This window comes from Trichoplusia ni, chromosome 8, assembly GCF_003590095.1.
Source record: "Trichoplusia ni isolate ovarian cell line Hi5 chromosome 8, tn1, whole genome shotgun sequence".
NCBI classification, from domain to species: domain Eukaryota; kingdom Metazoa; phylum Arthropoda; class Insecta; order Lepidoptera; family Noctuidae; genus Trichoplusia; species Trichoplusia ni.
The window spans coordinates 249784-314686 of record NC_039485.1 but is presented as its reverse complement, the minus strand read 5'-3'; the positions used below and the strand labels follow the sequence as shown (position 1 = coordinate 314686).

At 35.0% G+C, this 64903-nt stretch overlaps 1 protein-coding gene across 1 annotated transcript; it reads left to right on the top strand.

Moving 5' to 3' along the window:
- Positions 1 to 12707: 12707 nt before the first annotated feature.
- LOC113496968 lies at positions 12708 to 16097 on the top strand. Its single transcript, XM_026876377.1, has 2 exons — positions 12708 to 13330; positions 13737 to 16097. Exons 1-2 carry the CDS (start codon positions 13247 to 13249, stop codon positions 14628 to 14630), a joined length of 978 nt encoding a protein of 325 aa, XP_026732178.1. The 5' UTR covers positions 12708 to 13246; the 3' UTR covers positions 14631 to 16097.
- The last annotated feature ends 48806 nt before the right edge of the window (positions 16098 to 64903 follow it).

Sequence of the window (64903 nt, the reverse complement as noted above, 5' to 3'; positions counted from 1 at the left end):
TTCTCCCGCCCTTTAGCAACGCTCATTAGAAAGCGGGCGGGTCGCGTCGCACGCGCATATTTACCCAACTTTATTCATAAAGTCACGATAATGCGTTTTATTACGATTTAATGTTCGTGCAACACACCGTCGTGATGTAGAGTTTCACATTCGGTATAAACTTCGATGTTGTGTGTAGTCGTGGATAAAGCCTGAATAATAAAGGCTTTATGTAGCATGTGAAATGTATAAGTATGGTGCTGAATGGTAATAAAATGTTTGTAAGATCTTTATTGCTATGTACAATGTTGACTAAATGTGACGATCTAACGATACAGATATGTTAAAGTATTTTCTTGTTTTAAAATAATTTTGGCTCTACTTGATGTATTCTTGAAAATTATCTCCTTTTTTTAGAATCAGTAAACTTGTTTTATGAAATGTGAATCTCAGATCGTAATCTACGATCTGAATAAATAAGAAAATCGGATGTCAGAAATTATTAATCTTGATTTGTTTTTTAAGTTAATTAGTAAGCTTTTCTACTACTGTTTGAATAAACATGCTATTTAATAAGCAAATTATAAATGTAATATGATTCGATTAAGCAATTTTTCAGTAATTTGCATAGGATTAGAACGAAAATAATTATTTTGATATTTATGACACAATGTTCACTCACTCAATCACAATTTCAAAAACATACGTTCTCTAATATATATGAAAACTTTCCCCTATACATAATATTGACAAGATACTAATAAATTATAAATACAAGAACTTGAACAATTAATAACTCGTTTACAGGTCACGCAATAAAATACGAAAACAATACCGTTTCCCAACACACAGCACTCGTAAAAACTTACAAATTAATCACAGAACACAATCGACCAAAAACACTGAACCGGGCTATCGGTCACACTTAATTGGACTTACAACCTAATGAGCTCATTTAATTTCGGTTGTTCAAGTAAAATCACGACAAGACTTCACGCATCGTGCTAACAATTTAAGTAACATCTTTGATGTTTGGAGTATTTCGTTTTTTGAATGTTTAATATTGCCGAGACCTATTGGGTAGTTTTTTGCCAAGAAGGGATGATTGTTTTCTTCAAAGCTTGCTCTGAGTCTGAGTGTGTTCGTGCATGTGACTTGTATGTTTGTGAAACCCCCTACTGTAGAAGGATTATTTTTTTAATCCCTAAGAAGGAGGAAGGATTTATTTAAGAATGAAAAAAACCTCAGAATTATAATGCCCGTTTAGATTACGTATGTGTATTGCTTGAACTTCATTTCAAACGAACACTTATAATATTCTACTTCTTGAAAAATACTAATCAAAACTAAGAGGCTTGTTTTTCTGTTATATTTTACTAGTCTCTTATAATTCCTCATCTAAAGTGATGATTGTGATAAAAGCACTACTGGTCAAATGCTTTATCCCATATAATACTTAACAAAAATACATTTTGTTGAATATTTTGAGTCAATATTACCTCACATACGTGATGTCACCTGATAGCCGTCTTACATCAAAATGAAGTTAGTATAGAAGTTATAAGGTAGAGTAGGAAGCGGCGGACAATTTCACGGGCCGCCGACATCCTGCTCGTAATATTGTGTTACTACATATTCTTAACGATATGCCTTTATTGTGGATCGGGTGTGGGAAATACATATAGAGCTGGCAATACTATCTTCTAAAGTCCACTCAGACTAAAATATATGCTGGTATGCCGAGAAAATAGAGTCATTATTGTATCGTTTTAAAAGTGTCTGAAAAACGGCCTATTTGAAATAAAAACTGTTGATTTTGATTTTCCTAAATAATTTTTCTGAAGTGGGAAAAAAATAAGAAAATTAACCGATATTTAAGTGTCGATTTCTAGGGAGGAAACTTCTGGCTGAATCTAGTGAAACCGAACCGCAGGAAACAGAACACTTTCTCTATAGATTTTTCCTCAGTTTTTATCACCATTCACTATTAAAGTTATTTATCAAACGTGAGTGATACCATTACTAAATAAATATTGTATCTTTCGCACTAGCACCTCTTTACAAATATGCCTAGACATGACAAACTCACGCGTACTACGCGCATGCGTAACACGTATTGCACACCACATACCAGGATTATTCAGAAGGTACACTATCATGTTACATATAGTATTCTACGGTATTCTCGATAGGTTGAAGAAATAATTGGTATTCTTAGGAATTTATTGTGGGTTGTATATTCCCTTAATCTGAGATAATCTAAAGTTAGGCTAAAAATAGGAACTTACTTTACAAAAAAATTGTTTTTTTTCTGTTATTTTTAAATAATTCGTTAACATGTATCATGAACCCAACAGTTGTAATGAAGGACTAATTGTAGTGGGTTTTCTGAAGTTGTCTGTTGTGTGGTAACATACATTGCATACTAGAATTACGCTCAATCGTATTTGCTTTTCCTATATTTGTACAAAACAAGCCATTTTGCGTGATCGTTTGTGATTCTGATGACGTAACAAGTACATTCAGTAAGAACTGTACTGCAAGACATAGATTGAGGATGAATCCTTCTTACACTGTATGTTTTTACGTTTTCACATACAGTTACAACAGGTCAGTAAAAATAAAAAGAAAATTATTATTTTAATTAACTGCTAGCTATTTATTACTGTAAATAAATTATGTGGTATCAATCCCACAAAACTATTTTCTAATGGTATTTTTTTTAACAAAACTGCTGGTTGGATTTGAAATGATACCTAACTATCATACAGACTGTAATAAATGTTTCAACGACCTTCACAACAAAACACAAGAATTTAAGTAATTGTTGGCTATCAGACTTCTGTCCATCCCCTGAGGATGTTTAGTCATATACTGTAAACATTTCAAAATGTCCTGTATTGCGCAAGGCGTGTCTAACAACTAACACTTTAGGTGTAACATATTACACTGGTCGGCAGATGGTATCGCTGTAATAAACATGTTTCTAGATAGTGCTGTGATAGGTGACGAGCCTGCAATACTTTGTAACTAACACTTACTGGTTATTTATATGACTGACCGAAAAGGCTTGCAATGGTTTCAGGGTTCCATAGCTTTGAAATAATTAATGTACAACAGTCTTCTTTCTTTGACGTCGTTTTTGACACATCCTGGAAGACCACTTCGAAACTTAAAAATTTTCCTTCTGATGACTTCTTTCTTCGGTTTTATAGTAATGTTCTAAAGCGCATATAATATGCATTGATGCATGCTGAGATTTGAGTCTACGGTTAGGCAGTCCAACTGACACACCATAGACTATCACTAGTATGAAAGTAATATAGGGTGTGGCACCGGCTACAGTCATATTGCAAAACTCACGTTCGGTAATTCTTATGTTTGAAGATCCAGTGTTGAACAATGTATTTATAACCTTGAAGCTTCCGGTAGCCACACTAACAATGCAACTAATTAATTAGCCTAAGAAATTCGTATAAAACTTAGAAAAGCATACAGATATACTATTTTTCTTCAAGTACCTATATTTTGAGACCTTAAGGCAGATACACAACAAAATTTCAAAAGCAGCAACCATGAAATAAATCAAACATTTTGGTCTCCACAGAAATCAATCAAATAAACAAAAATGTCGAAACTGTAAGTCCCGTTGGTATCGGTAAACCACAGGACGCGCGACCACAAGTGACGCCGGGGGAAATTGTTATACGTGCCGCTAGCTGCAGGGATTAACGGTACTAGCTCTTGTATTGGGGACACTGATCAATTACTGTCGAAGTTAGTTCAGATGGTCTAACACCATCTGAGGCTATGCCTGTACAAGTAGCACCAGTTTCTTATATTTGAAACTTTAAGTTCGAAGCCACTACCCGGGAGCTTTTTTTTTTGTTTTCCGATTTGAATTTGTTGTAAACGTCGAGGGCACGGCGTAGGGATATGTCTGAATTCCACCGACTAAAATCACCCCGGGCCCCTTCTACTGCTTTAGCCAAAGTTAAGGGATCGCTTGCGCAAGCTCTGCGCGACTCTGACTGGAACCCAGGACCCTGCCACTACACCATCTTTAAAAGTAAGACCAGATTTGTATGAAGGAGGTACAACACGACGTTAATCGGTGTCTCTTGTCCACATTTACAAAACTAATACTTTTTCTTATCCAGCTCACTGTTTCCCACAGCTGGAAAAAGGTGTCCCCGAAATCTTTCCAAGATTATTTATCCTGTAATTCATGAAAACACCATACAAAAAATATTTATTACTTAAGGTAGTCTCTATATAAACCTGTGTGAGAGGACAAATAATCGTTTTTCCAGAAACCAGATGGCTTAGGCATTCACACACAATCACAGACACGTCAAACTTATAACAACACCCCGTCGTAACGTCCTGAGGATTGAACTCAAGTTTATTCCACCGTAAGGAAATTCTGAACCAAAATGTTTGCAGAAATAATGTAACACATAATCCGCCTTTGATAGTAATACTGACTCACATTAATAATCCTTTCGCCGGCGTATTTTAAAATACCAAATATTAAGGTTGCGATAGCCGTAATAAATTAGAGCGAATCTTTAGCAATACAGAAGCCATTGTGCAATGTCGATGTTACTCGAGATAAATGAGAAAAATAAATGTCGATATTTAGAGATAAATGCCTGCTGTGTCTTGCTTGATATATTAGTGTGTTTTATTACTATAATATTTAACAAATTGCGAGGCAAAACTATGATTGATGGTACTAGTTGGTAATTATCCGTCGATAAAAGTGGCAAGTCTAATTAAGTTGTTAGGATTGTAATCCTTATTTATTTTATTGATTTCGAACGAAAAACGTCATAGTAGTCAAGTGTATTTCATAATCTTTCTGAGGTCAAGTCATATCTTAAAGAGTGATAGTAAAATCAAATGTCCATTAGCGACAAACCCTGTCGTATAGACGTAAAGTGGATGAACTCTTCATTTTTTAAATAAAATATCAAATTATAAATGCTTAGATATTATGTTAAAATAGAGAAATCAGTTAGCAATGTTTTAAAAATTCTGAGAAATTTGAAAATTCTTTAAATATTCATTAGACAGAGTTTACGAGTTGAGCACTAAGTTTATGCACTATATTTGCCTACAAAGTACGTCGTAATATAAAATTATTCATGCATTCTTTATGATCATAACAGTGGCATAACCTCTGTTCCATAGAAAGTTTAATAAATTATAAATTTGCTTTAATTATTTACGTTTGGTTGTTACGTAAGACAAAAGCATAATTTTAAAATATTATACATTTGTTTCTTAGTTTTTGGGGATAATTTGCGGTTATCAATTTTTTAAATATTCATTTATTCATGACAAGAAAAAAACAAAATTATTCGCATATTTTTTTACCAAAGACAGTGGATATATTTAAATAGTTGGAATATTGTTAAGATCTCCATAGGTAGGTACCAAAAAAAATGAAATTTTAATTTAGAGAATAGAAATATAAAAAAATAATATACAATCTATTAAAATATTAATATAGATCAGAATCATAAACTACGATGATTTTATATGCTGCACTAAAAGAAAAAAATAGATCTGCATTCAGCCGCAACGCCGCAGTATTCTAAATTCAAATGAACAATATCGAGTGGTAAGTGCCAGTCGGGTGCGGTCAAGTAGCCGAGAATTGAATTTATTATACTGTACTGTTAGACATTTTACATTGCAGAGCTTTCAATATGGTGTACTAGACAAAGCTTACATAAAAATACCAGTAATTGAATTTTATAAGAATGCAAAAAGTAACAAGGGGCATAATAGTTAATTTTTATATTGTCCACTTAGCATCCTAATTAAGAACAAAAAAAAACTAAAAAAATCCTATCACATTATTTTCAATAAACTTATGATAAAATTATTCTTCCACTTTTATCTATATTTCATTTAATCTATAATGCTAAACATATTCGCATCGAATACTTTATGACGTAGTCGCTCAAAGAAAGTTGTAATTGTTTACTCTTGTTTGATCCGCTGCGGTTCATCCACCTTGCCTCGGAAGGACGCGATTTCGTTTTCATTGCGTTTACTCTCGTTTATAATAATTGTTTAAATTGAAATTTAACCGCAATTTTATTTGTCTTCCGTTTGGACAAACTGATTTCTAGTTTCCGTTCAAAAGAATTAATTACGATTATAATCGGCGAATGGTTGGTTAACGAGATAGTTATTGGTTGAGTCGGTTTTGAAATAAAATGGAGTTTTAAATATTTAAAGTAAAAAACTGATCTTGTAGATCAACTTTTTTTTGTTTGAATTATCCGCCTTATTGTCATGCTACCTTAATACGGATCAATAACGAAAAAATAACGAACAATTTATTCCGTGTAGTATTCTCAATGAAATTATATCAAAAAGCAATTGCCTTATGTAACGTAGCAACTGTTTTATTACGATCATATACATACACACACCTATAGTATAGGGGGTTCTGAAACCTTGGATTAACTCATAGCCTACTTCTATGTGTTAAAGGACGATAACACCCCGGCGTGTGAAGCCGCGAGCAGTGGCCAGTTCTTTTAATATGTATCTTTTAATCCAGTGGTAACTCTAATAAGAAACTATATTATTATCAAAAAATTAGAAATTGCACCAATAACTCACGTAATTACTTCGCCCTTCACTATTTACGCATATTATGCTCCCATAATGATTGGTTGCGCAACCATTATATTATCAATGCTTTCTACAGCTGCCGTGGTCTGCAGCGTGATTGATGTCTTCGGAACGAATCCATCTTCAATGTGTTCCTTGAAGGTGGGTGCTGGTACTGTTATGCTTCACTTTAATGAAGTTACATGTTGTAGTTTTTTTCTTCTAGGAACTGGTACAGTAAGGAAGTTCAGTCTATTGAATGCTTCTGTTGAGACAGACGTACAACTTAACAGCTTTGTTCACGAAATTGCTGTTTTTCGTGAGCTGTCCTAACTTCAGATTCTACTAATGAGGCCTGACCCAATTCGATATAATTGAAGAAGGATTATATTTAAGTCTACATCCTTTCATCAATTATCAATATTATTATCAAACACATTTTGTTCTAAACTTCCACCTTTTTCATCTACTCTTTGCTCATCCCAACTAAATTCGATTCGGCTGCAAATTGGTCCCGGACATAGAACACCTCTGATTCTTGGCATCCATTCAAATCCACTTTTGTACTACACAATGCACCCATAACATAAGAAACCAATACAAATCCAGTTATACTTCCTTTTAAACTCGCCTTGTCACATTACAAATGATACGATTTCCACGCCCACCGCCACCGCCGCCCGCCGCCCGCTATCAAGAGATGCTGCAATATTATAATTGTATCCGCTGTATCCATTATCGCGTTACAGCCGTGAATAACTTATGCAACAATATGGTGATTTGTAACTACTGCTATCCAATCGGCAATGGCTCGATTCTACTTTGTCATCATCGTTATTCCATCTATTACGTTTTGAGCGTCATTTAACTAAATGAAGGTTTGTTTTCTTTGTGTAGGGTTCAGGAAATAGTTATGTAAATATTCTTGCTATTATTATAAGTACTTTTGCTTTTCGGTTTCATTCCCTCTTACCAGATTAGAACCTTATTCAAACACTTTGTTCCTTGTGTACGTTGTCGGATAGTAAATCCATATTTTGTCTCTATTATAATTATATATGTAAACAATACCGTATGCAGTCTGATGCTTATTTTTTTCATTCCAATAAGCTCACAGCATTAACAGCATCTTAAAGAGATGCTGAATCGCCCAAAAACTTTACTTGAAAATTGAGCCATGTAACGAATTTTTAAATATTTGAAAGACTAAAGCAGTCTAGCTTTAGTTCCTAGATGTAATTTTCTCCCATAAAAGCAATATTTACGAGCAATTATAAAGGTATTAAATAGTTAGGTAAGATATAAATGGGAATTAGTTTGTAGTTCGCTCGCGGGCGTGTTATCAGAGTGTTTTCCCGGATATTCCGACATTTCCAATTCCAGCGCTGCTTACCGACGCTTACTTCCCGATCAACTTATGTTGAATACGTGGAAAGCAGAAATGAGGTTCTGTAGGTATTTGTTGGGAAAATTTTGTTTCGTCATTGATTTTGTCGATAAAGAATGTTACTGAATTAGTTAGTTATTCGATAAAAGCTGAGAGGCAATTCTGTTTTTTAAGGGTTCGTCTCAAATAATAAAAATCGCGCAAGGTGGTTTAGGTTAAGTAAGACATCCTATTTCTAAGATTTTTAAACTCAATTCTGACATAAAATCTGTTAGACAGATTTAAAAAATGTATTGGATGCGTATTGTTTCTTTCCTCTCGTACACAAAAAATGAAGGGGATACAGTGGTATAAAATTTTATGTGACGTTACTTACTAGTACCCATTCTAATAGCAGGTGTTGTTATTTAGCCCCGACTACCAAACGTAAATGCTTTCTATCTTCCTTACTTTTAAATGATGCGATTAAATGAAAAAAAATATTTTTTGGAAATCCTCACGGACTATACAGATAAATATTTTAAGATCTAATCAAATACCCTATTGAAATTTCATGATAATAGAAAAGAACCATTTACTACGGAACCCCAAACCGGTTGAAGGTCAGGAAGCGCACCGCGGAGCACGGACATGTAAATAGCAATTTGTGATAGAAATTGTAGAGCACTTTATTAATACACTCTAATAACATAACGAGCAACTTAATAAGCACGACGGATGCGAACATCAGACGGTAATGGTATGGATGTAGTATAATAATGTGTTATAAATACAGTTGGATTTATGTTTTTGTTTTGTTTGTTGTTGTCTTATCTTCAAACCAGCGCAAAATGATTTATCCAACCAAAGTGTTCATAAGAATGGCGTTAGCTTAGACAGAGTTTGATTAAAGAGTCTTATTATTTTTTTTTCAAATTTGCCGTATCTCAGGCACTTTTAAAACGTGATATTACTGACTCTAGTTGCACGGGTCCAAAGTGTCATTCTTATGGACAAGAACCTTCTTAAAACTTACAACTTGTTGTTGTAAATCTTGCTTTAGTTTTATAAGTAAAGACATGGGGACGCTCCACTGAATCCGCAGTACTACTATCTTAAATAGAATTTTAGAAAATATTATATCATAATTTTATTAACCTAAACCAACCTAATTATACACAACTACAAATATACAAGCAAGTGGTACAATTAACACGAATGGCTACGAATGAAGTTGTCCTGGTCAAACGGACGAGTGACCGCGACCAGCGAGCACACTGGCACGTGTTGCTCTACTCGCCTGCTTACTTTCACTGCACAGATTAAGATGAAGATACATGGTTGTTAAGTGATACTTGACAACATAAAGATATGCAGAAGTTTTGTAAGACGTTGTGAAGTGTTTTTATGAAAAGAAAACTTTTACCTAAGTGGCAGAAAAATAAAAAAATCTTAAATTATTGAAATAAGTTTTTAATGTACTTGCCGATTGTCAAGCAGACGAAGCTCATAATGCTGGTCTCTATCCTAATCTAAAAATATTGAAAAAGAGAAAAAAAAAGAAATACAATAATGCTCTCCCTGAATAATCCATTTCCTAATTGATTATTACAAAATAAACTCTGTCAGTTTTACTGTCGTAATAATAAAAGTTAGTGTGAACGAGTCCCAATAATTTATTAGGTCTTTGACTTTGGATGTGGCAATTCTGGTTAGAGAGGTGAGCTCTCAAAATAACAATTAAGTAACACCGACCAATAAGTGTGATCCATTTGTTGTCCGTTATTATAACGTTGTTAATTGGATTAATTAAATGATTCGGTTTTCATAAGTCGTTATTGCAATAAGTTATGAAATGTTTTATTTTTGCTTCACTTTAAATAGGTAATTGGATGAGTTGACATTAAAAAAGTATTATAAAATAAAATTTTAGCACAATGATGTACTATAAGGTGCCTTGATATAGGTAAATATTTCTTACATCTCTTTCGGCAGATCTGTATTAATTTTAATGTTGTTCTGACCTCTTAGTTTATCTTAAAATCTAGAATAATTACTTTGATATTGCCAAAAATGTGTTAAACATACCGATTGACTAACAAGCATTCACTCTTGATTCATAAACCAATCTTTTATTGCCGCATCCAAACCATTTGCCTCATACAATGATATTCTGAAGAAATACAAACAAGACGAAGATATAGTTGTTTTTATTGCATTCCAATTTACTTTTACAATATGTTAGTTAATTATCCTAAAATTTCGTGTTTTATTTCATGTCATGTTTTACGCATTTTCAGGCAAGGGTTGTGGCTTCTACAAATCATTTATAGTTTACAATTAATTATTGTAAATATAATTAAAACACTTACTTCATTCAGATTTAGTGGAAATGTTTTTAGAGAATATTTAACATTATCGTTTGTAGTAACCGAAGGTAGCGCCATCTATTTAAACAATAGGCAATCTCCGAACCGATGCTTGAATAAATGAACGGAGTGACCGCAGAGACGGAAACTTGTTCAAAACTGGTCGTATAGATGGCGTTGATGTGAAGTAGATATAAAAGTACACTAACCATTTTGTAGATGTCGCATGTTCTAAACACTGTCTATTTAAATCGTGAAAACACAGTTTAAAGTGCAGTCTATGTTCTGATGCCAACAATTGCAGACCTGGGGAAATAAGTACCTAATTATACTAATTATTGTAATCATCAAGTCTAAAACATGTCCAGTATGAAAGAACTTGGCAAACTAATTGATGCTAGTTGCAGAAGGTAAAAAACAAATACTTCATTACTTCGTTCAGTAAATACCTAATAATAAAAAAATCATAAGTATTAAGTACGCACCTACTACAACTAAAAACAAACAGAACAGTAAAACAACAAAATAAACTTAGAACAATATAAGTTTTGCAACAGTAGATGAAGTTGGGGTATTTCGCACCACATAATTAAGAAAAATATTTTGAAAATAATTAAAACATTTTAATCTTTCAGAACGAAAACGTTCACTCCAAAAGATAAGGCATCCAATTTGACTGCAGCATCAAGAAGATTGCCAGATGTGGAGATTGTTGCAGATGCTACCGACAAAATGAAACACGCCAGAAAGTTTCAATGTTTGGAAATATTTGATGCGAAGAATGAACAAGAAATTATAGACTTAACAGGAAATTAAATAGAACATCAAGAACAAAACAACTTACGATAATAAAATAAAGAATTGGAAAGTTATAGACCTTATACACCTTTTCTTTTAATTTTGAAAAAAAGTGATCGATTTGATTGGTGAGATTTTTCATTTAACGAAACGGATAATAAATCATAAACATAAATCTCGCGCCACGAAGTATTGAAAACCCTTGAAATAATTATAAATACTACAAGCAACAAGCGTTGGCAAAACAATAAGGTGACACAAGACCGCCTTCACAAAGTCACCGAGAAAAGATTCTAATGGCATTCAGGTTTTGTAAGCAAAATCTTTTTAAAATCTGTTCAAATCGTTTTTCCAATAAACATCAACAGTCAAAATCTTACCGCGTGTTAACGAGAAAAATATGAAAAGTGAATATATTTGCGCCATCAATCTTAGTCGAGCGAGATTAATGATAATGATGACGACGAAGGTGATCTGCGGCGAGGTGACAAGCGCCTGTACCTACAACAAGATATTTGTGATGTTGATGAAAATATTACTTAAAAAGGAGACTCCAGAAATATAACTCGTCATAAGGGTGACGAAATACTAAAAATTATGTCAGCCAATCCTGACTATCTTATGATCAACCTGCTATCAGAGGAGATTTTTTTTCAAAAATAAACTTTACTAAGATGTTTTTTTACTTTTTATTTAAGAACTTGGTCGCTTAGCGACAACACCGTTCTATTAATTACAAAGAGCGTTTAAAATCTACGACACAAAAAAATACTAAGATGATCATACATTATAAGATGACTTTTTTTTTTAGCTTATATGTGTTTTTTATTTTATTCACTACGCAATTAAACACTATTTTGTCATATTATTCCATGAAATAATTCCATTTACAGACAAAATTTTACAAGACAAATATAAACGAAGTATATTACGTACGTGGGCGGAGAGGATTTCATTTCATAACACAAGGGTTCTTCCATACAATGAAATACCCACATTCACCCAACAATACATATAAAAGACGAACAACTTCTAAAGCCCAATTCTCCAAGTTTCCCACTTAAAACAGGTACTAATAACTTGTTCAAATTAAGAGATTTCACTTAGATCTGTTGAACGCATAATTGAAGTCTGCAGGAGAGTTTTAACGGTCCGTAATTAGATAAATTTGTGTATAAGCACGCCCTTTGTCGTCGACCGCAGCTAACAAAAATTTACGGAGCTTTCGGAAATTTTATCTGCATGGTAATTGATTAAGAAGTTATGTAACTTGGATGGATTATGTTACGGTATGTGTGAGAAAGGGTGAATAACAGAGGTATCATTTTTACTACATATAGGCAATGCCAATGCACAATTTTGATTGTATTGATAGAGTGGAGCAAAGTTGATGAATTTTATAATGTTCATCGATCGTATGGATATTGTTCCATGAGAGTGAGCACATAAAGATTCATCAAAAATTAGAACATTAGCAGCACAATAACGTAAATAGAAAAACCTTCATACTTTTTAAATTCACTATAGAAAATATTACAAAACTTAAAAACTTTTTAAAAGTTAATAAAGTAAAACAAACAGACAGACAATGTAAACGTAGGTGCGATTGTGGCTGCGCTTGAAAGCAATTCCTTGTCCCACTGAGTGGCGCAAAGAAGCAATTAAGATGAGAAAACGCTTGTACACGCCCCGCGATGCTACGCCTTAAGCTGTGTCCATACCATTCGCGGAAAACCAAGACTAGGTGAAGGGGGATACTAAATCGATATTTATAAATTCGAATAATCGGTGGTCTGAAGATGAATCACGTTTCAGAAAAGATTATAATGTTTGAATGTCAATTTTCATTTTTTTCAACTATTTACTGAAAAGGTCAAACAAAACGTGGATAATTTCTTATCAAATTTAAATTGGCACAAAAACTGTACATAAATATTGCATGGATTGTTGTGTGAGCAATTCACACTGTCGCCAGCAATTTTAGTTTTTGTTATACCTCAAGTTATGGGTCCTATCCCTTACATTCCTAAACTCGCAACAATGGCCCATAAAATCCTGACTTTCTCGTCAGTGCGTGCATCCAGTATGGAGCGCAAAAATGTCATACCTTCGTGAGAGCTGGCTGCGACTACTCGTGACAAGTGGTGACATGCTGAGGAACAAGGCCTTTGTCGTACTTACCGTGAGTTGCTTTTTTATTGTTTGAAAAGTGTTTCCTTTCTAGAAACTTACTTACTGTATTTCTTTGTTCATGTCTAACTGTGTTGTTTAATTTTACTTATCACGTTAACGAGGAAACGTGAGATTACTTACACGATGAAACTGATATGTTTATGTTAAGAGTTAAATGTTATCTTGTTTTAGTGGTTCGGACTGGTTTAGGTCAATATCAATTGCAGTAAGAGCCATAAGCCATATCTTAACTATATTATGAAGTATAAAAATATTATGCTACATCTCAACTTCTTAAGATTATATTCAAAGTTTGCCCCACGTGCGACCTTTACAAGCCACATATTGTGAATATATTACGTTACTTCTTACATTTGTGACACTATAAAAGTAATGTAATCTTTCTCACATTTCAGACCTTATCATTCATCTCACGTATTTCTTCAGAGTACACGATTTACTCCAATGGCTGGATACCATTGACACATAATGACATTTATAATCAAATAAGACGGCAACCGACTCCATATCCTGCCTATGTAACTGTCAAACCCGCTTTCAATCCTAACAACTTATTGGCGATAGTCCAAGACACAAAAGATGAAATGGAAAATCTCATGGATGGAGACAGTAAAATATTGCATCAAAAGTTTCCAAATAAATTTTCTAACGTAGATGATAGCAGCACCTTGACAGCTTTCAAGAACAAAGAAAACATGAGAGAAGCTAAATTATTATCTAACCGAGTATCTGACTATTATGAAGACAAAATTATTGAGCTGCCTCAAGCTGAAACTGAAATAATCGTCGATAAAACCGAAAAGAATACATCTGGTAATGAAATGATGTCTATTGATACAAAAAACACTTACGAGGTAACTGAAGATACGGATAAACTATTTAACGAAGGAGAAGATGAAACTAGTAATGACACAGGATATCAATACACACAGCCTATAGAAACGAATCATAATCTTACTTCTAATTTGTACGAAATACTTTCCAAGTACAACATCAATTCCCAAGACAAACTACAAAATTATGACTTATCGTTACGCCATAAGGTTCAAAACTCTTTAACTACAGTACATCGTGTGCCAATCCCATATAGATATAACAGTTTGAATCATTTGCCAGTAGACCCATTGCTTGCTGTATTCCTATCTAACTATGGGTTGTATCTGCCAAGTTTGTATGGGATCAAGTCTAATTACAATAATTTGTACGGTTATCTGGCTTCCAATAACATTCATAATAATAAACCGTTTGGTTTGTATAAAATTTTCTCGGACACTGATTCATGGAATTAGAAAGACAGTTGTTATAATTACTTTAAATAACACAACAGTTCAAATGTTAAAACACATTTTAATTATTTGGTACACATAAACCATGCTTACATGCAATGTGGAATCATTATTGTCAAAAAATATAAATTTTTAGATATTAATATAGCATAAGCGCGGTGTTGTACTTGAATAATAAAATTAACCAACCTAATATTAAGCCTTTAAACTCCTCACCGTTAGGAAATAACAAAAAATTGGCAAAAGGACATCGAAAAAAAATCAGACCGAGTACCGCATCAACTGCATGAAGCCTGTCCATGGAACAATGAACTTTAGGAAGTATAACTTAAGATAGTAATTAGAGTGGGGTATGGTTAAATAAAGGCTCGGAGCTTGGAGTTGGTCCAACGGCCACAGGCGTGACAGTTTCATAGCGCGTTGTGAAAAGTTGCCTTTGTACAGGAGCCAGTTTGCACCACTTTTTATAATGCTTTTTACTCGTTAAACGTCCCCGGATTTTGTTTCTGAGACTTTAAATCTTGTTAATTTTTGATTGTTTGTGGACTTTGTACCGGCTACTTTCAAGTTTAGTTAATTTATAGTACATTTATCTTATGTTGTTTTTGTATAATGCATTTATAGTTACAGTCTCATTGTAGCGGCAGTTATAAGTTTTTTCAAGACTTTTATGAAACATTAACAAAAAAGTAATTTGGACACAAATTTTCCAAAAATACCGTTCCTGTGTAACCAGTTTTGGCAAAACGCCTCATCAATCCACATTATTCCTAAGTTCAACATAAATCATCTCGTCAAGAGGAAAACGGAACAAGTACTCATCAAGGCGGGCCGATCGCTCCTCGCAATCAAACCTCATACATTTCTATAAACATATTTTCCGCATGGACGCCTCGCCTCAAGGAAACTCGATAACTTCACGTAAATTGTAATTGTCGTGAATGAAACACAAATTTTATTTTGGAATGAAATTTCTAACTTGTTCGGTCGTAGAAAAAATATTTGGTCGATGTAATGTCGATTAAAAGAGACATGTATTTTAACAAAAGACCAAATGAGGCATTGAACGTATTCACATATTTATTTAGTTTTTATTTCTTCATCAACATTACTAAATGGCTCTAGTTATATTCGCGTACGTGTGCAATTATTACAAAGTCCATTACTTCTATTTGATAAATATCTCAAATTAACGTTCTGTACTTAAAAACCAACTTAATTATGACCGAAGCATTTTGCTCACGACCCACACACGTTTTGCTTAGCGCAGCAAACTCCCTGTATTTCACAAAATCTAATATTGGAACGCTGCAATGTATTGTGTGTTATTTCAAATCCTATTACCCTGGATATAACATTAAGGATATGATATTGAGAAATGCATTCACAGTTGTGTCCAATACCAAGGATAAGCCATGTGGAATACTCGTTTCATACATTATTATAAGAACTTAGATTTTGTGTCAAATATTATTCAAATCTGATACATTATATTTGAAGTTACATTTTATCAAAATCATTATACTTATCTTCAATCTAAATTATTTTTCTTATGTAATATTATAATTATTTGGACCTTTTTTCCCAATGCTAATATTAATAAAATCAGTTTTATTTCCTGCCCCGCCCCAATACCCAGCCACCATCTTTAAACCAATTATGGTTTGAATTTCCATCTGTTTGGGTATTATTGGGCATCTGGTGAGCGGAATAATGGTTATTAACAGTATTACTTAAAAACAAAACAGACGCAGTTGTATCCAATATCCATACTCTTAGTATATTTCACAGTATTGGAATATTTGGTAAGTATGAAGTTACTATTGCTACGTTCTGCTGTAGCTGGAGTCAATCCAAGCACATAAAGACGAAATTTGGACTCGATTTCTTACTGTATACGCGTATGGACAAAATAGTTTTATGTGTGCCAAAAAGCATGGAATTGTATGTTTAAAATCCAATCGTTCTAAAAATATAAAATCTTATGACACAATTTGAGCTAAAAGTTTAAATATGGTTCAATTTTACTGTTGTAACTTGTTGACCGTAAGAATGGAATTTTCTAAAATGTTGTATATGAAACTGTTTAAATCTACCAAATCTGCTTTTAAGAAAAATAACATGAAGTTAACTTCAATCCACTGATCGAATAGTCCTCCAGTCTTCTCGAAGTGTGCACACATGGAAACACACGCACACAGCTACATAAACTCCATGTTCTACTGGAGAGTACAGAAACTTGTTACTGGAGCCGGCGTTATTCCTATAAGAAATGTTTGTCTCCAATACGTAGTGGTTTATTCATTAGTGCACCATCGCTGGAAACGCGCCCAATAAACTGCTGATAAAACTCCAACTGGACCAACCACACTTTGTTCTCTCTCGGATGCGGCACAAGTTATCGACTCTTTGTGACTCTAATATTATAGCATACTGTTTCAAAGGCGTTAGTGATATCTACATGAAAGGCGCATACGTACTTAAAACCACTTCAATAGGTACGTTATTATTAACTACCTTATACAATGACGGGACAATCTGCAAAGCAAAACTTGAGCCTAAATCAGATTAGTACATGTATCTATACTGTGTGATTTAGATCGGTCTACCTGCATAGTTAGTCTGCCTACCAGACATTGAATATGTACAAGTTGAACGTCTACAACTCCGTACTGATGAATATGGGCGTAATGTTCGAACCCGCAAACTTCCCACCACTTGCGCAGCCATAACAAACTTATTGCTTCTCCCGATGTGAAAACTTCAGATTTACTTCTTTTTATTTTGCGGGGAACTTGGTTTACCGACTTTAATGAGCTTGATGAATCGTTTATACTTAGTATTACTAAGTAGAACTACTCAACAAAATCAATAGGAGCGCTACGCACGTTCTCACCTAACTTTGGCTTTCATCTTCCTCAGAAAGTTAATCTGACTCGGACTTATTTCTGATACAATTCTATTGAAATGTAGATTATTCTGCAACTTTATTCTTGCGAGTTGATTTCAAACGAATCAAAGCAAAACCTTGTTATCTAGAACTCATTCCTATCGATTTGGTCACTGGCTCATGATAGAGACAAGTGGAAGAAGAGTGGAAAAGCCATTGGCCAGGAGTGGTACATTTAGGACTTGTTATAAAAAATAATGTTTTAGAATGATCCTAAAACCTTTGGAATCTCTGAGAATATTTATTTTCATTCGTAACTTAAAATGTATTTCATGTAACCAGCCTACGCTGTACGAAAGTATTAACCCATATCCCAAAAAGACGCCCACACTGCGTTTCGTCATATCTCTGAAAATTGTCGCCTATATAATAGAACTAGTTGGCAAACTAATAATAACGAAGTCTTACCATAAAATGTTAGAGCTCCCATATTCTTCAATTTGATCCCCTAACGTTATAATTTGCGTAAGCTTAAAGTTATGATAACCAGTGTGGAGACAAAGTCATGAATGTTCATACATCATAATCTCGCGACAGCGTCGTGCTGTCGTTACGTATTCAGTCCGCGTGCCTTACGTTCGCAAGATCTGCCATTTGTCAAAAGTAATGTCAGCATTTAGGGATCGTATGTTTAAGTTTTACTTAACTATGTATCCGACGAGAGGGTTGTGTGTCGGTACCTACATAACATACATTATGTTTTATTTAAAGCTTACTTCTAACATAATAATATTTCAGGTCTTCATAAAAATGTAGGCTGATTTTTTTACAACATCATATGAAAACATTATTACGTTACTAACTCTACATCCAAAGTAGTAAAACATTTCAACAAAACCACTTGAAACGACCTAAAATGGTTGCTTTATTTAAACAAATCTTATATTTCATGAAAAATAAAATATCTCGTATTGGATATAACACAGGGAGACCGCGTGTCGCGAGCTCAGCGATCCAGAAAATGTAGTTTGCGCTTCGCTTATGCGCTTTTTTTTGTTTTAAGCGCAACTCGCAATGGCTTGGAGTGATGCCATGTACGATAAAAATCACCATTTTAGTTTAAAATGGATGGCTGCGCTCTGCCTGAGTGTGAAGTTGTTTATTAACGGATTGTTACTTAATTGTGTGTGCTTCAATTCAATTAAATTAATGAAAAATGTGCAATGGAGTGTTGTAAATTGGGAAAGTGAAGTGACTCAGATTGTGTTACAAATATGACGACGAAAATACTCTCTAAAAGAAATAGAGGATTTCATAAAATGATTATAATTTTTACTTCAGAATCATTTTACAGCCAAAAATTCCAATTTTAGAACAAAAAAGAAAACAGAATATAGAAGATAAGAAAGGCCGACGTAATTAACTGTGCCTTCACCCCATTTTCCAGAAATAACTCTGAGCTAATATTTAATAATCTATTAAGCATTTTTTATTCGGAGCGTCCATTTTCTATTCTTACGAGCCTTAATCTCTTTTACCTCGGTGTATCATCTGAAACAACGAAACATTAATATTTCCCCTATAAATATTCAATGGGAATTTTTCATTAAGATTTTTTTTTGTATCATTAGCCAGGTTTATTGTGTAGAGAGGGCAGCCCTCCGGTCCTCTCAGAGGGTCGGATAAGTTCGCTCATAAAATTCAAATTTAACGCTAATACTTTTCTTATTTTGTGTTTTACTCGTCGTAAACATCGGGCCATGCATAATTTAGTTGTTATCGGTGGTTCTAATAATTACGTTACGTTTTATCGAGGCAGTAACTTCTACAAAGAAAATTGTGAGAGACTTTATGATTTTTATTAATCTCGTTCAATATTAGCAAGAATTATAAACTTTTTAAAGTTGTGAATTCATTGATGTTATTTCAATATTTCCATCGCATTTTTAAACGTTTTCATTCACATAAAAGTATGGAGAACGACTTAAGCACCCTCGACCCTTATTTTTATACGGCAGCAATATTATCAGACTGCGGTATTCCAGTCAATTTCAAGCACAACTCCCCTAAGCCACTGTCTCAAAAGCATAAGGAAGAACAAAGAACATTCTAGACTATATAACAATAATGATTGTATTCCCGGGGTTACTTCCTCAAGTGACATCCATTTGTTAGAGTGGCCGGGATTATGGCGCGTCTTCCGCGGTTCTTAACGACGTAAACTCTAAACAGATTTATTTTATGCACTATATCGCGCTCTTTATGTTTTTAGAGCTCCTGTGTCGGTTGTAAAGAAGAGTTGCGAGTTACTTGTGACTCGAATAGAAGAAGTTCAAAGTTTGTTTTGGGAATAAAAACGTTTTAACGACTTTCGTAAAGAAATACACAAATTTGTTAATTATTTCTCCCCAAAATCTAATTCTAAAAAACATGATACTTCTTTGTCTATGAATAAAGCTGTTTATAAGTTTCAACTATAATTATTAATTTCTAAAGAGTTATGTTAAAATCGTTGATGCGTAGGCAAAACATTTTCTTGCCTCCAGACGGTATCAAACCGATGTAAAAGGTTCAACCATCACTAATTAAGAGCGAAAATTAAATTACAGCGCAACTTTCAACTACAGCCTTAATATACTTATTGACTTAATAAAGCAGAAGTACTGTCTAAGTAACTGAGATAATGTCATCTTATGGGAGAGCACCATTACCGTCGGGTTCGCACTCAATCGACTAATTAGTGAATTAATTGCTTAGGCGACAGATATTAGCTGGTAACGGTAACTCCCAAATGGGATCCATTTGGTAGAGTGCTCCGGATTACCGGGAGCTGTCCTGGTGTCTGTTCGGGCGGCGACCGTGGCGACATCTGGTCCTGCATTTAAAACTATAATGGTTTCATTCACTTTTGGTATTTGTTCATTTATTGTTTAATGTTTTTGTAAATGGTACAGCTACTGTTGCTTTTACCTTCTGTTTCAACTCTTGTTTTGCTTTCTGTATTATTAAGTTGGAAAATGTATAAACTCAATTTCGTAGTCTGGTTATAGTTAAACACTATTTTCTAGTGTGCTTTTCACTGCATTGTTTTTTCCTTCGCATATTTAAAATGCAAAACAAAAATGAAACACAATATTTTCTTTATCTGCAGCGTAGGTATTAATGTAATCCTATCGCAGAAAATAGTTCATTCGGATAGGATTTCTGATACACTCTACAACAACACGAGTATTTTTTTATTTGAAGAGTCCGTGATTTTCATGAATTAGATTCAAAATTTACAGACATGAAAACTTTATACAATATTGATTTAAGTATCCAAAGAGGTCCCCCTCTTGACCCCTTTAACCTAACCTAACATGTGATATTCATCAACACAATTTTTTTAGACACAAGAGTTTAGCAAAGATTTTGTCTTTAACCTAACAGTTTCGACGAATATATTAATTAAAACTCGCACATGAAACGTTTAAAACTGAACTAGGATAAAAAGGCGGGATTCAGGCGCAATAAATAATTATAATCAAACCCACCCCCTGGTGCCCTGATTACAATAAATTAATCTCCACCACACAACCCTTCATTAATAATGCGTATAACCAATCAAACAACTATTCAAATAACACAGACATAATATACCTGACACTAATACAATTAGAAAGACTGGAATTGTAATAATCATTCAAGTTATTGAGACATTACTTACGGCGTCAATTATATTAGCTATCGCCGGCTGTAGGCTATTAGCGGCGCTAAACCAGTTTTATCTCAAATTGTATGGAAAGCACTCAAAGTGGTTACTTTGGTGTGACTATAAAGTGTAACGAAGTTCTGGAGAAATCACTGTCATCATTTGTCATTGGATTAATGAGAGGACTTGATAAGTAAATTTGTTCGATTACCACATCTTGTAGTGATTAATAATTTCGTTGTTTATAGAGGCATCTACTTTGGGAACTTATTGGATTGGTTAACTATGTTTATTAAATTTTATTAAGAAATACTTTTTCGTAGTTTAAGACAAACTGAAGATTAAGAAACTATTTGTTTTTGACCTCCGGTTCTTATCTACACTACTCATCATAATGGGTTCTATTCCTAACACGTAAAAGTTTTCATCAATTAAATTCCGTTTCCTAACCATTTTATTTATGTATTGTCTATCTTTTGATATCCTCATGAGTATATTTTCCCAGTGACTGATAACAAAGGCAGCTTAGACAGTAAATATAAGCAGCATAAACTGCACTCACGAATACTTGCTTTGAACGTCAATGAGATTATTTGTTCCTTGTACATTTAAAAATTTTGTAATGCTTTTAAGTAACCCTTAATTTTCATATCATAATCCTCAACCGCTAATCAATAAATATCATAAACATTACATTTATTTTAACACTAATACATTCACACAATCACAATACCGCTTATGAAAAGAAATTCAATTCCCTCTTAAACATCCTCGTTTAATATCCCTCAAACAAAACCTACCTGCGGTTGGACATGACCACCTACACCCACCTATCGAGGTAGTCAATTAACTAGTTCAATACACAATAACTCACAATTGCACTAGATTAATGCCAGTGCTCGGCTGTCGTTACAGAAATTACAAGCGCCATTAACATGCCATAAATTCATATTAAAACAGCGTGCACTTTGATTTACATGGTTTTGCAACGCCCGAATTATGTGTGGGCGGTACTCTGATAAGATTCTGATGTAAATATTGTAAACCTGAGTTTTATTGCTGTTCACTATTATTGATATGTCCATATTGATAAAAAATTGACGTGAATTTGTCCATTTCACACTTAGATTGGACTTGGCACTCTATGATTATTGGATTTCGTAATTGTTAAGTGGGTTTTACGAGAGTCAGATTAGCTTAATCAATGTCTTTATCTATCAATAAGCAATAAGTCGAATTTGGATAAACAAAACATTACACTTTAAACCATCAATACCAGAATAAAATGTGGTGTGTGTTTAACAACCTGTACTTACCTTTATTAAAAAACTATACTTTATCTGATATTGTATTAATCAGTCCATTAAAGTAAAATCTAAAACACCAGCCTTCATTTAATAAAAATAAGTTATCTATCACAACTAAAAACCCTTTTATACGTATCGACATAGCACAAATCCCTCATAGCGACATCAATGGATGTAGGCACGCTGGAGTACCGTCAGCAATCTATTTCGGGTACAGATACACAGGCAGCATCGTACAGGCCTACAGGTGTCTGCCGTGCTCACCAGACCGACTAATGCCGATTAACTCGCCTCCTTTTTTTCTCCTTTCTAATCGGATCGGTTTGAGTTGTGCTCTTTGCCGTTTGTTTCTCATTATCCTCGTCCCCGTCGTACATCCCAAAGTGCTTAATTGAATTTTTGAATGAAAGCTTGTTAGATTTTTTTGCAGCTGTAGCGTTCGTGTTTTTTGGGAGATTTAAGGAATTCTATTAAAAGAAACCTTTCATTTGCTTTTTCTATTTTGTAGATAATGAAATACTTTACTCAGTGTGATTGTTAAAGCTTTTCTTAGTTTGGGTAATTCGTCATCTCTTCTTATATGCCTATTACCCATACGGGTCAAAATGGAATAAATAATAATAGTTGTTTTAATTTATCGACATTATTAACGTTTAATTACACTCAAAAACGACGTTGAAGTTTTTTTTTACTCAACGGGTAGACGTATGAGACGCGACGAGAAGTCATCCCGTACTTTAAATGCTCACATTCTTAGTGTCGGGTTAGTCATAATTGAGGCCTTAACAGGCAAGATTAAGACTATAAATGCTTATGTAAATTAAATCACTTGAATTAAATGATAAAATTTAATTACAATAATTCATCCGAAAATAACAATAAACGTATAACATCAAATGTACATTTGACGTGGGAAAACTTTGCAGTTTGATGGAGCAGGAAATTCCATACATTCTGCTTTATTTGAATATCTAGACAGGAACATAATGGCAATAAACTTTGAAATGTATATTCATCGCAAACAATCGGAATTTATCTATTACTTTTATTGCCAATAAACAGTCTATGCAAACGACTTATAAAACTTACGTTAACGTTTGCTGCATTCCCGGTCAGCTTTCCCGTTCCTACGAGGTGTTTGACGTTAATTAACACGGCACTTAATTATAAACATAAACCTTGTGAGATGTTTAGGAAATTAAACAAGTGTGTAATAAAATCTTGTTTCCCCGCCGCGTCCCAGGTAACCCATAAATTACATACACCTCTCGCTTTGTTAACGCATGATTTTTGATACCGCCACCATCGTTGTCTCTAACATACATTGATGCGTCAACTAACAAAAGATTTAAAGCGCCAGTAATAAACAAGCATTGGATACGATACAGGAATAAGAACTCGCCTTCCAAAAGTTTTCTGTGGAGATATTTGCTTCAAAACGAGGGTGACCCCACTGCGTATAAAACGGGGAAGGAATTTTAATTTACCCTTGTTAAAGGCATGTTTGGAGACAGTGTGCACTGCGTGTCGTATTACTACCGGCGTAATGTGCTACAATAATGTCTGGATTGTTCCGCGACCCTGCTGTTGCTGAATCCAAGGAATTCTTTAACTTTGTTTCGCTTTAAATGTCGAGTGCTTTATGTGCATTTTAAGTAATAGCAAAGTGACACAGGAATGAGAATAATGCCTTCCTATTCTATCTACTCACGTTGAATATTCAAACTTTAAAATTGTTTTGGTTGCGTTGTCATTTTTTAGATTATATGCATATTTTTTGAAATATAAGCAGCCTGTATGTATAAATGATGGATGAATATAAATATACGAACCTAAATTCCGGTGGGAATGAACTCGTTAAACCAATATGCAGTGGGGACTTCCATGGATGTTCGCGACCATTCCGGTATTACCATAAATAAGACCATCCTGTCGAACAGCCGTCCGCGGATCGTTTTATCATCTCCACTTCCATATTTCACATCCAAATCCGCGATCCGAGATTGGGCCGTCCTAAACGCATAGAGATTCACCTGTCGGCGCACCATTTATCACGGGCTAACACTCGCAAACACTATCAGGACAGAAAGGGGGATCCTCAGACCGTCTTCTAGATTCGAGAGATTTATTCCTCGCAACAAGGGAGATGAAAAATTCCTCGTTCCCTGACAGCCGGCAGGACAAATACTGCGCGTAGGTTAACTTGGAATTTACATTTTTATCAGTGTCACCCCGGGACATTAGGCTCGATGTAAAACAAGAGGGACCCGGAATGTCCTTAATTGCTAGCGTCGCGATTGGAGAACAATTTATATGCAATATATATGCAAATCGTTTAGTTACTGCTTATTGTCATGGTAATGTAGCCAAAGATTTCTGATTTTATATGTCGGATCGTGTTTACGGCCGCTGTGGAAGGGTGCGGTTTTATATTGCTTGTTTGGTAATCGAAAACACATAACTGTATTATGTGACTTGATCGAGCTTGCTTTATGGAAATTATAAAATAAATCAAAGGGCGCAAGTGTAGAGCCCGTGTGACAGTATTTGACTATTATTACCTACTGATAATAAAAAAGTTCATGTTTAAAATATTTTATGTGCTCCATAAATCTGATCATAGATCTGTATAGATTTTCCCTGCTTGAATATTGATGTATTAGTTTTGAAGTATTCGATTTATACTGAGATGGACCCAAAATGTAATTTACAGACTAGTAGTAACTCTCTTCAACTAAGCTACAGCTTTTTTGTCCATACTTGCACGTCGACACAAATATCAATTATGTATGTCCCTACTATTACGTATAGAAATAGATGGCGGGCATAGTTCACTGACTGCAGTGAAGGGTGTATGCTGCATGATAGTACACGCATGACATGTAGTACTTAGGCAAGTTGAATGTCAAACATTCCTGCCATGATTGACACCTAATTATGGATCTCTAATTAGTTCTGACTCACATTGAAGCTTTGAGTGATATTAATTTGTTTGCGATGCACGTGTTTGTTTGCCACGATTGTCTGACTATTTGAGAATTAATTTAGTACATAATCAATAGAATTGTATGTTGAACATTGTATTTAGAATTGAACTTTATTTATGGTTATTTATTTATTTCTTCGATCTCTACATCTCAAAAGAGAATAGGCTTCCATAAAACGTCTACTGAAACTACAAATTAACTCATTCATAAATTTTAATCTGATACGGAAACATCTGATCAAAAGTTAAATAAAACACATTCAAACAATTCGTCCAACATCGGGCATAAATAATTCAAGTGATAAGATCAACAATCCGAACCTCAGCATCCGGAACACAGTACAATGTAACACGTCCATCAAAGTTTGGTACTCGAGCGGTAATCGACACAACTAGAAGGGCAGTTAACGATGGACGGGCCGCTTCCTTTCCCGAGGGAGCGCGCCGAGCAGAGGCCCCAGTGCCAACCCACCGGCAAGCCAGACCACACTCCACCAATTGATCCATACGCGTCTGACCTTACAGATACTCCATACCGATCTTGACAATGATCCTATACGGTTTAACAGTCATTAATCATTAATCTCGAAAATGGCGAATCCTAATTTCAGACAGGACGGTGACAAGAATGTCCTGAATGCTGTAGTGTTGTGGTGTTGTTGTGGATTCTTTTTTATAATTTGTGGCTATGGGCTGTACCGCCAGCACTGCTTGGAGAAGCGCATTGTGGTGTTGGAGGAGCAGTTCGAGGAGTTCCGCAGAGGCGTGAAGCTGGAGCCGCCGCCGCTGAGCGCCGGCCCCGAGCTCTCCAGGAAGCAGCGCGATGTCGGCGACTGCATCTGTCCACCAGGTACGACTGACCGTGGGAACAAACATCATCTGTTCACACTCTATGTATTTGAATAAACGAGTATTATTCAGTTTATGCACCAAAATTTAACAATGCGGCATTGTAACGTATTTAATTAAATTATTATTAAATCGATATATTGCAGTAGTCGGACTGAAAATTATACATTTGCCTTGAACAAGTTTTAAGCAACAAATTGTATCGTATCATTTATTCGAAGTTATTTTCAAAGCGGATGATTTCTGCTTGGTTCATTTTAAGTTTAATTAATTGCGCCTCAATCGCTTCAGATAATATAATACCATAAGCTGCGAAGTGTACCCCATTAAATTAATTTTAGCATAGTCCCAAACACAATCGGAGGCCGCAAGCGTACCGCAGACCCGTCAATGTCTACCGACACATTGTGCCGACTAACTACGACCATTTTACAATATCCGGTGATAAACTCAATTGGGACAACTCTCGCATCCACCCAAAAAACAACCTTCTCATGATAAAAATAAGACCTACATTGTCTTCCAAAGCGAATCCTTCTTTTGAGCTACTATGGTACCCAAGTTTAGCTCGACGAGACAAATTTGTAATGGTCTATTGTCACAGCCATTAGACATAATGGTTCAATAAGGAGTATTGAAAACGTTCTTTCAGGCCTACAAATCAACCTTTATTCAATTTAATATGATACATAGAGCTGCGGGGAAGGGCCGTGCGAAGGGAAGGATGTTGACCTCGAGCGGATACTAAAAATGGCCCTTTAAATTGCTCGAAAGATTTGTTATCTATGGCATATTGGTTGTTTCCGTCGAGCCTTCATAGGAAAGTAGACTCAATAGATTGGGTTCAATAAAACGCGGAAGCGTCGCTCCGTTAATAAGATTCACTCGGGTCACCGTCGCCTCCAGTTTGATGGAAATTCACGAACAATACGAGGCTATTTTGAAAAGTTCTATTCAAAAAATGTCGGAATGCTGAAGGAGTCCGCTAATTACTTCTCATTGTTGAAAGCGCGAAATAAAGGCTTAATTGTTTGAAGTTCTCACATCGGAAAGTTACTTCGATCCGTCTCTTATCTGAGAAGCCTTGGACTGGAATTAAAGAAGTCTTCGCAGAGTTCCCGAGGACCTGCCGGGAGGGAGCGAGCGCAGTCAGCCGAAACCAAACTCACAGACATTTAATAACTTATTCTAAAGCACAAGCTGAGTATTCAACTAACAAGCGACCACGCAGACTTGGGTATTAATTATTTACTTTAATTAATCGTTTCATTTAAATGCTGTTTGTTAATTACGAATGCTAAACGTTCTAATTGATAAATCATTAAAACAAATAGTATTAAATACTTGACTCTACATTAACAGGTGTTAACTGCAGACATTAAATTATGTTGCTAAACGCAACAGAAATTTACATTACGGTTATTTCGATTTCAACAGAGATACTAATGGTAACTAATCGTAGGTTCTAGGTCTGTGATCTTATCTGTACTTTGTCTTTAAAATGTATAAATAAACCGACTTATTTATAACCATCAGTACCGACCGTTCGGATTGCAAGAAATCTAAACATCTAACTTTAAAATGACTTTTCCCCTCAGATACTTTGCTGACTACTTCTTGACAGTTTTGAAAGGTCACTGGTTTTATTTGTAGTTAAGTAGATTGAGCGTTTACGAAGGTAAAAGTTAAAATATCAATAGTCGAATAGAATAAGAACCATGACTGGATTTGAATGTTGTTTGTGTAATGTTTAGAGAATTTATTTTCCAACAAATCAACTTTTGTTCGATCCGCCAGGTACGGTTGTAAATTTTACTTTAGCTTCTCTTTCATTCTAAAATAGGTTCGTCTCCTTATCTAACTAAAATATTATCTTGTACTACTATCATATTCATTACCTGTGATGAAGTGTCCAACTCTTTTTACATCATCAGTATTTTAACAAAATTTGTGATTTTCTAAGTCAATCAAATAACCTCATAAAAACTGTGCAATGAGTACCGCTCCGCTCCACTTTGTACCTGTGCCTCCGCTCTCCGCTCCGCTCCTCAGCATACGCTCTCCTTCCGGAGCGCACTCTCCGGGGTACTTGTGCCGCAACTTCCACTTCCACTCCATAACTGTTATTCTGTAATACTGCGCCACCGGGGGACGTCCATAATTGTTACATGGCGCGTTATGCGTCTCTTTATTACTTTACTTTTGCAATATTACTTAAATGCTTTGTTTAGGAATCTTCTCCTAAAGACTCTTCAGTTCTATATTCTCTTTTATTTTATAGACTATTTGTTCCGGGGTATTGATTTCTTTATTGTTGAGAACTTGGTGTGCTGGTTTTGCTGTTCTGTACGAGTTGGCGGGTTTATAAACCGTAAACATCTTGAGCTGGTCGGGTTGCTTCCGGTGCTTCTCAAATATACAGTTCCTTTTAATACTGTAGCTACAAATTATTTTGTAAGTATTTATACTAAAGATCCGCTTTATTTCAGACAGTAGATATAATACAATGGTTTGCTAATATACGCGTAAATGTTCATTCTGCGCTCAGTAACGTTGCCTTAACTACCCCCACGGGAAACATTGAAGTATCATATTTATGTCATAACATTTTTGATAGTATCAAATATTTAGATAACGACAAAAAGGTAAAATTTACTTCCTGAAAATTTAAAGCAGCCTTCCGTTTAAATGAATAGGAAATTATTTATGAGATGAATATTGCGGACATTCATTTCACAGATGTCAATTGTAATAAATCATAGGAAACCAGATCGAATAAAATTTTGCGCTCGATAAATTTATTCTAACAGTTACCCGGCTAAAGGGTCAGGTTACGGCTAACCGGGTGTGAGCGGACATTCCACGGTACGCCCGGTTATTTGTGCAGACGAGTTATAAAGTAAACGAGCGTATAATTTATTTAAACCCAACGGTTGATTTTGTAAAAACATGTAAATCGTTGTTTGTTTGGTAAGTATTGGGATCTGTAATACGTATGTTTAAATTATACTGTATCAACAGCGTGACCGGTTCCCGGGAGATTGAATTTATTTATTTAATCCGATATAAATATGTATTAAAGTGTCGCATTGATTTAATGACTACAGGCATACGTCTGTTAATGTGAGATCTAGGGCTACAGCTAAAGTAACTGACAATAAATTATTACACTTCGATTTATGAACTTGGCTTGTTGAATCAAAACCGATGACCCACAACAAAATAATTTTTCAAGAAGCTCACACAAGCACAAGTTACGGAGTGCTGCTGAGTGATTCTAATTTATTTTCTTTCTGATTCCATCCACTTTAACCTCATTGCTCACTCACTTATATTTAAATTCTTGAAAACTACAGCAGATTTGGTTGAACCCGGGCAATACGCGGGATGGATTTACGAGACGTCTTGACAAATGAGATGTGCACAAGATGCTGGGTTCATATAAATTCGTCTGTCAACTCACGAGTAATGAACCGACGGGCCAATGATAAGTTGGACCGAGGAGTGCTTTTTACGACTCAATTCAAAATGAATTCGTCGAGTGCTTTGTGCTTTTTTGCTGAGTGGGTTATAAATATGCTTTATGTTGTCAGTAGCTAACGACCTATAAAATAAACTTTATATATTTTTTCTTAAAACTCTTTTATCTCTGTGTGTTTTATCGGCCCGTAAACAATTACCGCTAAAATGGCCGCGGGGAAATTGGCGTCAGCGGAGCTACGCTTGTTTTTTGATCGTATGTTTTGAGATAAAAGAACGCAAATATTTCAAATGAAACAATGTTCTCATCAGTATACATTATTTTTTGATGTTTTAAGCTTGCCAAACATGACTACTTTTAAAAGATTTCAAGAGGTAGTATCTCGACACACGAATTCAGTATTTCAACTACTATCGTCACAGCCTCTGAAAAAACATAATTCTTAAAATTCAAAACTTTAGCAAACTAAAAACTAAACTGGTTTCTTTTATCTTGAAGTATATCAGCTTTAAAAGTCTTGAAGGTCCGTGTATCCGCGGCCGTTTACCGCAGTCTCCACGGTAACACAATCTCCATACACTTAGCTGAAATTCAAGCAAACATCGCGCAGGATGCTATCCCGCACTCTAATGATAAAACGCTGCGGTTTCTGAATAAAGAGATGACAAATAATTTAGTCCATTCACTAATGAAGCTAATTATAGACAGAAACCAAAAAGAGAGTACAGTATACTTAGTCTTTTTTGACGGTAGGATCAATTGACACTGTCCTTATGTGTATAAAAAGTAGTCTCTATAGTAGGAAACATCGAGATGTGAAATGTGTTAACATCATTTCACATTTCTTTTGTTTTTCATGAATTAAATGCTCCTCAATCTTAAAACGTGTTTTCCGGCTAGTGCGTAGAAAACTAACTTACGCAACTAAACTTGTATACCGATATTCGCATGTGGAAAGTTTTATTTCAGAAATAAATTGACTCCTCTTTCCAGTCACAGAGATGCCTTTAAAAACGTTCACTTACAATTTTTCCGCTCCAAACTTTTCAAAGAACGTTAGAATTTATAGCTGTATGCCCGGAATGTTATTTGATTAGATTTTTGCGAAATAATTCAGTATCTAAGGGTAAAAGGGAGATATTGGAACGTCCGACTTTATGGGATTTAGCTCCTGATTCTGAAAATATTTATTTGGTGCAGAAAATCATGGAACAAAAAAATGGACAAACGGTAAAAATATTTATTTTGTGGCGGATCAGGCAGATTTAATCTAGTGTTATAAAAAAATGGATTTGGTTTGTTACGATTTCCTGCACTGCTTATAGTCCTTCTACTTAATGCATCTTCTGAAATGAATGCATGAATATCTACGTATGCGTGCCTCTCGCCATAATTAATTTATGTTAATAAATCTTTCCAGGTGCGCAATTAAAACTATATTTCTAAGCAGGAACAACTTAAATGTCAAATCTATTTCAAAGCTCCGCATTTCTTAGCGAAACGTATAAATGTAATAGCAGCTGAACCAAGTATTTCAAATAATCATAAACTGTGGTATGCGACAAATACGCAAGTTGCATCTACATGTCGACATTAATAACGCCGTGTAATATCATTTATCAACGAAAAGCAGCAATGTACTCGCGTCACCGCGCTACTGACAATCACAAATCACATTAAACATGCAATTTGTTAACGTTTACCGACGTGTTTGTAATATGACAGCGACTGTCATAGCGCACTCTAATATTTTCTAATGTAAAGGTGTCGCCACACGAGACGTGCACTCGCTGCAGTTACGAGTTCAGATCTGTTGTTGTTTGCTCACGGAATTACACAAATATTTGTTGGTGACACTGTGACTGGAGCTCATAAAACTGGACGACGGACGCAGCGAGATAAACTGCATCACCGCAGACATAGCGGACGGAGAGGAATCATAAAATTGAAATGATCGCCCGTACCTCACCACCTAGTATTTCATTTCATAAAAAAACGAATTCCAATTTTATAAGCACTAAGAAAGTTTCGAAACCTTACAAATTATTTATGTTTGCGAATTGCCCAAGGACATGGAATCAGACAGTTTTCTTGCTAATCATGTTAAAAACTTTCGTTCTTATTTTGGTCCTTTGATACATCTTCCAAACTTTAAATGGTCCTGTTCCTAAAGGGCGCAGTTTATTAAGTTAGCGACGGAAAATAAGTTTCAAAGTTAACAAGCTTCCAGATATTGAAAAGAAGCAAACGCAACCCACATAGCATGTGGAAAGTTCTTTAAAGCGAAGACTGAATAACATCGCGACAAGTGTCAAAGCCAGTCGCAGAAACACGTACAAAACATATTTTGTAAAACGTCCCTTTCCAGCAAATATAGTCTCTACTGCGCCAATAATAAAAACTAAAATAGTTGTAAAAGAAAATTCAGTGGTTTGCACACACGTCCCGCGGAATTTTCAATATTTTATCCAGCGAAACATGCATTGCTTTACTTGTAAATACTTTTATTTGCAAACCAAACTGAGCTCTAATTACACAACGCTATAATTTCTTTTTCAGCGCAGAAATAATGACTGATATTATTTAAAGCTTAGCTTTTAAACCGTTTTAAAAATTCCGGAATGTTTTGAATTTTTAGGAGTATTTTTGCGATAAAAATGCAGATGCAGATTTTCCACTTTGATAATTTGCGAAACATTTTACTATTTTTTTTGTGAACGAGGTCATACAAGTAGTTTTTTGCTTTAGTTTTTTGCAAAATCCTTTTGTTACATTTTTAGCGTACTACCTGGTGCATGTTACAGTTTAGCCATTCGTATTGTTTTTATCTACTTGTATATGTTTTTTTTGCCACACAGGTATAGTGATGACCAGAAAATTAAAAAAATACATAGAAAAGTTTTGAGCAAAATGTTTTATTTTATTTTTTATCGTATGCGTGTTTAATACCCTTAGTATCTACTGCGTTTAATTTTAGGGGAATAGAGGATTATTGAATTATTAATATACAGCACTTGGGGTAACCTACTTTGAAAATTACAATACCACGACTAGCGACCACAAGACCTTAATCTTTCGAAGTGTTTAGCGAAATCCTTCAAAGTATTTGCTTGTGATTATTCAAGATATTTCCATAGTCTGCTGGCTCGCTGCTCTGTTCCGACATAACCCGACCAATGGCGCTAACATCTTTTGTCCTTATGCAAATGCACAACTTGTAGAAAAGCAATCCAATTTGACGCTAAATCCCTCGAGATATAAGTGCACACCGCAGTTTTAAATTAAATTTCAAGAAAATACACAAATATCCACCTTATACTCGAGTAAATTGGGTTTAAAATTAGTTCAGTGAAGTTTCTAAGAGGTTGCTTAGTTTCTCGCTATTCTGAGTTTCGGTTGTAAAGCTGGTGATACATGAATTGTAAAAATCAGAATAACTCATGGTGGCAGGCAGTCGTAAAGTCGGTGGCGGGTGCGACGTGCGTCGTCACGGCTAGAATAAGTAGGGCTTGAATCACACCGCCTTAAGTTATGCGAGGCCACTGCGCTATAAACTTGAATACTCGATGACAATGTAACTTTATTATTTCAAGTATTTTGTTTAATGGTAATTAAAAATATGTAAATAACAGACGTTTCTTAGTCTGACTCAAATTAAATATAGGTTTGAAAAATAAACGTAAAAAAGCTATAAGAAAATGTACAAGTATTTAGTCGTACCTGGTACTGAATAATAGTACATATAGTAGTTTCCTATTTCAATGATCTTTTCCAGAATATAGAGAAATGAAACGAAATCTTATTAATAGTTAATGGAAAAAGGGTCGTATTTTTGTCTTTATCTGAGCCATACGAATTGACAAAGAAAACCGCTTTAAAGTTTAGGAGAGGGTGCTTGTGACGTAACGACTTCGTAAAATTGTACATTAAAGGAAGTAACGCGTAAGTTCTATTCACGGTAATTTGATCAATTTATGTACGCAAGAAAAAGGAAGACGACGTATCCAATGTCATTCTTAAAATGCATGAAAGACAATAAAAAATATTTCATCATAGCTATTTTTAGAACGTCTAGCCTAAGCTTAAAACGATTAAAGTAGAATAACATTTGTAGTTGGAAGGATAGCTATTCATCATTCCGAAGTATTCCATCAGAAGACATTAGAAACAATCGTCGGAGATAAAACTGAGGACAGAGACGCGCAGACAATGGCTCACTCATTTTGACACTTACTTTTTATAACTCTTTGGTCATTAACTATTGCATCTGATCTAGAAAAAAAAACAGAAATATCGGGACCAAGAATAATCGCTGATAATTTTTTGGCTTTACTTAACTATAAAATTTAAATAAAAAAATATATTTAGCTTGGAACAATATCCCACACATAAACATTTTATGTGTGTATTTTTTGTCATCCACATAATTATTTATGCCTCGTCAACTTATTGACACTCCTGGGGTACGCAACACGTGCAAAAATGGGTGCATGCTGATTTCCTGCTCAATTTTGAGGGTGCGTAAATTGTTGGCAAACCGAACATTTTACGGTGACACTTGCAGACAAGATTTGAAAGTCAAATACCATTGTAAAGGAAAACTTGGTTCCAATATAAATGAAATCTTTTGTTGTGTACATATTTTGTAAGTCGAGAAGCCACTATGTAACAAGGTTCTTATAAACGAATAAAGGAGAACAAAGCAAGACTTCCGCGTAAGAACAGAGATACACGTAACACACCTAGACTTGAACCCGACCCTTAACGAAGTTATTAAGTAAGTCTCTCATGCAGGCGGGGCCGGGCGGCAATAGCTAGCTACCGAATATGAACGTACCAGTGCATTGTTCGCTAGATAAGCCAAACGCTCTACAATGCATACTAATTTCACAAAGTTATGCTGTTTTAAGTTGAGAGTTAATTTGTGCGGGGTGCAGCTCTCGCGCGCTGTGTAGACAATGATATGCGCGGCGATATACGAGATACTGTTTTGGGGTGAAGTTGATCACTACACACTTGATAGAGATCCTATTGATCTGGTTTTTAGTTCGTCACTTGTAAGTGGTTTTTCCATACATAAGATAGGTATACTCGAACTTATTAGTAAAACACTTCAATGCCAAAACTATTACGATACAAAATACAATTAAAAGCCACAAATCCCATCGCATTAGCTTCGCCTCGCTCGCCACATAGAGCAACGCCTTTAATCCGAGTGTTATATTGTTCCACTAGTGTCGCCATTAAGGCGATATATGTTGTGTATACAAATTGTGTACATAACGGACCCCAATCTTACCTCCACTATTATCTTGCTGTAACTAGTTGGCAAGCCTTTGTCCATTTGCGAGACGGCTTAGGTACCGGCCATAGTGGTCATACTGTTTATTCACATACCGTCTGCAGACGTTCGTTACATGAAATTTGTTCAAAGGTCGCCATTCCTAGAATAAAATGGTTGAGAAGTATTTTGTTTCCAACATGTTGTGTTACATTGTTGATTTATGTTTGCTACTTGCTTCACTTCTCCTGCTGGTGAATTCATTTTGTTAACATGTATTTCAACAGAAAATTTTATGTTTGGTCTATCGTTACCTGACAAACCTTACAGTCCAATTTCTCTATATTTCACAAACCCCCTTTTCAGTTATAAGAACTGTCTACAATTCAATTTCTCATGTTTTTCTGCCATACTTCCATCATGCTCTCACCTTAGCAGTGGACCCTCTTAATTGACAAATTCTCTTTTCATACCGCACAACGTTATGACTTGGCAGAAACCTGTCTGACCTGTCCGGATAATCCTTCAGTGAACGTCACCTGGTATAACCTGGTAATACCCGGCTGGGTCAAATGGCTTGCACTGAACCGTCTCGCGTCCAAATGTCTATCGGTGTATGGACATCCGATGCTGTGTTTATTGGAGATCAATTGGCATGTAGCCATGTTGTGATATGGTAGGGATGGCAGGATTTGGTGTTGTATATTTTTATGTAACAGTTGAATTCAGTAAGACCTTTACGGATCTTTATTTAGATAATTAGTAATAATTACGTACCTGAGCATGGCATAATTTATGGAAAGAACTTTCTACAAATACTTTTGGTATGAAGTATTACAGTACGTACACGCGGAACACGATATTATATCAGCACATCACTGCCGGAAACTCACGTAAAATAAACAAACGAAAATTAATCAAAACATCAAGTTAAACAGAACCAGAAACCAAAACAATTAACTTATTAAAACCAGAACGATCAAACATCAAATGGAATTAACGTATTTAATAACATGAACGAAAACAATTAACCTCGACCGCTAATAAAGCTCCCATCACAAGTCGACTGTCATGTTGTATTTGGTATTAGTGGTGTTATTAACGTTAAAATAGCAGAATAGCGGAATAACGTTAAATAGCGTTTATTAACGTTATTCGGGCGGCACTAGCTCGTAAAGTTTACAACCGCAACTAACCCGGCCTGAGGTGTGATAGACTGATATAGTTATAACGGAGTGTTTATTACCTGAAATACGGTCTATGAGAGTTGTATTTCAGCTGCAGGCAATGAAAAGTTTGGTTAACTATTTATTTATTTCGATTTTACAATATTTTTGACTAGTGCGGAGTTTTCAGATCAGGTCATTGTGAGATATTGCTAGGATAATGGATTTAATAAAGCTAAAAGCAGCCTTAACGTAACTGGGAAAGGAAATGGACCGATAGGAACCATTTTACCATATGTATTTTACTCAAATAGGTTTTGTGACAGATACCTTAATCCAGCGTTTGTTTACTTACTATTTTATCTTTTAATTATTTTCCCTAACTTACCCAAGAATGACCTCGACCAGGCCTTAATTCAAGTCTCGTGAAACCATAAAATATTTCCTATCATTATATTATTATGGGTAGGGACGGTTCGATCAATGACGCAGAAATATAACACAATAAACCTATTGTTGTGAAATACATTAATATTGCCATAAATATGTCACGGGTAAGTCCCTGTCGGGGTATTTGCGACCCGACAGAGTTCATTAACACACTCCATTAGAATAGCAAATTCAGGTGAGATGGGGTTAACTTTATTAAAATTGGTCCACTGGCTTAGAAGATTAGATCCCTGACTATATTTGAGATTGGTTTATAATTGTGGTCGATGTTAATAGATAGTACGTAGCTTAGCTGATAGATTTGCTGTAATTAATTTAATTTATTTTATAATAATAACTTCACCGATAAATGTAATTGAAAATAAAGCTAAATTTTCGATTTCAAGCTTAATTAATACCTTCTATTTATGATTATGCTTTATATTAAACGTCATACTTAATTTAAATTTAGGTCAAAACGAAAGGTCTTTAAAAGTCCTCGTACCTTGTATGCCTACATATCGTCCCTTATGTGTTTAACTTTATATTGGATTTAAGCTCCAAATATAAACTATGCTGTCAATCCAAAAACATCGGTCAACCGACGCAAAAACAAAAAAACTCAAAACTGGCGCTACGAAACAATTGAAGCGATCAATCACAACAATATCCGAAAGCTTCTTAACGCGCGCAGTTATCTGGTTGTAGTACAAACGACGGCCATAACAGCCGTCGGTGGCAAACGAATGGAGTAATTAAAAACTTCCTTCGTACGTATCGCGGCCTGCAGGACTGGGACCACTAACGATTATGACTGTCGTCTGTGATGTGCCGAGTGCATGCAGTAGGCTCACTCCGAGACGAACTTTAACTGGAGGCTTATTTGAAGGAGGATCTTAAGAAAACCTACCATCATGCTATTGTATTTGGGGAAGCAAGACCCCGTTTTTCGTCGCCGTGTAGAGTTTTGTCAGCTTTAACAATTCGCAACTGAGAAGTAGTATCACAACATATTTGTACATAGTTTATCAAGACTCATTAGAAAGTTACTTCAATATAGAAATCATACAAGATATTTCAACTTTTAAAGCCCACCAAAATAGCATCCTTGATATGTTTTGGGTTGTTTGGGTTCACATTCATGCAAAAAAATGTTTTCAAAATCCTAGTCTGTACCTACTGAAGTCCACTCGTTGTGACCTCGTCAATACACCAGTTTAAATTTCCGTCACGGTGTCGGCACGTGTTGTGGGTCGATAGCGTTCGTACGAACCCTTCCGGAATTTTTATACCCTTACAATTCCTACACAACCACTCATACTGTTTATTTAAGGTAGCTTTTATTTCTGAGGGTTTGCTTTTTGGTGTTATGTAAAGAGGAAAAGATTCTGAACATTTATTGGTACAACCTCTTTTTGATCTGAACTTATTTGATAAAAATCAAGCTGTGGGTAAAACAGGATGAAAAATATGTTGGTGTATTTCGAATATGCTATTTAACATATTTTTTTTTAAATATTTTACCATTGCTGGTACAAATATTTTCTCGAAAATATTTAGATAATGCAAAAGAAACGAAAGTAGTGTTTTTGCTGTCCTGTAAATTTATAACGGGGCTACCCTTAAGATGATTCATTGACCCAACGATTACAAGCCTTGATAAAGAAAATAATTAAGTAAACACTAATATAAAAATGGACATATTAGATTTTCTTTTGGAAAATGATTTCTATAAGTAAATAATTGTCTCGTCTCGCCTCCTAATCACGGCTAACAATTTATTCTGTACCGCAATTTACTGCCTAAAATAGGTTGTCGAGTAGACATAATTTACTGTTCAAATTACAACGGCCCGATAGTCAATAAATCAACCAAAGATTGCCTATAAACATCCATTCTGTAAAATAGCCTTTTTTCTGGGCCTTGTATAGCCGTAACGGAACTATTTCACTCCTCCCGAGAAGGGTCCTGAATGTTCATAAAAAATAATGTTTTATATATTTTTTGCTAGTTTCACATATAATTTCGTGTAAAAGAGTTTTATTTGTTCGAACGAGCTTCAAATTCGCCAAACAAAGTTAATAAAATATTACAATGGACGAGGATATTGGTTAGGTTTTCATTTTCATGTTTATTTTGAATTGTTAGTCATATTCCTGTATAAAATCGGATCAAATTTTGCGTTTCATTTGTTGTAATATGAAGTCAGCGATTAAGTTATCGCGTTACCTATTCTACCCGAAAATATAAAGTTATGCTCCCGTTTTCTAATTTTCAATTTCATGCTACCGTCCTACATTTAGAAACACTTCTTAAACTAACGATACAACCATGAAACTTGTATTGGTTTGAATAACATTATTGTTTACAGAACTATCAAAGTACAACTACCAGTTTTCGCTATGATAAACAAACAACCATGGTTTATAATTTGACTGTAGCTGAGGTTGAAATGCTACGCAAATATTTTGCTCTGCCAACTTACCTCTTGTTAGAAAAGTGTGTCTTCATTACTACGTTACTAATAATACTACTTTTATTGAAAATTTATATAACAATTTTCTTTGTTCCATTTTCAGTGCTGACAACGATCATCAAATATAAAAGGAACTGCCTGCAAAACGTTGTATAAGCGGCACTAAACCAATATCACACATGTTTTTTATATATCGTATAAAAATCGAGGGGCTGGCTTAGGGCCCATGATATATATGGTCCAATAAACCAGGGCTCGGCCATAAATGTCCGCCCGCCACCATCGACCAACTTCACGCTAAATTGCGAAGGGGGAAACTTCAGATTTTTCCCCTTAACGACGTTAATAGTTCGTGTTATGAAACGCTTCGGTATTTATATTTAAGATGCTCAAGGGCTTGACGGAATGGGATCAACCATGTATGAGGTTACTTGTAATATGAAAGAGTTTTTGCAACAAAATTGCTGTATTGAAACTAAACTATTACTAGACTTGCTTCAGGTGTAGCCATCGTTGATACTGTTGTCAGACTAAAAAATAAAAGTTATAGACATTCTTCACTAACTTCGAAAATTGAATGCAAAGAAAATTGAGATCGACAGTTATTTAAATATTTCGTAAAAATCAACTAGCCAGCAATTTAAAACCTACAAAAATAAAAATCATTCAAATAAAATTCATCCCGAATACTGTGGACTACGGGAACATTGTAGCTTCAATACATTTTACTGCGACATTTTCGCAACAATAAAAAGTATTTCATTTCCCTTGAAATATGACATCAAGGTTTTGTAGTGCGGGAGTCGCGACTGCACTTTACGACTTCATAAAAATAGTTTCATTTTATGATCCGCATTAAATTACCAGGTTTTAAATATGACTGGAAGGATCAGTTTTAAATACCATCATTTCGTAGCACGACGGCAATAAATTGAAAATTATATTATAAAGTTAATTCATGACATGGTATAAATAGTCCACCTAAACAGCGAGTTTTTTTGTCTTATTTTTGGTTTCTTGTTATTTTGTACCCTAGATATTTCCATTATATATTATCATTTATCGTTTTCTCATAAGTATAAAATGAACTTTATCATAATAAATATTTCTTTAAAATCGCTTTGCTGGATTAGAAAATCAATATTTAGTTTTTTCTAAATTTGTATAAAGTTTGTTACATAGCAGTTTTGACATTATTCCTCTCTTTCAACACTTGGTCTATGTGGGCATTGCGGACAACTATAAATACTTAATTATTATTTTGTGGAACATCAACCAACACAAACAACTAGTGTGGGCGACGATTTAATTGAAACAAGATGAGATTTTGATTAATACTTTATTTTATGCGTTTGTAGTCTGCGATTCATTTGTCTGGGTATGAATTATTGTGATTGAAAAAGTATTCAAGTGGATACATTTATTGCAAAAGTAATTGACGCAGAGTAAACATGACCTTGTTATCTGATTTGAAGGCTCGCCTCAACCAATATTTTCCCAAAGACAGCTACAGTCTGACGTTAAGGCCAAAACGCTCGTGTTTCTGCTAAATTATGACTCTCATAACATTTTGAGACGACAAAATGAAAAATGTGACTCTAATAAATTGCGGCGATTGCCAATTTCGTTCGTATTCAACCTTCTTGATTCGGGTGTGTAAAAATAGAACAAAATGAATTGGTACGTTGAACCTTATCAATGGTCTAACTTTACGACCTATTCTGTTTTGTTCACAATAAATATAAGGCGTTAGCGTCTACGAGCGCCGTAATGTAACTCGTATGTTGCTGTAATAAGATTCAAAGTAATTTAGCTAGACTTGTACTGTGAAGTAGTAACAATCCATTTCTTCGTGTAAAACTCTACCTTATTTAGTTTTTGTCCAAGAAAAGTTGTAAGAAAAGCAATATACTATACTGAAGACGGGAAGAGACAAAAATTATTGTATCTTAACGAAATAAATGGGGCAAATAGTGAATGTGCCGACGATACAGAGCGCGCCGCCCGGCGTCGCCCCTTGTTTTGAACAAAACTTACTCATACGTAGAACGCGTTTAGGCCGAGAGCCAAATAGCACTTTAAGAATTCTTGAAAAATTGCTTTTTTGAAATTATTCTTGCCTATTTAAAATTCCGTAGTGTAGTTTTAACTCAAACTTGAATTTATGTCGTAACTTTAGGATGTATTTTGCAAGTTTTCGACACCTGGCTCCCAGTTTATGTTATTTCATATAACTCGTACTGTAGTTTTATTTGTTTGTGTTGTGAAATTGCAACGAACAGTTGTTGGTTTATAACTTGTAAAAGACAAAGGCGACGAATTGGGTTAACGGTTACTACTACTGTTGTATACGAGTCTGCGGTTAATAAAAGCTGTCCCAGATTTACTCAAGTTATTTTACCTTCTGAAAGACACTCGTTTCTAGCATCTTTAAACACAGTTATGGCTCTATTGCTCACCTGTAATCAAGAAACTGTTAATATGTGAAAAATATGTGTGTTAATATCTCGCGGTACCGGGCTCCCGGCCTACTCTGAGTTCCTGATAGCATCGCCGATCGCGGCGCCTTTATCAGCCATTTTCCCTTCATATCGGATATTATTTTATACCGTGGCCCGGGGCCCGGGGCCCGGGCACCCTATATTTCACAAACGATGGGAAGCTTGTAAGAGATTGGATCCCCCGTTCGTATCTCGAGTGGAAATTTCGCGTACGCTAACCTGATAGGCGATTTCCTTATGATCATGTTTATGATTATGTTATTAATATAGTGCGTGAAGCATACTCTTGGAATATGGAATCCTGCATGGTTGTGATCAAGTCATAACATGTTAAACAAGGGTAGTTGAAGCCTCAAAATAAAATCTTCATAAAAAATACTTGAAAACAAATTGTTTTATAGTACAAAAGTCGAGCTGTATCGGTTTTGTATTTCGAAACCCAATCTCGCAACATATCGGATCAACTCTTTTATAACGGTAACAAATCACAACAAAATCCACATCCCCACACACACGCACGCAATTTTCCGAAACCGCGCGTTTCACAGCAATTTGATTCTGTATATTTGTCAGTCTGTCGGTGCGCGCTACGTAAACGGCAGACATTGATTCGACCGTTTTTCGTAATTTAATTTGTGTAACCCCCCGCCGCGACCGGTCTCGACCACCCGTGGGTCCCCAGTTCATCCCGACACGGTTTGGGCGTAACTTCGATTCGGATCTCCGCGATACTGTCACACATTAGACACGCTGTCAGCTTTACTCCAAATTATGTACTGTTAATACCGAGCTTTATAGTCCATATGATTTCAAGAAGAATGATATGTGAAGTCGGTCTCATTTGTTGAGTCATTACGTTATGGACTGGGCGTTGCGCTGCACGCGTGCATTTACTAATGTTATTGTTGTCTGTATGAATCGGAACACATAACTTCACTATTGTATTTTAAACTTGTAAACAAGGGCATTTGTATTCAGCTCTATAAAGCTCACAAATTCAAATGAATACCTCGATAACTTGTCTGTGCGTCGCACACAAAGAGCATTGTCTTACCCACATAAATGTTAGCGCCAGGCAAATGCAATCCAATCTTTTTAGCTACGAAAAGGGTTGAATCTGCACCATTTCACTGTTTCCATTCTAAACAGACAGCGGGCAGGGCGGCAGGGCGGCATGGCGGAGGTCCACTGAACCCCGGTATACTTTTTAGTAGAAAATCTTTTTACCGCCGCGGCCGAAGGGTTACTGTATTTAAAGGATTTTTGGAGCGGACCGGTGCTTATTTAAAGTGGTGTAAGCCCTTGTTATTTTTTCATAAATTTTTCGTTGTTTTAGTAGGAAGCTAAGGAATATGAATATTTTAGGTTGGTATTTTTAACTTTTCGGATAAAAGTTTTCTTGTAAATGTTTTTATTAAGTTGTGTTTATTTAGTACCTTTCTGCCTTTGTTAAAAGTACAAGGATTTTATAAAATGTCCTGTATTAATAGCACTTTAAATATAAATAATCTATTGTGCAATATAATTATGTACCAGTATGTACAAACTGTAAACAACTACACAAAACATATTTCATTTCCTGGAACACATAAAGGCCAAACCGCTACACTCATGTTTACAGATGTCAATAATTCGACAATTAACACAGTTCCACATTAACTTGCCTGCAATCAACGAAAATATCCTCAAATTACATTCAGAGTGGTATAGCTGCAATTTGCTGATGACAGTGTAGTTTCCAATATTGGAGCGGGTTCACTGAGCTTAGAGCAAATTTTCGGGCACTGTTCCAATATGACTATAATTCTAAACTGCAAATGAAGTTACGAATGTTAATTGAGGAGAAAATGGCAATAGGTCTGAGCTATAATTAGTAGCCTCGCAGATAGGACGGCCTAGCTATTGTGGTCTGGAGCTGGTTTGATTCGGGTAGAGTTTCATGAAGAGCTCAAATAATGAATGTTGCTATACACATGTCGTATAGTACTCTCCACACGTCACAAATATTCATCATAGTCTATTTATTCTCTTTTACCACTTCTTAATGCCAAATAAATACTCTTGAGATACATAATTACCTCTAAAAGTGTACCTACTAAAACACAATTATAATTTGTTATTCCTAAGGCTCATTCATTAATGAATTAAGTAAACTGAATACTCTGCATTGTCCACAAAGCACCGTCGTTTGTAACCGCGGGCCATCCCTTAAAGCAATTCTACGACATCACCAGAAATTTCTTCCCTCATTAGTCTTTCTTTAAGTGACCTAAGCTGGAAATTACTCTTTCGTTCTTGTCTTCCTCAAGATGAATGTTTGCTGGAATGTTTTTGTTTATTCTGGTCGGCAGGAAATCCGTGCGGTGGCTAATGTCCACGATATTGTTCTAGAGACAAATTGTCACAACACATGTTCAAAGTTATGCGGCCCTGGTACTCGCGGTGTCGACGTTAAGTTTGCTTTGAAACTTGCAATATTATGTGTTGGATGTATGGAATTTGTTCTTGGCAAATAATTTATAGTGTGAGTGTAAAGATAAGTTTAAGTTAATCACTGAGAAATACATACATATATACACATATTATTGTTATACATTACATATTGACAATAGTTTATAAATATTTATACATTTGTTGATGCCCTTTATCAATAAGTGTTAAAACAACCTAACGCTGCACGAACATAGATACCAAAAAATTACTGTACATTACAAATGCCTTGAGTATCAAACTCGCCTTCCTTACCGCAACTCCCACAATTTTCCTATACCAAGGTTTAGGGGAAAAACTTGTGTCATATGAAAGTTGGCGCGAACTCGACGATGTTGCCACACGTGCAGTTTATGGTCGGGACGAGACTGACATTTTTTCCCTCGGCTGCACGCCCCCTTCATGAATATCAGCATCCAAGAATACTTGCAAAGTTAAGCTGCAAGACGTGGCTCTTTTGTTTTCCTTTTGAGGTGCCACTTAATGAGCTTGCTGCTTTGACTATGAATGTATTTTTTAGAGATTTTTTTATCAAAATACTCTTCACAATTTATATTTATGAAAACTAAATGTTTACGTCTCTAGTGTTGAAAAGGTTATGTTTAAAGCAACAGTGACTTAGCAAAGAAACTTGTTTACTTGAAGTCAAATGTTCAAAGCAATTACAAAATATATTTGTTCTACTAAATTCGACTTTGAAAACAAATAATACGTTTTCACTCTTATCTTGTGAAATAACAGTTTAATATTGAATTAAATTTGAACAAAAGACATTCTTTAACACAGCTGTTTGAACACTAAAGATCTTTGAGTCCTTAACAAACATCTTAACGCTGAAGCCGTGATGTTCGACGTTAATCTTTATCCTCTCTCCAGAGTCAAACAAATTTCGTAATAAATTGGTAATCGATTTATTGGTTCTATTTGTGATGCCGCGACGACGAACAATCCCAGACTTTTCTTCATGCAAACTCCATACAAACTTTGCCGACACCTATTTAAGTTTTTTTTATTTTTCTTGGTACACGTGTCGCCTACAACTTTGCTGATGACACTTTGATGGATTTTTGAACTGTTTTCGAGAATAATGCTGGAAGCGACCATTGGCTGTGTGATTCGATTTTAGATTTTGCGTTTTGTTTGGAAGCTGGTGGCGCAGTTGTCTCACCCTTTAGTGAAAAGTTGCTTACGAATTATTTAGTCACTTGATAAGAACTTATTATGGGTATTTGAATGGATTTAGGAATTCGTACCTTTTAAAGACAATTTGAGTATAGGTTTTATTATACTTTAAATTGTAATTTTAAGTACTCAGGAAATATTTAGCATAATTCATTTATAAGTCATAACGATTCAATTCGCGACTTTACTTATTTTTCCATAAATACTTGTCGTTATTTGTTCCCAAACAAATATTACAACACAATTTTTCCTTCCTTATTTGTATACGAACTTTGATATTTAAGACCGAAAGGAAATATTTTCGTTTCATTTAAGTTGAGCTGTTACAAAAATCTTTTGAACTTCAGCCTTGAATCGGATCTCCGAAATCAGATTAAGACCACTGGTTACCACAACAACGGTCGCGACTAATGTAGATACAAAGGCTTTACAAAGGTAAAAATGTCATTAACATAAAGAGGTGCTATAACGTAGTGTAACTCAATCTGGAATGTTTCAAACGAGGTCATGTGTTTCACATTCGCGTTAACAATGACACGTATCACTTTACCTTCTTTTGTTGTGTATAATATATGACGCTTTAAGATTTTTATTATGCGGTATCAGTGACTGAATGGTTTGTGGATTTAAAAAACGTTAAGTTTTTTTTTACTATTTGTGGGACTCCTACGGTTTGTGTGCCATTTGTAAAGAGCAAACTAAATTATGTTTGAAATTATTATCATGTTGATTGGTAGTCTAAATACAAGGGATTTAATTTACGTCAATAGCAGCTTTTTGTTGTAGACTTAAACACAATATATGAAGTATTTAATAGGACTCGGAAGAGGAGACTTAAATATGAATTTTAATGTAGCCCTAATATACTCAGACTGTATAACCAAACTTGACCGAAGTCACTCAACACTCGTTGCTACTCGTATTTAAAAGTCACTTAATTTTTAAGTACTGCAAGGGCTTTCTCTTGGACAAATAAAAATAATTTCAATTGGTTGTAAGCTATCGCTCCACTATACTGTTTATTTATTTGTTTCAAATTAGCTTTGAAAATATTTGGAGTCCGTATTAGGAACACCGGTACCTTACCGTTATGACGTGTTAATAGCCCTATCCCTCAGTCCGTATCAAGCACATCATCAGAATAACCCGCAATCTGTATCCTGTTCGCTTCACACGTACTGAAAGTCGACTCAATTATGTCGTGTAAACATCAGCCGATCTGTTTGTCATCGGGCCATTAATAGCGCGCGGGTTACGACCGATCGCCCGCGGGGTCGTCCAATGATTATTTTGGTCGAAACGCTTAATGTTATTTCTTTACTAAACGGGAATGGAAAGTAAACACTTGATTAGACTCAATAGCCTGCTGAATGAAATATTTTATCAGTTGCTTATGTTAAATTTGGATAGGAATGAACGTGAATGGAGTTTAATTTGCATAGAAAACATATAAGTGTTAAAGAGTTTATTTTTACAGTTTCTTTTTGTTGGTATAATGGGTGGGGTTGTTTAGTCAGATTGAGTGTAATAGTCGCTGTATGTAAGTAATGACGCCATTTCTATGCAGATTCAGAGTAAACTGTCGGGTATTGGTTTCAGATTGATATTTTATTTCACGAGACTATGCAATCGCATTTCCTCCCTAAGTAATAAAATAGTGGTTTACAGAAACATTCAGCATTATATTTATTTTAAATCTACATTTTTTTTTGCTGAGCTCGTGGCCCTCTGCACAAGTTGATCGCTATCAAGTTAAGTTAAGCTCGATGCTGTCGGTGCTTGGAAATGTGTCCATCTTTTTCATTACGAGTTCTTACGTGTTTTGGAAGGCGCTTTGAATTGTGGGTTCTGCAAGCCAGTCAGAAGCTCGAGAGTCTGACAACCAGTAAGGTTTTGACCAGAGAGCTGAGTTGAGGAGAACAGATAACTAGTCTGCCCTTATAAAACGCTAGTATTTAGGTAAATCCAGTAAGACTGGAAGCCAACTCCAACATCGTTGGGAAAAGGTTAGGATGATGATGAGTGTTAAAATATACGAAGGTCGTGCATGACACCATAAAGATATCGACTTGTGTTTAACTTGTAACGTGTATCTCAAATTGCCTAAAATAAAATAACTATGTAAATTCCCCAACTATCTCCAATAGATAAGAGCCAAGGAACATTCCCAATTATCTTGGTACCCTTGCTCCTAAATCTTCCGAACTCAGAGTTTAGCTGCGGAAATGTGTTCGCTTCCCGTATGCAAATGAGTTAAACGCGGTGAGTTCCCGAGACATTTGCCTACAAACAAAACTAAGCTTATCTATTCAATGCTCGGAATACTGATAAGTTTAATCAAGATGAATCGATAGTGCCTCTGTAATACGCGGTTATACTTGTACAGGTTACTCGCAGAAGGATTACTTTATGATTTATATAAAATGGTTAAGTACAAATTTTTATTTCTATTAAAAAAAAATAGAGTATTTTTTTAAATTTTGTGAGTGGGCTTCATAATTATTTATTTTCATTAATAATTCCGACTAGTTTCAGACCCAAGTGGAATCCTTCGAAAATCAAACTTACTCTAGTTTCAGTTAGGTCCAAAACTTGTCAAGATCAGGATCAGCTTAAATTTGAGTTTGAATTGAATTATGAGTGACTGTTTTGGGTAAGGAAATAAAAGTTAAGTTGACCTAAAGTACACATCATATTTGTTAAAGCATATGGAAAAAAATCCTTAAAAATGGCGTGAAACAATTCTCAGAGCATATTATCAATTTCCACGTATATTATTTCGTAATCTAGTTCATACCAAGTCATCTTGAGCCATCCTTCTGTTTTTCTATTACGTCATGGTGAGCGTTATTTCTTCTGTTTAACATTGACATTAGCATTTTTAATTAAAGTGAGCCTGCGTGGGTGCCGGGTTACACTCACAGGATTAATATAGATGAATCTAGTTTATTTTGCATTGGTTATTGTTAACTATACTATTTGCTACTGTATGAAATTAGTGCGATTTTCTACAAAGCTTCATAAGTAAATTCTTTACTGAAAGGCTGTGCAAATAACAAAAATCTTTGTTTCTAATTATCAATTAAAAAAAAAGTTTTTAGTTATTATAGCAGGTAAGAGATTTTTTTTTATTTTCTACTTTTGCCTTTGTTTATTTGTTTTTAATTTTCTTTTTTACAATTTTACAGAGTTAAATATAAACAGTGCAATCCTTTGCTACATACAAAAAAAGGCCTTAATAAATTGCCGGAACTAGTTCCCAAATTCTACTATTTAATTACTAGCTGTTGCCCGCGACTTTGTCTGCGTGATTTTCAAGATGTGAACAACTATGAAGTATAATAATAACGATCATCGCAAAAATGTAATGCAATATTGAAAATGAAACACTTCTTTTTACATTTTAAGCTTGCTTTTTTTTTCTAAATTATAATGAATCTTGAGCGGCCCAAAAACTATCAAATGTTGGAATCAAACACATTTCATCGTTTACGATACTATCCTGGTGTCAAATATTTCACAGCTGTTTTAATGACTTTTTCTTATTTAATCCCAAAAAGAGGGGCTTATAACTTTGACATATCTGCCTGCCTGCCTGTCTGTCTGTCTGTGACATCATAGCTTCCGAACGAATTGTACAATTTTTATTTAAACGTAAATTATGTGCGACTGTTCGTTAAGACATGTTTGACAAATCGAGCCGTTAAAAAATGGGGGGGGGGGATGCAAGTATGAAAAAATAACAGAAGGTATAACTCAGTCTTAGCACTTCTGCTAAAAATGTTTTATTTTCGAGGGTTTCCATATTCTAATTGGGTGGGTTATGATTTTCGAGCACGTCTGTTCTTTGGCCGGCCTACACCTGAAATTGTTAGACGGATTATGATAGTGATTATGAGGTATCATAAAATTATTATTGTACTGTAACCAAAGAGGTAAACCTGAACCATATTACTGAGGCCCCGGTGTCCGTTCGTCTGTCTGTCACCTGGCTGTTTCTCAGGAACAGTGATAGCCAGACAGTTGTTATTTTCACGCACGATGTTTTCTGACGATATAAATAAGATGTCAAATTATTTTTGTGGACGGAGCTGGTGAAGTTAGAGTCGGGCTCGGTAACTGTGGATGTTACATAGTGTCATAAGATATAAGATTTTGCAAAATTGCGCCCAGATAAACGGTTTCCTGAAACACGTTATGTTTGATTGTCCTCTTAATATTAAAACTGATCTTCCTCACAAACATTTGGAATATTTCCAAAATAAAAAAAGTTGGTAAACGTGTTATCTTGGCCCCCTGGTGTTTTGATCATAATTTGCCTTTAAATTGCTGATAAATAAATAGCGTGAAAAAAAATATATCAGACACCCCTTTTTTTAAATTGACAATGACAAAAATCTAAAGTATAGGATATGTCCAATTTGTGATGTTACGACAAAGCAAAATATGAACATAAAAGTGTCTTCATGTGCATGAGTTCTATTGACTGTACCAATTTACAAAGAAAAATTACGTATTTTATTCGTTAACCTACCTGACGATCATTGAAGTAAAATACCGTCATCCCTACTGCATAAATGGAACTTAAATAAAGACTGCATGAGGTTGGTTATGAGGTTACGCTGTCGATTCCGACAGCCACAATGAATTTTCCAGACATTGTGTGACGGATGTAAGTGCTGATAGCTACACGCTATTATCAGCCTTATTGGAGAAATTTCCAAAAATATGTTTCTAATCCTCGTCGGCTTAGCTTTGGGATCTCAGAAACTCATTCAGTCTCGTTCCTTCCCCTGTTTTTACCAAGCTACGAAAGAAGAAAATTTTAAATAAGTAGAGATTACAATAAATTGTTAAAGGAATCTTTGGAAGCGCCACGTGTGCGGTCTCTGTAATGGCGGATGTAGACCAATCAAATCGTTAAAATATTGAAAAATCCCAGTTATCAGTAGACATTGTTCTATCAATAGATACATAATGTCAAAAACCGTCTAGCGTACGCTCTTATTCATTGATAGCTTGGGTCTTATAGATCTTTCACATTGCATACCTATTATGAAGTTTTTATGCAAGTTTTCTGGGCTTTTCTATCCGAAATATTTTTGGTCTATGTAATGTTGCAAATTTAAGAAAACATTATTTCATTGTTTGAAAGGCTTTTTTTTGTTTGAAAGTTTATATTTTTGTTGCTAGTTGTTACAGATGAACCAAGGTAATATAATTAACTGTGTCGTTCATTAATTTATTGTTATGCATAATTATAGATGAGATCAATGTGAACTACATGCAACTTTGGGTTGAGTGTCACTACGAATTCTTTTATCTTGAAGTAGCATCGCCAACATTACCGAGCTAAAACATAGGTATATACACCTATCGTAAATAAACACAAAATCATATTACGGCATTCCACATTTGAACTTGAGTAATTTTAGTAAACCAATAAAAATAAAAATAATTTAAGTTCCTTTGTTTCAAGAATGTACCGATTACGAAGTAACATTTGTATCAAAAGAATAATAATAAAAGTATTAATAGTTTATGTTTCTTTTATTTTAATTATTGTCGCGCTAGGTCTACATTAGACTTGAAAGAGAATAAAATGACTGATTTTATGAAAATGATTTACTTTCGAAAAAATATATTATTGCTCTGCCAAAAGTCTTAAGATAAATAGCGTGATGTTTTTGGAGTAAATTGATGACCGTGCTGCCTACTACTCAATGGGATGAAAATACACCTCATAATTGTATTACACGATGTTACGGGTGAGTCCAAAAATTTAAAACTTTACTGCTCATGCCCCCTGCATAGTAGCGTTATGGTTTTTGTATATTTGTTGTATCATGTGTACAATAAGGTTCATGCAAAATTTGAACGAAATATATTCAGTAGTTTATGAGATAATTTGATATTTGTGTATAGATATACTTGAACTATCAAGCCTTAGTATACATTTTAGGAAATTACGAGATTACTAGATAGCCTCAAGGGGTGACACTCCTGTCATCGCTGACGTCTTCAAACTCCAAGCCGAAATAAGCTTTTAAATCATTTGATAAAGGATCGAGTTACAGGGCTTTAACTCCATAATAGGAATTAATTTATTTTAATACGGACTGCGACTGTATCGCAAGGATTAACTCAGATCGAATTTAGTAAAAACAGATCCTTTCGATACACTGAGCTGACGTGTTTGGGCCATACAGACGGAGATGTTCACCAAATGTTATTTTACGTGTTAATAAAATATTATAAAATTGCCTCCTTATTCAAGTTTGTTAGTAAGATAGATTAAAGAAATACGTACATGAGTGTTACGAGCAATCTTATTCATAACTAGCTGTTGCCCGCGACTTCCTCCCCGTGGGTAGAAGATATAAGTTATGATTTATACCTGCCTTGTTTTTTTCACATTTTCCATTGTATCTTCGCTCCTATTAGTCGCAGAGGCATGATTTATAGTCTAAAGCCTTCCTCGATTAATGGTGTATTCAACACAAAAATAATTTTTCAATTTGGACCAGTAGTTCCTGAGATTAGCGCGTTCAAACAAACAAACTCTTCGCTGTGAGTGTTACAACCCGCTAGTTTTACAGCCCGAATTAAACTGACAGGTGGGTTGTAATCCCGTTTAATAGCTTTCAGATATAAAAATAAGAATAATTTGATGTGATAAATAAAACGAAAATGTTGAATTTGAACAGGCGAGAATTATATTTTTTTTAAATACGCGATTTTACTGCCAGTTACTAATAAAACAGCATTCCCGCTAATTTCGGTAACATTCTAACAATATGCGAGAGCTTACCATAAATGTGGGCAACACTAATTCCAGTCCAAACTATAACAAACAATGTGACGTGAAAATGAGACATTTAGGTCGCAGTTACATAAATGTCGGATTAGCTTGAGCCAAGGATCAACTCACAAACGACTGAATAGTTCATGAGTCCACATGTAACTGCAGCAGTTACAATTTACATCCGTAGGTTTAACGGTAGCTGCGGTTAGATCCTCCGTACACACGGCACACCAAGTCTCCGATACCTAATGACTTTAGTTTCCAACGACGCATGCCTACGCAATAGTACGAACCTCTATGTTTGCCAGGCAGTGCTTGTTTTGCGAGAAAAATCTGAAAAAGTAAATACAAAAAATTACAAGTCTGTCTCCGTATTTTTATATTCAAAAGGTAATAAATCTTCTCAAAAATAACACAACAAACGAAAACACACAAAAACCACTTCATTTGCCACACATCTGGCGATGAAGTAATAGACAAAAGAATTGCGATGTAGCGAACAATGTGCAGAATAAATCTGTCCGTTTCTTGCGGTAAAAACATGGAGTGGCGTAATTAATCGAGTGACCGCTGCACTCGGCCTAACGAGCGCCCGCGCCCGGGATAAAGACGTGTGGACTATTATGAAGGACTGGCTAAGCGTTAATAAGTGCTGAAACGATTTGTTTAAGAGACCACGAGCGGAATGTCATTGTCAGGCCGCGATTTACGTGTCTGGATGTTATTCGTGAGTTTCGTTGTGGAAATTCGTAATACGTTAAGTTTTCTTTATTATTATTTCAAGAAATGTAAATATTAGTCACTTATAATCTATTCAATTTAGGGTTTTTATTATTCCGTTACTTAAAACAGCAACTTTTAAGTCTCAATTAAAAATGGCATTACCAAAAAACAAGATAATATTTACCTTACTAAAGATACATTTAGATCTAAAGAGCGACTAGGATCAAATCCTTCTGACGTCACGGCTTGAATCTGCAGCGCAGTGTTCATTAAAACTCATTCGCCCATTTAAATATTTAACTACAAGAGGCAAGACTGAATCCACAGCTACTGCTCTTCTCCTATTAACAACGTGAACCACTTAAGAGTTTTGTACAAAATAGTAGGTATTGTAATTAAGGTTCTTAAGGTTTATATTTCACTACAAAAGTAGTGTAAATTTTCCCATGTATCTAGTAGCACAGTAGAATATGAACATAAAGAGCTTTATTATTTTTTAGCTAAATTTATAATTGGTATTATATTTAATGTTATTGAAAATTAACTAGAAACTCTTACAACTTCTATACTGCACGTATTTTATTTCATTTTACACGCTATTTATATAATGTAGGTACTTTTGACGTAAGATGGCTTCTTCTCCATGATCGCCAAATCCCTCGTAAAATAAAGTTTGAGTTTATGACCATAACTTGTACAAGTCTGAGCTTATCCCCTACTTACAACGGCTCAACTTGTTTCATTGTCGTTTTATTATTCGATTATTATGACTCTAATGTTCTTTAGTAGAAAAAATAAGTATGTACTAATCGAAATTTGATGACCTTAAAACAAATAAAAAAATAACGGAATTAATGTGGTCGATACTTTATCATTCTCGTCTAAATTCTACAATTTTATTAAATCTTTTATAATTCGTCTTTATCGTAAAACTATAGATTGATCCTTCGCTACATAAAGTAAAAGAAAGCCTTGAAAGTTTCATTGTAATGGCGTTCAGCGAACAACAAAGAGGACGGCCGGCTAACCATCACAATTACTGACTTCCACTACATAAGCTTAACTCACAAGTCAGAACATCTCGTAAGAAAACATCACGGATGCTGCCCCACTTCACATAAACGAGATCTGTGCGATCAATACAGAAAATCTACTTTAACCAGATTTTTTGACAGACATGCTGATCGAAATGTTTCTGGGGTATTCGTAGTCAGCACAGCTTATTAAATTTTTCAAAGCATATGCAGTTTTATTCGCCTGAATGTTTTCTTTAAAGTAAGGAGCTTGGAGCCAATCGTTAATCATAGATTTCCGTAATTTTGTGTCACAAACAATTCCCCAGGCTCGCGATCAAATCTTTTTAAATTTTGGTTAGCTTTTGCCCTTGACAGGATTAAAATTCTTCAAGAAATATAAGTGAACTTCTGCATTTCTTATGATGTGCCGGATCTTACAAAACGGCTGAAATCCGGAAAAATCCAGAGACGTCCGGCCCGAGCCGCTCGGAACTGGTTATTTCCTGTTTTTAGATTAAGATGGCCGACCGTATCGTTCCATCACACTCGGTGTAGGCTGACTGCAGTGTTGGAGAGGGACAGCTAATGGTTATTTCATGATAGATTTCGATACGTCGAAAAACGTTGGTGGCGGCTATCGCATCAACACTTGAGCCTGATTAAATGACGGTCGGGGTCGTTAGGACCCCGCGGAAATTTGTTTCTGGCCCGCCTTTTCTCGATTCGCAAGTAAATAGTGTGGATTATACGAGCTGTGGCGTGCCTCCGGCGATATGCCTGCTATGGAGTCTGCCGGACGAATCATTGATTCGGACAAATCTTGGATTGTCGAGAAAAGGAAACCTCGGTAAGCGAGATATCACAGTCATAGTAAATCCTATGAGGATTTACTATGTACTGTGACTTGATAGAGCAGTTTCAGAGATTGAGAGGGTCTTTATGGCAATATGAATATTATACTAGATGCTACTACTTTTTCGATAACGTAGTTACGTATCGGACATGAGTGACATAAACTAGGCATCAATATAAGTCTATACTTAATTTATCACATGCTCTTTTACGAGTTATTTTCCGTGTGTGCAGATATCTGTATCAAGATTTTATATTTCGCAGTCGAGGTACTTATAATGTGATTGAAAGTTTAGTTCGTCTCTTATTTCATCTTCTTTCAGCGACTACTTAATCTCCATAACCCATTTCACTACGTAATTTCAGGACTTTATAAGCTACCACAAAATTTATCGTTATTAAAATATTCAAAGGAACAAGTTTGTGAATCTACATTATTTACATATCACTTTTTACATCTTTAAACCTGATGAGAAAAATGTCTAAGCAATACATTCGGGACTCGAGATTTTTTACTTTATTTCAGTCATGTCAAAATGTCTACGTCCTCCCACTTCAGGGTTATTTTATAAATCCAATTTTATTTTACTTTTGGACAGGAAAAGGCGAAGCTTTAACAAGTTTAAAAGAATCGGCTAACCCTTTCAGACGGAGTTTTTATAAAGGGACTTATTATTACCTTGTAATATCATGATGTTCTTAAATAAGATTACAAAATCTTTGTGTTTGTCAAAATTGTTTAATATATTTATTTTTTTGGTTCAGTAAAACGTATAAGTAAATGTATTTTAGCTGCTTACGTTGTAGGCGCTTCATTTGCCTTATAATTGTACGAAAACTCGCAAAACCTTCGTACTTTACTGTGTTAATTATTTGAATTAGGCAGTTACCTATTTCGAATTGAACTTTCCGTGTTCCCGTATGGTAATTCCAATTGTAGACGGTACTTAACGGGAACAGGTAAAGCTGATATTAGTTTCATTATCCAAACTCCTCTTAGTAACGTCTCTATAACAATTGTTTAGTAATAAAAGGAATTTTAATGACAACTCCGCAATCAGTAGCTGCGCGGTTTATTGCCCCATAAACATAAAAGTTAGCCGCTTTCGGCTAAACACAGACAATTGGCGTTTCTTATCGCTTTTATTACATAATCCTGGGTGAGAGCCATTCACTCAATTAGTATTAGTGTGGAAACCACGCTGTGGACACACGGGAGGTTTTACTGTAAGCGGAAACGCTGAATTGGAAGTGAAACTTATAGAAATGCTGTGAGCCGTGGTTTGTTTTGTTTGGTGCACTACAAACCATCAATTGCTGGTTATGTACCAAATACTTGGTAAAAAAGCAGAAAAATAATTATAATAGAAGTAAAATAATTGGGGTTCAAATATCAAAATATTAGTTAAAATTAATTACTATAAGACTGAATGTTGATGGTGTAATATTTATATACCAGTTGCTTGATGACAGCTGATAATAACATTTCTTTTACATCTTAATGTACATTTTATGAAACAACTTTGCCCGTTCCGAATTTCCGCTGCTATGCTTCCACGGAAAATAATATAATGGAGACATCAAAAATAGCTTAATAAGACAGAAAGTAGTTTTAGTGGATACTTAGATGAAGCTATCTAGTTTCTAATGCCTATTTATATTATTCGAATAAAACGCTTTCAAACTTAGTTATGAGGATTAAGTCCCTGTATCGGCGATGCTTCGTAACTCCACCTTACCTGAGTCTTATGTATACTCTATTGGGCTGAATACAATAATAATATGCTTTTAGAATTATGTAGGTGTACAGATAATAAGCTAAATTATGCGCTACGTAAAGTAGATTATTCTACTTCAGATAGTTTTAGTGTGGGTATAAGCGGGTTATGCTTATTCATACAAAAAAAAATTAAGTAACAACTACGCAGACTAGGTGAAAGGAGGTTTTATTTATATTTGCGAATAACAACATTTTCTTTTTTTACTGTGAGCCATAAAAGGAAAAAAGAGAGAATTGCTTCCTTACTTTTCGCTATATCGGCCACATCATGCCAGCGAGTGACTAATTCAAGCCGTCAATTATTTCGGTACTGTTTATGCGAATCACTTGAGTTAGTGAAGTGTGCCTAACCGTATGATTATAATAATTATCATAAGTGCAGCGTGGGACGCAAAATGCTGCCAGTAAAATACATTTTGATGTTTCTTGTAAAGCCACAATCACAAACACACTGCAATTTTGTGTTACATTCACGAGAACGGTAGTCACATGATACGTCGATAAAAATATTTTGCGGTTAAGTAAGGTATCTTAAACCATAAAATAAAAATGTAATATATTAAGTTGTATTTAAGTATAAACAAAAAGACACTGATACTTTCGACCTCCGTTCCGTACTTAATCGTGTCAAATAAAAATAACTCCCGTTTTATTTGTTTGTTTTTACCACCAGATAATATTACAAAAACATGCCCCTTCCACAATATTAATGTCACATTCCCCTCGACATTTAAACTTAATGCCCTCAAATTTAAAGCGATACAGCGACAAATTTACCATTAATCGCAATTTGTAAAATAAAAGACCAATAACAATAATGATTAATCACAAAATATAATTTCGTTCCCGTGTGTAACATTCCAATGATATTTTTGCACATTCGAGACTGGTTCGCAATTAATAGGGCATTAACGAACAATATTTGTCGCAATAAATAACACCGAGTGTACGCAAATTTGCGAAACTCGCTGATTTATAAAACGACGCCGGTGGAGGGTTGGCTTGCTGCGGTACACAATATGCTCTGGTGTTTTTTGCTTGCTATCTGCATTTTTATAAATGATACGTTCATTAAAATAGGCCGCAAATATTCATTTTTAAAAGCACGTTCTGCGTAACCCGTGACACATTACAACATTACCGGATTAAAGGACTTGAAGGTTTGTCTTCTTGCTATTCGTAAAATAAAAATATGGATATGGTTAAATTATAGTTGAAGTTAGAAATGTACTTTAACAATGATAATGATGTTTAATATATGAATAAAAAAAACAGTGCCACTCATATTAAGTACAAACATTGGTTAAATTCATTCCCAATCAAGCGAACCGTATAAGTGCAGTAGATCATAAACTAAGCCGGATAAACTGTACAAAGAGGTCAGGCCACCATCAATAATGAACGCCACCTGTGAATTATTCAGTTACCGAGCTCCGGCGAACAAAGCGCTGTCAATCCGAGCAGTGTTTAAATAAATGTCCCCGAGGCCGCGCCGCGTCACGTCACGCTAAAACGACGCGGTGCGTTTTATCGTACCGCTGCGTAGCGTACTACGCGCCGCGTAGCTATAGAGGTACGAGATAGCGTATCCACTGTATTATCATTTGTAACACGTTCACGTATTGTGAGATAGCTGAGATTTGAAAATTTATTGATGAGACGTTGCCAGTTTAAGCATATTTTTTTCTTAAATTGGGTTTTTATTATTGTACTTACTGAACATTGTGATTCAGTATTGTTTCAAGTGATGCACAATGTAATAAAGCTCGATTGTGCCTCGAAAAATTTGCAGACTATTTTTTATACAAAAAAAATCATTTGAGCAGCCAAATCAAACTGAATAAACATAATCTTTCTTGGATTTGCCGCAGTCGGATGTATACGGACGGATCACAACGCGAGCGTCCTTAACGAATTACCTTTTCGCATTACACTTAATATTAAAAACATTATTTTACAACACAGTTCATATTCTGACTCCAGTGAATCACGTGTATTATGCTACTTTGATCCTTTGTTACTTTAATATTAAGAACTCATGCAGTTTTTATGTTATTTTGAGTAAAGTATTATAATTAAAAACATTGCTTTACTGTAGGTAACCACCACTTCGTGTTCACATACTCCTTATCCAGTCTTACTTCATTTTTGTTGACGTTTTACAAGTCCGTACTACATGGAAACCAAACAATTTTAGACGTTGAATTACTATGCAGAATTTCTTATATTTTGCTTACACATAAAATAGAAATAATACTTCTAATATTAACGACTCTTATAATTCAACAAGAAGGCTTCATAAAACGACCCATTTCTCACTCAATAATTGTTAAAAATAAATTTATTTGAGACGTAATGTAATTAAAACATCCGGTCGTTAGTCATAGCTGTTAAGTATTCTCTGCTAGCAATAAATTAACCGCGACTAATTAACGTCTAGTTTGTACTAACGCGACACCCGCGCTCAAGCTGGGTGTTCAGAGTTTTTCTTCACGTAAACTTCTTGATGGCCAGTTTCGATTTAAGACAATCTTTTATTGGTAGTTGTTTCAACTTCAATGACTGCCTTCTTCTAATTGTAGGCCTGCGATTTCTGTGGGAAATGTATTTACCGAGAGAGAAAAAGCACTTATTGGTCCATATCTCTGAAAAATAACTGTAAGTTTGTCGAATATTTTGTTTATTTTGAAATTGATTTATTTAATGACTAAAAGTGTATACTTATCTATCCTCCTCACGTAGAATTTTCTTACGTCAGTACTAAATCGAAATAGCTACGTGTCTCCATAATACTAAAAATAAAAATACGCTTATGAAAATGAAGATTGCGAATGTCCCGTGGGAAGATTCTCAACTTAATTTAATGTCACAAATTGGGTTTCCCCTTACGATCAACTTGAAGGATTTATATAAACGCGATATTTTTACGAGCGGTGATGTCACACGAAATACGCTCGGTGGAGACGCGTCGTGGTAATAAGACCCAGTTTTATTAAGATCCAATTTTTTACGCAATAATTAAGTAGGTATCAGTTTTTTTTAAGAACTTGTTCATTGTTCTAAATTTTTAGTAGTGAAAAGTGCAATAACACACACACGAAGTATTAAAAAAAAAGTATTTTACTCAATAAGTATTATCAATATCACAGTAAACAGCACATTGTGATTTACTGACCTTTACCTGAGGACCAATTTCCTCAACTCATACTCAAAACAAAAAACCTTTTTTGTTCAACATTATTTTCTGTTTAAGTTGAACTTGTTTTTAAACTACCTTATTACTCTTTGGCTTCCCCTAGCCGGGCCATACTTTACGGAACATGTAAGCAACAATAAGTTTCAGTAGCGGGTGGCCGGGCCCGAGCCCCGTGGGACGGTCACCACTTTATTTGATTGGCCCTAATGACCACCGTGATTCCGCCATCACAATGCCGCGGAGTCAACTCGGAAGCGAGCTTATGAACTGAAAATTGTGAAGAGAATTACGTGCTTAATGCTAACAGGAGTAGATTAACAATTAAAACGTTGTAATGCTAAGCACAAATATTCTTATACATTAATCATCCATCAAGATAGCATCACCCGTCTATAACCTTCAAATTGCTTTTTCCAAAATGAATTGTAATTTTTATATATACTCCTATTATGATAATAATATTTTAACGTTGTTGTATCTCAAATAAATTCCCACAAGTACATGTTGCATCAGGCACTACAGCAGCTATCTAATGTGCCCGCTTCCACTCACTACCAACCACTCAGCTTTACTCGTCTTAGGGTTTCATACATTTCACGGACACTGAGCTCTCGTTTGCAGAATAATGATAATAGCTGGCTTTAAAATGTTTGGGATTATGAAACAGTTCAGCGTACACGTAAGCTCACTTAATCTTCACTTTATAAGGCTCCCTAAGGTTTCTGAGGCAACTGTATCAAGGATTATTTCGTTTAGAATCCACTAAAGCGTTCAGTTGCCTCACGAAATAATTTGCGTCGGATATTCTAATTTGTTGTGTAATTTATGAGCTGAATTAATAGTAATGTCGGTTGAAAGGCTAAGCTCTATTATTATGATAGGTGGATATATACATATTATATCGCTTGAGATGTAGGCAGGGGATCGGTGTTCGTGTCTTCGCCTCATAAATTAATATAAGGACTCACTCAGGGAGCTATGATGGGACCAGTACTTATATCGATTCTATAAGTCTCAATGCTACTTTATTTACTTGAAACGTTTTTTATCCAATAGTTGTTGGAAAATGTTACGTATTAGTTGATTATTAATATGTACAAGATCTGTTAAAATGGATATAGTTTCTCTGTAAAAAATAGAGTTATGCAGCAGTTTTTCCTTGTCAAACATAAAACCTTTCAGTAAAATTATCATTTTACCAGCGTTCTCGAGAGTATATCATGAAACTGTAATACCTCTATTGCGTATCTTACTTCATTTATTTCTTTTAACGTAATTTTATATGACTTTTACGACACGACGTGATAATACAAGCTTCTGACATTTATATACATTTAGTACTCAAACCAAAATTTAAAGCAAATTCAGTGCAGTAACGGGTTTTAAGGCTTGTTATCTCTGACTAAAATCTGATTGATTTCCTATTTATTGTGAAATATTTGAATGTTATAAATAACCATTAATCCTTCAAATATGTTTATTCACTACAGTGATTTAGATTTGGATGTTCGTACATTTCATTTATCTGGTTAAAAAGACTGAGGACAATAAAGGAAAGAAGGAGAATTTCTCACAAATTGCAAAAACAGCACATTTCGTGACATTCGTTTAACTTTTAGTCTTCTGAGATAAAGCTCGCAGGTTTCATCTTAAGTTGGAATCTACATTATGTATGGCCGAAACATATTAGTTTCAGCATTGCCATTTTGGGTCCTTGATCGTTAATGTTATTTTAAATCTTGTTTAAAGAGCTTGTTAGAAAAAAAAGAGTTGTGTTTTTGCGTCACCAGGAGCAAAAAAATCGCTGATGCATTCTGAAGCCAAAATATTACATCTGGAAAAATCAAAGCGCAGACACAGAGCAAACCTAGACATGAAGTACATTGATGTCGTAAATAATAGCCCTACAAGATTATTAACCGAGACGCTTGTAATTTCAAGTGAAAATAAATCATTTGTAGTATGATTGAGAAATCTAGTAAGATAACGAATTGACAAATATTTCCTCGTTAGATATGCATGAGGCGGGTACAAATGTCTGGGGCCCGATTTGTATTTAATGTAATATTTCACGGCAGAACGAGACGCGGCTAAGTGGCGGTGGGTGTGTGAAACACGACTCTAAGGACTTGCCATGAAAATCATAAACGATTGATGCTTTTGATAAATCTACTGAATTTTAATGAAATGGACTCGGTTACTAAAATATCAAGGATGTCGCCAATGAAATTGTCGTGACTACTATTAATATCAAAGATTTTGATCCACGCTTGAAATAAATTAAGTGTGTTAAATTAATCGTGTTCCCAGTTTATATTATGAATGTAAAGTGTTTAAATATCTGAAACAATAATTCTTGAGCATGTCATGAATTACAAAGCTTCCTGAGCCAGATCTTGATAAAATAAGATAACATTATTATTGTACTCTGTGAAGACCACAAACATGTAAATTACGAAACACCTTATCCCATAAATCGAGACATCCTTATTTTATTACGCAATAAATAACGCCTTATGAAGTCGTTAAACATGTTCCTTCACTTAAAGTGCCACAATAACACTAGCACTGGTACTGATCTTGGAAACTGGTTCGATAACGTGTCACTCGCCACTCATACACTACTAATGATGCGTCACTTACAACATGACATATTTATCGTCATGTCGAAAATATCTCGCTTTGAGGGTGTATTGCTAATGGATCACACTGCAACTGATATTGCTACTTAAATGGCATTACGAGATTAAAATTTCATCAGAAGTTTAACCGTGCAACGTTAACACAGATAGACCAAAAAACTAATTAATTTATTTAAAAAAAAATAAACTTTCTTTGAGGGAACAGCAATTCTTTACAGTAATCTCAGTTGTGTTTATTTGGTCAGATTAATCTTTAGAGTTAGTAACAAAACCAAGAAGATATCGCAGGCTTAATGCTATCTAATTTTGTGGTTGCTTAAACATAGCACTGATAACGCGATAAGCCATTACAGTTGTCTCTCGTAGCAGTTCTTGTGCATTTCAAAATAGCAGGAAACATTTTCGTAGAGAATTTTTTGTTACTACCTTAAGAATAATCTACGCGTAAAGGTTACAAAAAAGAAAAACAAATTGCAGGAATCTAAATTGACTCTTGTATTATTTTTACGAACAATAAATAACGTTAGAAATGTAGCAATGAATTCTCAAAGTTAACTTAAAATTGTATTTGGACACAATCATCAATAACATTTGGGATATCTGTCTCATTTCTGTGATCTGTGAATACCGTATCTTATCTGTTAAACACAATTACGTATCTCGCAGCAATAAATCAGGGTTCGGCGATATCTGCGGCAATCTGTCCGCCGCGCGCCGCCGCCGCGCGCCGCCGCCGCCCTCAAGCTGATTAATAACACGTCAGCGTGTGGACTGGCCTAATACTTGGAATTACGGATTTTGTTGTTCATGCTGCTTTACCTTTTGATTTGGTCTCTAACCAAGCTTTGTACCTACGTCTCCACCTTTTACTATTAGATTCCATTAAAAAATATATAAATCGTCTCTACAAATACAAAGTCTTTATTCGTAGAACATAAGTAGTAAATAGATGTTACATCAATGGAATTGACCGCTGTCTTATATTTGATCGTGTCTCTCTGATTTATATTCTACTTTCAGAAAATTCTTTTAAAAACTAGAGGATACAAATTGCAATCTATTCCCTCTTTCCATCTTTACCTTTTGTAAAATTGAAACATTGTACAAATGGCCGAATGACCATAAATCAAAGTTAACATTATTATGTTTCAACTTTAAGGGCCTACCTCAAATCCATTTACCAAACACTTTCAATTATAAATGTTTCAAATAATTAACGGGGGTTTCCTAAATTCAATAAATTCATCCGTTACAGGCCACAATTCTCCTGTGACACACCGCCTACTATAATATTAAAGGGTACAAATTAACCTATTTCATTCGGGAGAAGCAATCATTAAGCTCTGAATTAACTATGAGTTAAGGGACACATGACGAGTGCGCCATCTTTGATCTTCTTCATTGGTTTTAATTATAAAGTTGGGGTTAGTAAGTGAATAGTTTTGACTGCTACGAAAATGTGTGAAAGATTAAACTAATTGTGAATAACCTTCCTATTGAAATGCTATCATTTTCACATTTTCTTGAGTGCCAATTGTGGTAAAAGATTTATCGCTACAATGTTCAAGCTTGTAAAACCAGCCGTAAATAAAAACTTTTTGGCTACAAGAACGAAATTCTGCAAGCTGCAGTCGAACAAAGGCTAGATTGGACAAAATGCAAAATAGAAAAAAGAAAACCTTCACCGTGTGATATAGGTCGAAAATGCCTACGTGTTTTAACGCAAAAAGCCTAATAGGACCGGAACAAGGTGAAAAACTGGACCGCGTCGGGCTAAAGTGACCTGACCCGGCTGATGTACTCAATATGAAATAGTTTCCGCCGCAGTTTTACATACTGATGATAGAATGAAACGGTGACTGCATCAACGGAAATTTAGAACTCAGTCACTTTGGTTTATTTTAGAGCTTCATTATAAAAAGTAGTTTTTTGGCAGTAAGTAATTTTGTTTTACCAGCAATCAGTACTTTTTCCAGCATCGGTATATTGATATTATTCCACGACAGAATAAAAAAATACAGGAACGAATAATATTATTACTAATACAAACAAACAATGTTTGTTTCTACATATTAATAATTACTTATCTTTCGAATGTTTTCACACAACTTCAGAGCCGCAGTTTAACTCTGTAGTTAAATATTCAGTCACGAAGATAACGTTGTGAGAAAATATTAGTATTACTTAAAACCTGCCAACCTTAAAACAGTTTCTGTAAAGAGTATTTATATAAGTATTTCACTTTCAATACTGAGGAACGTGAAAGGGCAAGCGTGGGCACATCACTGTTACATTTTATTTCAATTCTTTATTTTATACTTATTCGAAGAGAGATAAAGCTGTGTTATTTAATTATGTACAAGGTTGGTATTTACAAGGATTTAATTAATGCATTGCAGATTGTTCTTAATTGCCTTTAGTAATTTTCTTTGTTTCATGGTAATTTCAGTGTTACTTGGGTATATATATATTTTGTTAATCTCTAAGTTAATTTCAGTAATTTTTAAAATCATAACACTGTCACTTATAACCA

Bases quoted from the DNA above. Each gene is read 5' to 3' on its own strand.
- LOC113496968 (XM_026876377.1), top strand. From the start codon at position 13,247: ATGTCATACCTTCGTGAGAGCTGGCTGCGACTACTCGTGACAAGTGGT. The intron at 13,331-13,736 runs GTGAGTTGCTTT...CTCACATTTCAG, and splicing joins AGGCCTTTGTCGTACTTACC to ACCTTATCATTCATCTCACG.